This window comes from Amblyomma americanum, chromosome 8 (genome assembly GCF_052857255.1).
Source record: "Amblyomma americanum isolate KBUSLIRL-KWMA chromosome 8, ASM5285725v1, whole genome shotgun sequence".
NCBI lineage: Eukaryota > Metazoa > Arthropoda > Arachnida > Ixodida > Ixodidae > Amblyomma > Amblyomma americanum.
The window spans coordinates 84,445,496-84,515,596 of NC_135504.1; the positions used below are offsets into that span (position 1 = coordinate 84,445,496).

General features: G+C 49.0%; 2 protein-coding genes, 10 non-coding genes and 1 pseudogene across 12 annotated transcripts; 12 read left to right on the top strand and 1 right to left on the bottom strand.

The window, feature by feature from the left end:
* Nucleotides 1-6,893: 6,893 nt before the first annotated feature.
* Nucleotides 6,894-6,967, top strand: TRNAN-AUU (transfer RNA asparagine (anticodon AUU)). Its single transcript has one exon. It is a non-coding gene; the product is annotated as a tRNA-Asn (tRNA).
* A 10,214-nt stretch (nucleotides 6,968-17,181) lies between these two features.
* LOC144102567 (uncharacterized) lies at nucleotides 17,182-18,291 on the top strand. The gene has a single exon (XM_077635805.1). The coding sequence runs from the start codon at nucleotides 17,182-17,184 to the stop codon at nucleotides 18,289-18,291; it is 1,110 nt and encodes a 369-aa protein (XP_077491931.1).
* A 7,594-nt stretch (nucleotides 18,292-25,885) lies between these two features.
* Nucleotides 25,886-27,123, bottom strand: LOC144102568 (uncharacterized). The gene is made up of 2 exons (XM_077635806.1): nucleotides 27,062-27,123; nucleotides 25,886-26,966 (listed from the first exon to the last, which is right to left on the bottom strand). The coding sequence occupies exons 1-2, from the start codon at nucleotides 27,121-27,123 to the stop codon at nucleotides 25,886-25,888; spliced, it is 1,143 nt and encodes a 380-aa protein (XP_077491932.1).
* A 77-nt stretch (nucleotides 27,124-27,200) lies between these two features.
* Nucleotides 27,201-28,318, top strand: LOC144102569 (uncharacterized; annotated as a pseudogene).
* A 6,208-nt stretch (nucleotides 28,319-34,526) lies between these two features.
* TRNAI-AAU (transfer RNA isoleucine (anticodon AAU)) lies at nucleotides 34,527-34,600 on the top strand. Its single transcript has one exon. It is a non-coding gene; the product is annotated as a tRNA-Ile (tRNA).
* Nucleotides 34,601-34,752: 152 nt separating this feature from the next.
* Nucleotides 34,753-34,826, top strand: TRNAI-AAU (transfer RNA isoleucine (anticodon AAU)). The gene has a single exon. It is a non-coding gene; the product is annotated as a tRNA-Ile (tRNA).
* A 146-nt stretch (nucleotides 34,827-34,972) lies between these two features.
* Nucleotides 34,973-35,046, top strand: TRNAI-AAU (transfer RNA isoleucine (anticodon AAU)). Its single transcript has one exon. It is a non-coding gene; the product is annotated as a tRNA-Ile (tRNA).
* Nucleotides 35,047-35,196: 150 nt separating this feature from the next.
* TRNAI-AAU (transfer RNA isoleucine (anticodon AAU)) lies at nucleotides 35,197-35,270 on the top strand. The gene has a single exon. It is a non-coding gene; the product is annotated as a tRNA-Ile (tRNA).
* A 150-nt stretch (nucleotides 35,271-35,420) lies between these two features.
* TRNAI-AAU (transfer RNA isoleucine (anticodon AAU)) lies at nucleotides 35,421-35,494 on the top strand. The gene has a single exon. It is a non-coding gene; the product is annotated as a tRNA-Ile (tRNA).
* A 145-nt stretch (nucleotides 35,495-35,639) lies between these two features.
* On the top strand, nucleotides 35,640-35,713 carry TRNAI-AAU (transfer RNA isoleucine (anticodon AAU)). The gene has a single exon. It is a non-coding gene; the product is annotated as a tRNA-Ile (tRNA).
* Nucleotides 35,714-35,860: 147 nt separating this feature from the next.
* On the top strand, nucleotides 35,861-35,934 carry TRNAI-AAU (transfer RNA isoleucine (anticodon AAU)). The gene has a single exon. It is a non-coding gene; the product is annotated as a tRNA-Ile (tRNA).
* A 374-nt stretch (nucleotides 35,935-36,308) lies between these two features.
* Nucleotides 36,309-36,382, top strand: TRNAI-AAU (transfer RNA isoleucine (anticodon AAU)). The gene has a single exon. It is a non-coding gene; the product is annotated as a tRNA-Ile (tRNA).
* Nucleotides 36,383-36,529: 147 nt separating this feature from the next.
* Nucleotides 36,530-36,603, top strand: TRNAI-GAU (transfer RNA isoleucine (anticodon GAU)). The gene has a single exon. It is a non-coding gene; the product is annotated as a tRNA-Ile (tRNA).
* The last annotated feature ends 33,498 nt before the right edge of the window (nucleotides 36,604-70,101 follow it).

Consider the following 70,101-nt stretch of genomic DNA (forward strand, 5'->3'; position numbering starts at 1 on the left):
GGAACAGTGCAACCTGGGACCCTCTGCATATGCCTGATTTCTGATGTAAATACCGCCTTGCCAACTCACAAAAGTGGAGTTCTGTGGAGTTCTAGTTTCTTGTGGACAGCAACCTGGGCAGGTGCTCTGCAGTGAGCATCGACATGGAGGGCCTGCACTATTCATTGTCACATGATAGACCTCTGAGGTATGTGCAAACTGCATCAGGGTGAACAATGAACATGCTTTTACAGATGATTGCGTGATTTCGGTTGCTGGCTTCTTGGGGCTGTTGTCCTTTTACTGCAAATCCGCATTTGTCAGTTGGCAGGGCAGTATTTACACGCAGGTCGTACCTTTGCTCAGCAACATTTTTTGTCTGAAGTCAATAAGGCATTAGAGCCCTGTTTGGAAGACCTTGGCATAGTAGCATTTCGTTATGTTCATGACTGTAATTTTTCTGGACATAGAAGGCTCAGATAAGTTGGCACAAGATGTTTTAGGAGTCTTTAAGGCATGCGGTCAAGGCCTGTTTTTTACATCAGAATTGTCTAAGCAGAACCGTTAGCAGTTTCTTGATGCAGACTTGCGCTTTGTGGACGACCATGTTTGTCGGGGCTACAGCTAAAGATCGGGGAAGGCTCTTTTTAGCTACGAGTCGGACCACTCGTTGTTGGGGAAGGATGGTGAAGAGGTGTATTTGTCGCTGGTTAAGGTCAGTAAAGATGGAAACACTTGATGCGTGTGCAATCGTGTGCATGACATCAGCTTTAGATAAGTCATGCCATCACTGCTGACGACGCATTCTTGTAGCAGGTTTCCAAGCAGCTGGGTTCCCACTTGCCCATCTCAACAACCTGTCATAGTATGTTTTCACTCGCTCGAGGGTAAGGAGCACATACTCCGATGATGCTGATACACCTTACCTCCACAGTATTTCACAGTCTCAAGAAAGTCGTGGGAAAGCGTAATGCTGCTGTTGTCTTAACAGCGAAGTGCAAGACAGGAGGCCTTTGCGCCGCCATTAAAAAGGCTTGATAAAACTGGGTACTTGTCCACAATGGACCGTGTCACAAAAAAGGTTCACCACTTGCAAAAGTAATGGAGTTTATTGCGTTCCACTGCCTTATGGCTGCAACTAATATAGGCAGACAGGCAGATATTTGAATTTGCACTTGACTGAGCACTTTCACTCTATAGGGGGAAGGCAAATTCTAATCTGGCACTGTATGCTCAATCTTGTGAATGCAAATCTGAGGATGAAATGTCTCGTTGCACGCCTAATTTCCACGACACATCAGTGGTTTATGGAAGGGATAAATCTGTCGGTAGATAGCTGAGGCTTACTACATCGGTAAGGCTAAGGACACGTGTGGCTAAGACATCGGAAAACCTTCACCGTAAGGAATTTGCTTTTTTAGATGATTCATTAGTATGCCAGTGACCTTTGATTGCACTTCGCCCTTTCACTGCTTTGGGTTATTGTGCGCTTGTATCTCTTCGCGGGTCTCCTTTTGCGGCTTTCCTTCAATGATGCCGCCGCAGTGGCTCAGTGGTTATGGCGCTCGGCTGCTGTCCCAAAAGACGCAGGTTCGATCCTGGCCGCACCAGTCAAATTTCAATGGAGGCGAATTTTTAGAGGCCCGTGTACTGTGCGTTGTCAGTGCACGCTAATGAACCCCAGGTGGTCGAAATTTCTGGAGCCCTCCACTACGGCGTCCCTCATAGCCAGAGTCGCTTTGGGACGTTAAACCCTCACAAATCAAATAATCAAAATCTTCAATTAAATTTTTGTTAGTCCCGCCTCTTGAGCTCATGTCTTCTTGTGTGTTCTGGCTGGTTTTAAGGTGAGTCAGTACCAACTCGGCCAGTCATAAGCCTTGTTCAGTATTACAACATTTTGAATAAAGTGAGAAGTTTACTAGGCTATGTTGCCGGGGATCGTGTCCGCAGCAGATGTGGGCAACTCAGAAGAGATAGCGTCATACGATTGGTTGTGTAATTGGCAGAGGATGATGTGAGGATGCTGCTCGAAAAGAAAATTTCATAATCGGATAATTATTTACAGCCAAAAATGTCCAAAAAGTGGCTGGGCCAGGGAAAAAGTGCCGCGAAATTTGAAAACGCTGAAAGTAGGTGGAGCTACAGCGTAGTGCCAAGTTTGAAAAACTGGAAGTATGGACAAAGCCAAAGCTTGGCGCCAAGTTTGAAAACTCTAAATGAGCAATCACGTGACCTATACTTAACCAGGAGATAGGAAAAGAATGATAAATTAGAGGCAATTAGGTAATTATTGAGAAGCGAAAGGCAATGAACGCGTGATTAGACTGGGCGGGTATTCAGTGAGTGGGCAGGAACGATCCGTGGAGGGAAATTTGAAAACTCGAACTCGTTGCTGGGATGAAATGAGGGTAAAATAAGAGTTAATTGATAACCAATCAAGTCAACGAGAAAACAACCATGGCGCCAAATTTGAAAGGCGACCAGTGTCGAGGAAGCATCAATGCTTTCACATTTTTTTTTGCGCAGGTAGCAGCGGTGATCTCTATTTTTTGTTTTTTTCAGCCAAGACAAAAACCATTTTCCTTGGCTCATGGGCGATGTATCTAGGAACCTGCGGCAAGGACAACGCTGGACAGCATGCATCAGCAAGCTCGAAAAAAAAGCACGAAACAGTAAATAAATATTGATCATCTTCATTTCAATTCTAGTGGTTTTGTGCATGAATTACTCTGGAATGCACAAAGCTTGTGTTAATTGACAGGCGACCATTAACAAGCTGTGCATTTTTGTGCATAGCCTACTCCAGAACACAAATCCTGTGTTAATTGACAGGTGACAGTAATGACTGTTACACAGTGTACGAGCACTACAAAAGACACACTACAGAAGACAAGGCAAACTACAGAAGACAAGACAGACTACAGAAGACAAGACAGACTACAGAAGTCAAGACAGACTACAAAAGAGAGGACAAACTACAGAAGACAGACTATAAAAGACAAGACAGACTACAGAAGACAGGACTACAAAAGAAAAGACAGACTACAGAAGACAAGACAGACTACACAAGACATGCCCAAAATACAACAAGACTACAGACTACAGAAATTTTCTGTCTTAGAATCCTGTAGTGCGTTTTGACTGGGATATGTGTGGGTGGTAACCTTTAAGGACGCTGAGACTGTGAAAAAGATTGTAAACGTCGGCGAGCTAAAAGTGAAGGGTGCCCGATGCCTGGTGATCGACCCCGCCAACCGTAATTTCCGAATGAAGCTGCAGTGGCTATTACACAGCGTACCGGACGAAGATGGGCGGCTTGCCTTCGCGCCATTTGGGAAGCTGACCGACGTCTCAAGAGAGCGATGACGTGCACAAAGCGTGTCTGACAAGGATTCAATTACGAGGCCGGTGACCCTTAAGTTAAACGCCGGCGTCAACCTGGACGACCTGCCCCACCAGGTGAGCGTAGCGGGAGAGCTGGCACTTGTGGTCGTGTCAGGCAGGCCTCCCCTTTGCCTGCGCTGCCGCGGCACAGGGCATATTCGGCGAGATTGTCGAATTCCACGGTGCGGAGCTTGCCGTCGCTTCGGCCATGAGGAGGGCCAGTGCGCTTGGACGTACGCCAGCGTCGGAGGGCCCGTGAACAGCGAGGACGCGTCTTCACTTCTCATGGATGAGGCAGATGCAGAGGATGCATCGAAGGAAGCGAGTGTTCCAGTAGGGCAGGCATCTACGTCTACTGTTCCTCAAGCCGAACAGTTAGTGGCACTTCCCATTAATGGAGCAACGCTTGGACAGCCGGCGCGACCTACAGCACAAGCGGACGTTGCGCGAAAAGATGAGGCTGCAGCGCGAGAGGAATCTATAGTGAGTGTCACTCATCGTGGTGCTGAGTCCATAGACGTTCCCCCGACAGCAACCAGCCTTATTGCCGGAAAGCGTTCACATGATGAAGGCGCAAGCATTGAGGTGCAGCAGGACTTCAGAGATGGCGACGAGCCTCCTCTTAAAACGCCAGGTATGAGGCAAGCGACCTTTAAACCGCGGCCGAACATTCCGGTCCTCACTGGAGGTGGGGAAACCGCCTCCGTAGTTTTGTCCTGCTGAGCCCGCTTTGGGGTGTGGCTGATCGCGTTGCATAGTGTGAAGGTATACACTATAGGATATTGTCCCTTTTCTTTTCATATGGCGGTACATCTTCCAGAAGCATTTCGTGTAGCGACTTTAAACGTACGAGGCCTCGGAGCAAAAAGGCGACACTTTCAGCTTAGTCGTCTCTTCTTAGAAAATGACCTACACTTAATAGCTATTCAAGAAACCAAAATTGAGAACCAAGAAGCGACAGATCATATGGTGTCCTCTTTCCGTCAGCATTTTGATGTTTGCGTGTGCCACTCTGCAGGCGCCTCAGGCGGCTGTGCCCTTTTCCTACGCAGTGATGTTGGAATAACGGTGCAGTCATTTTTTTCTTGTCAGAGCGGCCGCCTCGTGGTTGTTGATTTCTGCATCTTGGTCTAAACTTACGAGTTATTTGTGGATACGCTCCGAATTTAGAGTAAGAGAGAAAAGAGTTGTTTGAATGTTTCCAGATGTACCTATATTGTGAAAAAGTGTTAGTATTGTTAGGTAATTTCAACTGTGTGTATCATGCGGTAGATCGTGTAAAATGTTTGCCAGTGTGAGACAAAAGTGCGGAAATCTTGAACGCACTAGTTCACAATTAACATGGAAGATATTGGTAGTGTTTTCACAAGTGGTGCTCGTCTTCAATACACCCATTTCCAACGCAGTAGCTAAGCACGATTAGATGGGTTGTATGTGTCACTTGAACTTGTGCCACTATGTACAACGTACGAGGTTAAGCAAGTGTTTTTCAGAGATAACTGCCTCGTGATTGCAACCTTTGGTGTAAAAGAAAACAAAAAGCACTTTAATTGGGACCTTTGGAAGTTGCGTGCAAATTTGTTGAAGGATGAGGGTTCTGTTAAATATGTAGAAGAGCAGCTAAAGAAGGTACTCACGACGCAGCCGATAAACGTTGGTGTTGAATGGGAGGAATTTAAACAGGCAGTTAGAATGAAAACTATCGAAAGAATCAGCACAATGCGGCGTGAAGAGAAACAAAGCGAAACGCAGCTCGTGAGCAACTTGAATTCCTAACTGGTATAAAATGCGTCCAATCTGCTATATGCCGTGAAAAATTAAGAGACATCAAAACTCACTCAGACATTCTGGATGCAGACAGGTACAGTGGGGCAGTTATTCGTTCTCGATCCGAGAAGATGTGGGCCCAAGAAACACCAACAAAGCGTGCGTTACGGACGAGAAACGATATGCGCGTCACAAGGAAATACTGGAAATAGGAAACGAAAATAACATTTCGGCTGACAGGCCAATTATCAAACGCGCCATTGTCGATCATTTCAAAGAACTGCGTGGCCATTCGCGCAATGTTGTAGGCGGTTTTCAAGCGCAATTTCTGCCGTTAATGTCAAAGCTCGACGGCGAAGTAAAAACACGCCTAGAACAACAGATTTCAGTGAAATAAATAGAGGACGCAATAGACGCTCTGCCAGCTGGTAAAGCACCTGGCCCTGATGGCTTAGGCGCAGCTTTTTATTGGTTTCAAAACAGTGATAGCTCATGTGCCGGTCAAGATTTTCGCCGACTCTTATGAGAAAAATCGTGCACCACTCTCCTTTACGACTTCGCACATTGTTCTTGGTGTGCCTCTTGACTTTTACCGGGACCCTAAACCGTACAGGGAGGACCAAACTGCAAGGGCGAAGGAATAGGCTGACGCGTGGCAGGGAAGACAATTGTCTGTTTTCTCGCGCGCCACTGTCTGCAATATATTTCTCATTGCAAAGATATGGTGCGTGATGAATGTGCTTAGTGCATCACGAGTTACCATTAAAAAAATTCACCGCGTTTTTGCCGTTTTTATTTGGTCTTCGACTTTGGAGCGAACCAGTCGAAGAAACTTTTCTGTCTCAGAAAAAAGGTGCTAGGTCTTGTACATTTGTTTTTGCGACAAGTTGTTTCACGGTTTATGTTTCTCCGTGACCAAAATGATGTGTTCCTTCGCACAGTAGTGCAAGTTCGACTAGGTGGAGATCTGTCAAAATCTGTTGTATATTCATGTCAAACCGAGAGAGGTGCTCTTAGAGGGTGCATGCGTGAAGTGGTGCTCGCATATTGGATGCTGCATGTGAGATTCTCTGCTGAATATTTGAGTAATGTTACGTGGAAAGAATTGTATTCGCATTTAGTGGACGTAATGCTACCTATACCGATTTACTGTTCGCCACAACGTAGATACCCAGGAGATGTGCTCAAGAGAGTTAAGAAGATACCAGTACTACCATCAGTCAAATCTTAGTTTTGAAACTGCATACTAACATATTATCAGTCAAAACAGGGATTCAAGATAAAGGTTTATTCGTTTTGGGACAACAAAATGTTGCCTATGTAGGAAACCTCAAACAATAGAATACCTGTTCCAGGATTTTTGGAACCCAATTTCTTCAGGAGATGTTCTTCAACGAACTATAAAGAAGGATTTACTGATAAATTAACACAGTATAAGATTTTTGCCGCTTCATAAAACCAACGAAATTACATTCGATGCGGTAATGCTCCTTGGCCTCCACGGCTTGTGGAAAAGAAGGATGCAGTTCAACAAAGCAGATATTGAAGTCCTTCCCGTGCGTGACCATTTCATAGAAAGTTTTGTAAGTTTCAGGGAAGTGTATCAGGCACTCCCCGAACCACCAAAGTGGATTGATGTTCTTGACGGGTTGGCACAGTTGAAGAAATTTTAATATGCCATGTCAGTCGAAAATTTGCTGGTGCGTTTTATATGTTGCTTTTCATGTTTTGAATGTCAAAGACGGCAATAGAGAAAAGAAAGCCTGCTTGCTCAGTTGGTTAGAGCGTCGTGCTATTAACGCGAAGGTCGTAGGTTTGATCCCTGCGCAGGTCATGGTCTCCTTTTTTTTTCTCCGGCGCTCAACGCAGCTCACCGTACGTGGCCCAGGGAGGGCCAATTTTACCTCTGTCGCCCACGCAACCATATTGTGTGGATAGAAGAAGGACGAATAGAGTGGGTTACCTTGATTCCGTGAACCGTTCTGGCCTGCTACTTCAGTCATTCCACTTCCGGCCGCCGCAGCGTACGGACGTGTGATGGGAAGCTCTGAGCGCGCTTCGTTATCGGTCATGCCTGGCCGAGGTTTCAGTGTGCGACGACCAAGAGTGGGCTATCACTTAGGTTTACCTGCGCTGCCTTCGGGAGACGCAATGCAGACTACGGTTTTCCTTCACTGCGATATTGCCGGGCGGCCTTATTGCATACAGGGTTTTCTCGAGCCATTGGAAACTGCTGGTGTTCTAACCTTCGTGGCTGGCATTGGGCCCTTTCAAATGTCGCATGTGTGGATGTTGAAGCTGAAAGGAGCGGAACCGAAGGAACGACTGCTGACAGAAGGTGCACTAGATGTGAAAAAACGCTATTGTGCAGTCATTGAACCCAACAAACGTGAGTTGGCCTTCAGGGTGCACTGGATGCCCTTCTGTGTATCGAATGAGTCTGTGCAGAAGGCTTCTGAAGATTTCGGAGAAGTGACAGATGTCACTCTTGAGCAGTGGAACAGTCCGGGTTTCGAAGACGCCGAGTCGACAACCTGGCTGGTGCGTATGGTTCTGAAGGAGGGGCTCTCTATCGATGATTTACCCCACATGTTCAAGTTTTACGGATGGCAAGTGTTAGTGGTGGGGCCTGGACGTCCACCAATATACCTACGGTGCAAGAGGACGGGACATATTCGACGCGACTGCCGCACTCCGAGGTGCAGCTTGTGTCGGTATTTCGGACACGAACGGGAAGGATGTGTCCGCACGTATGCGCGTGTGGCTACGGATACTGCTCTGCCGCAAAAAGACGGAAGCGAGCTGCTTATGGATCAAGAGGAACTGGAGAACGCCGGAGCCCCGCCCCATTCAATACTCAGTGACAGCACTGCTTTCGAGCAGCCGGAGCTGCCTGCTGACAACGAGAAGTCGCAAGGTTACCTCGCTGCAGAAACGACTGGCAAGAAGGCGGATGCTGCCGCGGCGCCAGAAGAGCCAACGAAGGAGGGCACTACAGGCGACCACGACTCCGAGGCGCGGACGGATGCGACAGTCGCTTCTCTTAAGCGACCTCGTGGCTTCGAAAAGGCACTGGCTACGGACCGAGAGTTTCGTCGGCTAGAAAGGCATTGGAGAGAGGAGGGAGCCAAGAAAGGCAAGTTAGCCTTGTCACGGTCCTCGTCGCTCACTCGCGACGAGCGACCGAAGCAGTGAGCGTTATAAGCACTGTTGTTTGTTTGCTGTGTGTACGCTATGGCTTACTTGAAGAAACCGCTAAAAGCTGGCACTCTGAACGTACGAGGACTTGCTTCGAAGCGTAAGCAAGTGCCCTTGAACCGACTGTTCGGCGAGTTAGATCTAGATATCGCGGCTATTCAAGAAACAAAAGTTGAGGATGACCAGCAAACAGATAACATGGTTCTTGGTTTTCGGTCACGATTCAATGTTTATGTAGGCCATGCGGCTGGTTTGTGGGCGGGATGCTGTCTTTTACTGAGGAAAAACAGACATAGTAGAGGAAAAAATAATAACTTCTGCAAGGGGACGGTTTATCGTGTGTGACTTCACATACGAAACACTCGCGGTGAGGGTTGTTGTCCTGTATGCTCCTACGATGCGATAGGAACGCCGCGGATTTTTTGAATAGTTAGGTTCGTTACTTGAGTGCATTCGAGTGCTCATATTATTGGGTGATTTCAATTGTGTTTTGGACCCTAAAGACCGTTCAAATGGAAAGAATGTAAAAGACTTGAGTGCTGATTTTTTGAAGATTGTCCTGGACGAGTGCAGCTTACAGGACGTAATGGACCTGACGAAAAGTCATAAACATGTGCAGTTTAAGCATTTTCAAGGAAGTAGCCACGCACGACTAGACAGAATATATGTGGCGCCGGAGTTTTCGTCTTCCTGTGAGCAGTATGAAGTGAAGCAAGTGTCCTTTAGTGACCACTGCCTAGTTACGGTAACTTTGGGAGGAAGGAAGCAGCGTAAAACAAAAATGAACTTGGGTATGTGGAAGCTAAACTCAAGGCTTATAGAAGACGACATATTTCTAAGAAAAGTTAAGAAAAGCATGGACATGCTTAATAATAGTGAAGCAGGATGTATTGAACCTTGGGAACGTTTTAAGCAGGAGGTGAAAATTCATGCCATTGAGCGTTCAAGCATAATAAAGAATGAGTAAAAAAAGAAGAAAAGCAACTGCGAGAGCTTCTGGCGAATTTAGGGCGCGAAGAGCAACAAACGCAGGGAATGTTCATGCATGATATAAAGGGCGTCAAAGTTAGGCTAGAAGCTTTAGATGGTCAGAAGTACAGAGGGGCAGCGATAAGAGCACGCACGGAAAATTGGCTTAGTGGCGAAACGCCAACAAAACGCGCGCTCGAACGAGATCTCAGTTATCGAATACAAAGGGCAAATCCTGAGTGATCAAAGTGGAATTTCGAGTGCATTTGTGGAACATTACCGCGAGCTGTTTGCAAGCAAAGCACCAAGTGAAGAAGGGTTTCGGGAAAACTTTTTGACACTTATGCCAATATTAGGAAATGAGTTCATTGAAGACAACAGAACGAATTAAGTATTGAGGAAATAGTGACAGAAATTGAAGAACTGAATGCCGGAAAGTCGCCGGGACCTGACGGTTTGAGTGCGGCCTTTTATAAGAGCTTTAAATATGACCTTGCCCCTATGATTTATAAGCTTATCAAGGAGTGCTTTGAGGTCGGTAGGCTGCCAAGTTCGTTTAACATGCCCTTACTGTCTTAATTCCTGAGACATATGACCCAGCCAAGCTGGTAAAGGCTACAGGATATAGACCAATTACGTTAACAAGCGTTGATTATAATATTCTGATGAAAGTGTTAGCTAAGCGATTGCAATACGTCATAAAGGATATTGTAGGGCCTCACCAAACGTTTGATATAACAACCATAAGCATATTTAAAAATATTCATGTAGCACGCAGCGTGCTCGAGAGCTGCGATGCCCTGAATAAGAAAGTGGCTATGGTTCAAATTGACTTCAAAAAAAAGCGTTAGATCGCGTGTCTCATGAAATACCGTACTGTTTGTTGGAACATATTGGTATTGGTTCAGTTGTTCTCAAAGGGATAAAATGGCTTATGCATGTTGCTCACCACGCCTTATGATAAACAAACTGTTATCAGAAAGAATTGATGTAAGCGCATCTTTTCGACAAGGATGTCCAATGTCCCCTCTCCTTTTTGCAATTTATTTGGAGCCTTTTTGCAGGATAACTGCGAGTAGGAACATCCGAGGTTTTAGGTTTGCAGCGTGCGAGGTGAGAATACTTGCATACGCTGATGACGTAGCGCTCTTTTGTGAAGACCGCAAAAGTGTTGTAGAAGCGTTCCAAATAACTGAAAGGTTTCGCAGGCAAACTGGCAGCGCTGTTAATTTAGACAAATGTCTCGGAGTCTGGCATGGGCAATGGGAGTTGGAGCCAGAAATGTTCTGCGGGGTCCGATGGGCTACAACTCCCGGAGTTTATTTGGGAGTCCCGCTGGAGAAATATGGGGAAAATACCAGTTAGGGGAATGAAAAAGCAGAAGAAATGCTGGACAGGACGAAAGGGTGGATGGGCCGTAACCTTTCCATTTTCGTGCGTGCAACTGTATGTAACACCTTTCTTGTTGCAAGGATCATGTATTTACTCCAAGTATTGTATTGTGCACGAAACAATATCCAAAGGTTCCATCGGGGTTTTGCTGTTTTCTTTTTGGCGTCCAATTGGGAACAAATTCACAGAGATAATCTCTTCCGGAGGGTAAAGGTCGGAGGACTGTCTCTTATGCATCTATATGTACGGCAGGTGGTTTAAAGGTTTTGTTTCTTGCGTGACCAAAATGACGCCTTCTTGCGAACATTCATACAAACCATGCTATGTAGTGCACTTCTAGAATTCATTGTCTCTTCGTGCAATGCTCGGAGGTACACAATGTCTCGCTTCCTGGGAGAAGTGGTCTGGTCATTCAGGTTTTTGCACGTGCGGTTTTCTCTAGAGTATTTAGCGAGTGTAACGTCGAAGCGACTATACAAGGATCTTGTTGAGCAGTTGTTTCCAGCTCCACTGTACATTACCTTATATTGTGAAAGCCCTGGAAAAGACGTTCTCAGGCGAGTTAAGAAGATGACCGTTGCAGCTGGCGTTAAAACATTCTTTTTCAAATTTCATACAGGAACCCTACCAGTAAAAACATGGCTAGAGGAAAAGGGCCTTTTTGTTCCTTGGGGCTCAAACTGTGCCTTGTGTAGAAAGCCAGAGACGGTAGAACACGTGTTCCTGGATTGTTGGGATGCGGTGTTCTACTGGGATGTTTTGCAAAGAACGCTAAAAAAAGACTTGCCATTGACACCGCGCGGAATTCGGTACCTGACCACTGAAAGTCATGTTGCGCAGTATGACCAGATTATGTTATTGGGCATTCACAGCATTTGGAGGAGTAGAATGGCTTTTAGACATTGTGACTTGGATGCACGATCGGTATGTGATTATTTTGTCGAACATATGTATAAATTAAGAGAAGTCCTGAAGCAGCAGGACAATGCGGATGATGTATGGAGTCTGATGGACCAACTTGTTGTAATGAAAGTCCATTAGACACAGTTGTCTGCCTAGGGACATGGCAACTACGATGTTTTATTGATGTGTATATTCATGCTATAAAGAAAAAAGATAGCTTGCTAGCTCAGTTGGCTAGAGCTTCGTGCTAATAACGCGAAGGTCGTAGGTTCGATTCCTGCGCAGGCCATGGTCTTTTTTTTCTGCTGCTCTCAACGCAGCTGACCGTACGTGGCGCAGGGAGGGCCAGTTTTAGCCCTGCCGCCCACGCAACCGTATTCTGCGGATAGAAGAAGGACTAATAAAGTGGGTTACCTTGATTGCGTGAATCGTTCTGACCTGCTAGCTTAGTTGATTAGAGCGTCGTGCTAATAACGGGAAGGTCGTAGATTCGATCCCTGCGCAGGCCATGGTTTTTTTTCTCCTGCTCTCAACGCAGCTGACCGTACGTGGCGCAGGGAGGGCCAGTGTTACCCCTGCCGCCCACGCAACCGTATTCTGCGGATAGAAGAAGGACGAATAAAGTGGGTTACCTTGATTGCGTGAATCGTTCTGGCCTGCTAGCTCAGTTGGTTAGAGCGTGTTACATTTTTTTCTTTATTGCCGGGCTTCGACAGAATACAACAAAAAGCATACACGTGCAGACAGCCAAACTACAAAAAGGTAGCCTACAGCCCCCCAGAGGGCCAGGCCTTGTCAGTTTAAAATTCCCTGAGTTCCGTCAAAGGTTCGAGCTTTGAAAGCCACTCAGGGGGAGATGCTTGTGTTTTCAGCACCTCAATGAACTTGTGCATTGTCTCACGGAAATACAATCGCGCAGGCCGCGCATCCGGGTAACAATGAAAACCTGCCATTCGGGAGCGCCGTATACTATGGAGGCCCGCGAGCATTACTAAATCCAACGGCATGCCATCTTCTTTTGCTGTAGGCAGGAATCGGATTCCATACGGATCCAATGGTAATTCTTTTTTGATGGTCCTTTGAAGGACGTCCCAAAAATATACCCCTTCCCAACAGTGCAAGAAAACGTGGTCGATTGTTTCTGGTTGTTTACTTATAAGGCAGTGGGATCCCCAAGGTAGGTAAAACCCCTTTTTTCTTGGAAAGATTTTACAGACAGAGTTCCGGTGTGAAGCTTGAAGAAATTTTTTGTTCCCGGTGGGACCTGCATTTTTTTCACCCGTTTCAGGACATCTCTGCCTGGGCCTCCGGAGCATATTGCCCTGTACATTGGTTCCGGCATAACACGTCACATACATCCTTGTACAATGTTTTCCGCTGAACAGGACTTAAATAATTTTTTGAAAATCTCGCCGTCAAAAACCTGACGCTAAACACAACCCCTTTAAGAACACCAAAAATACCTCCAGTCATAGTCTCCGTTCCAACAATGAAATCTGGCACAGCACGCCCGAGCCTGGCTTGGCATACGGTACGTAGAAAGGGATCTTTAACGTCTCGGAGAAACAAAAATCTGTTTACTATCTGCCGTATGAACAAGTGCCCCAGACCAAGTCCCCCTACCTTGACGCTCCTGAACAAATTTGTCCGGCTGCGCCTCTCCCATTTTGAGGCCCCTATAAAGACAGCGAAAATACGGTGCAGCTTTTGCACATTTAACCGTGAGCAGTGGAGTACTTGCATCACGTACCAGAGCTTGCTTATCAAAAACAAATTGCACACAGTTGCTCTTGCAAATACAGACAAATTAGCACTTTTCCATTTTTCGGCTTTCTCACGCGTTTCTTCAACCTGTGTTTTCCAAAAAGGCTCAGTATCCCTGTAAAATTGGAGTGGAACACCTAGGTATTTCACGGGTGTTGTCACCCAAGAAACGGTGGCGAAAACAGCTGGAGTTGACGGCCATTCTCCGTGCCAGAATCTCAGGCACTTGCCCCAATTCACCAAACTTCCGGTGACCTCACTGAAACCCTTTACTGCTTCGATTGTCCTGCCTATGCTATCTTGGTTAACGCAGAAAACAGCAAAGTCATCTGCGTATGCTAAGAGCTTCACTTCTGATTCCTGTACACGGAAACCATGAATAGCCTCATTTGCTATAATGTTTAGACAGAGAGTTTCTATATAAATACAAAACAGCAGGGGGATTAGGGGACAGCCCTGGCGTACCGATCTCTGCACACTAATGGGGGCCCCTAAGGTCTTGTTTTCTATTAACCTCCTAGTACAGTTACGGTAAGCCATGGCCACACCCTCTCTGATAACAGAACCAATGTTAATGTAACGTAGAATGCAAAGCAGCAATTCGTGCGCCACACAGTCAAACGCCTTCTCAAGGTCAATCTGAAGAACTGCGACCCGAGCATATATTGCGTCACAACACTCAAGCACGCACCTAGCCTTGTGAATATTCTCAACAATGAAACGCCCCTTGATCCCACACGTTCGGTGAGGTCCGAATATTTTATGCATTACGGTCTGTAGCCTGCTTGCAGGAACCTTCATATAAATTTTGTAGTCGACATTTGTGAGGGCTATGGGCCTGTACGATGTTACCTGTCTGAGTTTTTCTGTTTGATCGGTTTTTGGTATGAGCACAGTATGCGAGGATGCATATGATGTAGGCAGAGCATGCAACACATACGCTTCATTAAATACCACTGAGAGGAGTGGTGCTAGTTCCTTCTTGAAAGCTTTATAAAAAGCCGCGCTCAGGCCGTCGGGCCCCGGCGACTTTCCCGAGTTTAACTTATCAATAGCCTGTTCCACTTCTTGTTCGCTAATTGGCAGCTCTAATCTTACTCTGTCTGCGTCATCAATACGTGGCATGGCCCCTAAAGGTATCTCTTTAAATCTGTCCATGTCAACATGCCTCGAAGCGAAAAGCGCTTGAGAGTAATCAAAAAAGCCTTTGCAATGCTGTCATCGTCAGATGCAGTGGCACCGCCCCATTGAATTTCCGCGACGTGGTTTCGCCGAGCGTGCGCCCTTTCCATTCCTAACGCCAGTTTTGTGGGTGTTTCGCTCGCGGCGAATTGCTCAGCTCTCTCGCGCACAAGTGCGCCGCGATATCGCTCTTCCTCTATCGTTTCTAGCTTTTGTTTGGTTTTTCGGACGTCTTCACTGAAAACGCCCAGTGCCTTGCATTCCTGAGCTAATAACTTGTCCAGTACGGACTTCAAGTGCGCCTCGCTTAACCTTTCTTGAAAACGTATGCAGCTGGCCCTTTCTATTGCATACACTTTTATCTGCTGTTTGCAACTTTCCCATTCATCTCCAGCTGCCCGATTGCCAATAACGGTTATTTTATTAATTTCCTGTGCTGCAAACCCGGTGAAAATTTCGTCTTTCAGAAGCTTATTGTTGAATTTCCAGAGGTCCCACTGGAAAGAGTTTCTACGTTTTACCGCGCCTATACTACATTTCACCAAGCAGTGGTCCGAGAAAGTTGCAGGAACAACATCGTAGCTGTGACACTTTGGCGACAGGTCGACCGATACATATATTCTATCAAGGCGGGCATGGCTACTTCGTTGGAAGTTCGTGAAAATCATGCCGCGCTTGTATACCACACATTCAGTCACGTCCTCCAATGCAAACTTATCGATCAAGTGACGGAGAAGTTCGGTGCTTTCATCGCGGTGGGACCGCGTGCTGGTTTTGTCAGCCGCGCTCAAGACACAATTAAAATCTCCCAACAATATCAGGTGTTTTTCTGTGCGTAAGAAACGCTGAATGCTCTCAAAAAAAGCTACCCTGTCCTCGCCCACGTTAGGTGCGTAAACGCAAATTAGTCGCCATTCAGAGCAGGCGAAAGCAAAATCCCCTACTACGCAACGACCCGAAGGGCACGATGTGTACGCCTGCACCTCGAGGCTAGGCAGCTTTTTTATAAACACCATGCATCCGGCAGATGTGCCGACGGCATGGCTCACGACCGCATAGAATCTTGACGTAAAACGTTGCACGATGCCCTCGTTGTCTTGTTCCCCTTCCACTTTCGTTTCCTGAATAGCAAGCAGATCGATATTATGATCTGTTAAAATGCGGTGCACTTGGCTCTGCTTCCTCTTAGCGGCAAAACCTCTGACATTGAGCGTTGCAAAAGTCAAGAAGGTTGCAGAAGCCATATTTAAAAACGTGTGAAGACGCCGAGAGCACCGTGCTCACCATTCACGTCTAGCACGAAGCTAGACGCCGTTGCCACCACCGGAGCCGTCAGGAGCGGATGCCTGGTTTTGCTGCGGAGGCAGTGGAGGCGCCTTCTCGGCGACCCGCTTGCCTGCCGCAAGGTTGGGCGTTGGCCTGAGTGTTGGTCGCCTGGACTGGCCTGTCATCGCTGGCGGCTCCTCAACGCTGCCATCTGCGGGCTTGTCCCCTTCGTTGTCGGTCGGGTCGTGAGGTCGCTTGGCTGGGGCGGCGACGGTCGTCACACGAGCGCCGCTCTGGTCCATCTGTTCCTCGCTGGTAGGTGGTTGGTCGACATTTTTAGCCGCATGACTGGTCCCGTCGCTGGATGACCCTTCATTTGTCCCAGCAGGGATTACCGTCCCCGGTTCCTTCCCACCGCCGCTGGCCGTGTTTCCGTCGCCGCTCGGGTGCCCCGAAGACTGCGTCGTCACCACCGGTTTCGCCGTCACGTCGGTTCCCTTTGCCGCCTCTTCTGTCTCGGCGACGTCCATAATGTGCTCCGTCGTGTCGACTCCCATTGCCAGCCCGGTTGCCACTGCGTATGTGCGGACGCAGTCACTGTCGGCGTGGCCGTAACGCCTGCATTTCGAACACCGGGGCACTTTACACTCTCGCCGAACGTGCCCCGTGCCATGACAGCGCAAGCACTGCATCGGTCGCCCTGGCGTCACAACAAGGGCCAACCCCCCGGCGACACGTATCTGGTGAGGCAGATCGTCGACCTTCAAACCAGGTTTCAGTTTTAGGAGCACAGTTCGTGTTGTAGATCCCTTGTCGTGGACGCCTTGGACGCGCCACCGTTCCCGTGTAACTTCGGTTACCTTCCCGAACGCAGCAAAAGCCGTCCGGATGTCTTCGTTGGCCACGCCTTCCAGCATCCAGTGGAGCCGTAGCTTGACTTGTTGGTCTTCTGGATCGATGATAAGACATCGCCGTCCTTTCACTTTGAGTTCCTTGAAGGCGAGAAGCCTCTTGGCTCCTTCAGCGGTCTTGAAAGTCACATCCCAGACGTGGTTGATTTGGTACGCCCCCAAAGCCACCACGTCAGGGAGCGTACCAGCCTGGGCCAGCGCATCACGAAAATCCTCGACCCGAAAGGGCCTAACAGGAACATCGCCGTGCAGAAAAAGTGTGTCTAAAACCACACGTCCGGTAGGCAGCTGCGGCAAGATCACCTGATAATCCGTATTTTCGTTTCCCTCGATCCTGTTTCCGCGGCCAGCAAGGGCCGCTGTCGCCGCTCCGCCGGAGCTCATGATCCTGCGTCCGTCACGCTCGGTGGCCGGAAGTAGAATCCAGGGCCAGTGTTACCCCTGCTCGACAAATGAACGACAAATGAACACTGTGTTTTTGCACGGCAACGTGCGAGCGAGGCCCTACCGGGTCGAAGATTTTAGGGATGCTCTCGTGCCTACCGGTTTGCTGCCGGACGTGGTGGCCCTGGGAGCCTACCAGGTCAACCACGTGTGGGCAGTCACCCTGAACGGCGCGGAGGCTACAAGGCGGCTGCTGGCCTTTAAGGAACTGAAGGTGAAGAACCGTCGCTGCGTCATCATCGACCCGCAGGATCATCAGGTGAGGCTTAGGCTTCACTGGCTGCTGCACGGCGTGGCCGACGAGGATGTGCGGAGCGCACTAGCGGCGTTTGGGACTGTCATGGACGTTAGCAGAGAGCGGTGGCGTGTGCAAGGTATGAGCGAAAAGGGTTCCATGACGAGGACGGTCGTCCTGAAGCTCAAGAAGGGCATGGCAGTTGAAGATTTGCCGCATCAAATACGGGTGGGAGGAGAACTGGCCTTAGTCGTGGCACCCGGTCGTCCGATGCAGTGCTTGCGCTGTCACGGCACTGGCCACGTCCGGAGAGAGTGCAAGGGGCCGCGCTGCTCGAACTGCCGGCGTTTCGGAAACGAGGACTCCGAGTGCGTCCGCACGTATGCCTCAGCAATGGGCACGGGGGTAAGGGATGAAGCCGAGCACTTAATGGACGCGACCGAGGCAGAGGACGCGGCGAAGGGAACTGGCGAGCCGCTGCCTACCGCTGTGGCAGAGCAAGCAGCCCTCGCTGGTGAACCGCAGGACACAAGCGCGGAACGTCCGAGTGAACCGTCGCCTGGTCCACCCCTGGTGCAGCAGAGTGTCGACAAAAGCGGAGCGAGTACTCATGCGCTGCCGTCTCTATCGTCTAAGGGCCAGGAACCGCCAGCCAGTGACGCTTCCGTTACAACGGGTACTGGGACTGCAACGAAACGCCCCCACGAAGCCTCCGGAGACCACGACGACCAGGAACTCGCAAGCAGCGTTGACGAGCTGCCAGAGAAAGCGGTGCAAGGACGGCGGGCTACCTTCAAGCCACGGCCAAACGTCAACGCGGAAAGAAAGCCTGCCGACAGGCCACCGCCGTCGAGAAGCGAGAGCAGACAACCGGACGGCCCCGGAGGCGTCTAGCGGTACGCTAGATGCTAAAGGTGAGCACCATGCTCCGGGCCTCCCTCCTACTGCGAACCGAACTGGCTCCTGAACTAGCCCTCTGTGAAGCTACGTTGAATGTCAGAGGTTTAGGACAGAAACGAAAACAAAGTCAATTGTATCGGCTGGTAACAGAAAATGACATTGACATTCTCGCCGTCCAGGAGACCAAAGTCGAGGGAGAGGGGGAGACCGGGAGCATGGTGCAGCGTTTCACAGCAACGTACTATGCCGTAGTTAGCCACGCTGTAGGACTCTCAGCAGGATGTGTACTCTTTTTGAAAAAGTTGCCCGGTCTTACTGTTCAAAGCATCATGTCATGCCCGTCTGGGAGATTAATAGTGTTTGATTTCCTTTTGTGTAACGCGGAATATCGAGTGATTTGTGTGTACGCGCCGAACACATTGGAGGAAAGACAATTTTTTTGCTTATGTTAGGCAGTACATGATGCCTGAGAAACGCCTCATTATTAAGGGGGACTTTAACTGCGTATTGAGTTCTGCGGACAAAACCAGCTGCACAGTTTTTAGAGACAGGAGTACGGACTTATTAGCTGAGGTTGTCGCCGAAGCGGAATTAGCAGATGTGGCTGAATGCCTACAGAGCACATGGGCGGTAAAGTACACTCATTTCCAGGGTTCTAGCCACGCACGCCTGGATCGCATATACGTTGCTCTGGATATGATCCCGATGTGCCGTAGCTAGGATGTTGTACCAATATGTTTTACTGATCACTGCCTCGTTAAATGTGCAATAGGAACAAAGGAACAACTGAAACACTTTGTATGGGACATGTGGAAAATGAACTCTATGCTACTTGGCGATGAACAATTGGTAACAAGAGCATTAGAAGAAATTAACAGAATAAAACCAAACACTAGCCTTAATCTGGGTCAGCAGTGGGAACTATTCAAGCAGCAGATTAAAGTCACAGCAATTGACAGGGCCAGTGCGATTCGTTTCCAAGAAAAAATGAAGGAAACCGAGATGCGCACAATATTGGAGAAACTGATAGCAGAGGAGTGCAAAACGCCCGGCATTTTCTAAGATGATATCAGGAATGTAAAGCAGAAACTGCAGTTGATCGAAGAAGAGCGCTATCGCGGTGCGCTGGTGCGTGCACGAACAAATTCACTGAAAGCAGGGGAGGTACAGTACCTACCAAGCGGGCTTTAGGGATTGAAAAGACAAACGCCCGACGAAACCACATAGCCGAGATAGAGCGGAATGGCGTCGTGGTGAATGATAACGAGGGCATTCGGCGCCAGCTTTCTGAGCATTATCAGGCGCTATTTGCGCTTCATCATGCCCACTTGGACGGATTTAAAAAGACATTTCTTGGCTATATGCCGCGACTGGACGATGAGATAAGATAATTCTTGGAGCGACCAATAAGTGAAAGTGAAGTGTGCCTAGCAATTGAAAACAAACGACGGAAGGTCGCCTGGGTCCGATGGCTTATCCGCCTCGTTTTATAAGTTTTTCAAAGAAAAGCTGGCTGCAGTGCTCACGGTAATGTTCAATGAGGCGTACCACATGAAAGTTTTACCACAGTCTTATAGTACATCCCACACTGTTCTTATACCTAAGACTGATGCCGCAGAAAAAAAAGTTTTAGCGAGAAGACTCCAAACAGTGATTAAAGACCTAGTAGGCTGCCACCAGACATGTGGAATCAGGGGCAGGTCTACAGTGACTAACATACATAAGATGCGGTGCGTGCTTGAGTGCTGTGACATAATGAAAGCTTGTGTCGCTGTGCTGCAGATCGACCTAGAGAAGGCCTTTGACTGCGTCCCACATGTTATTTTGTTCGGTATTCTCGATCATATTAATGTCGGTTCGATTATCAAGGATGAAGTGGCCATGGCGCACAGGAATTGCACCACGCAGCTTATCATAAACAAGAGTCTGGGGGCCCCCATTGCCGTGCAGCGTTCTGTACGCCAGGGTTGCCCACTCAGTCCGCTTTTATTTTGTCTTTACATTGAAACACTGTGCATGGCTAATATTCAGATTGATTTGATTCGCGGGTTTCAACTGCAAGCTTCTGAAGTAAAGCTCTTAGCATATGCCGATGATGTCGCCGTATGCTGCATCGACCAAGGAAGTATTACAGCAACGGTTGAAGTAGTGAAGTGTTTCCGGGATCTCACGGGCAGTTTAATTAACTGGGGTAAATGCCTGGGATTCTGGCATGGAGAATGGCCGACAACCCCAGACACATTTGCTGGCGTGACGTGGGTGAGCACCCCAGCGAAGTACCTAGGTGTCCCTCTGGAATGCTACAAAAACAATGACGACCTCTGGCTAAGCCAGCTGCACGAAACGCGAGAAAAAGCAGACAGATGGAAGGGGGCTCCCCTTTCTTTCTTCGCCAGGGCCACAGTGTGCAATCTTTTTTTTGTAAGTAAGTTGTGGTATTTGATGCAGGTACTGCACTGCTCGCGGCTGAATGTGCAAAGGCTACACAGAGTGTTCGCCACCTTTATATGGGCATCGCAATGGGAAAGGTGTAGTCGAACGAACTTGTTCAGAAGGGTGAAAGACGGCGGTCTTAGCCTGTCGCATCTCTTTGTGCGACAGGTCGTTAATAGGTTTATGTTTTTTCGTGACACGAGCGATCCTTTTTTACGCACAGTGTGCCAAGTCAGATTAAGAGGTGCGTTGCCTAGTTTTGTTGTTGGCACAAATGTGATGCATGGATCCATTTCAGGTTTTTTCAAGGAAGTCGTGAGTAGTGTACGATTCTTGTCGGCGCTTTTTTCGATTGCTTATCTTTATTCAGTGAAAAGAACAAAACTGTACAAAGATGTGTGTGACAGCATTTTTCCGGAACCATTGTACAGAGCCTTGCATAGTGGAGAACCCGGTCAGAATGTTTTCAAAAGGGTAAAGAGAATGCAGGTGACGCCTGGAATGAAATCCTTTTTCTTCAAGCTACACACTGAAACACTGCCAGTAAAGAAATTCCTAGAGCAACGGGGCTTTTTCTCACCGTGGGGAGCTGACTGTATGATATGCAAACAGCCCGAAACTATAGATCATGTTTTTCTGCATTGCTGGGAAGGTGTGTACTTTTGGGATGTTCTGCAGCGAACGGTCAAAAATATTTTCCACTGCACCCACACGGCATTAGATACCTAGCAATAAACAATGAAGACGGAATTCCATTCGACCTCATAATGCTGGCCGGACTTCACTCTGTATGGCGCTCCCGCATAGCCGGTTTCCATTGTGATCCGGATGCGAGGCCCGCACGGATGTATTTTCGCGAGAGTATAGCGAGATTTGTTGAAGTGCAGAAGTCGCTTGAGCCTGTACCACGGTGGCTGCCGAGAGTAGAAGTCTTGACAGCGCTGAAAAAATTTTAATATGACAACGTCAGTACAAAGCTGACTGCTGCGGCATTTTTGTCTGCCTTATTTTTTGTTTCTATTTCTGTGTACCATCATGTGTTACTGCGCACTGTCGGACACGGCAATAAAGAAAAAAAATAATAACGCGAAGGTCGTAGGTTCGATCCCTACGCAGGCCATGTTTTTTTTTCTCCTGCTCTCAACGCAGCTGACCGTACGTGGAGCAGGGAGGGCCAGTTTTACTTCCTTTTTTTCTTTATTGCCGAATTTTACACGTAAACAAAATTACAAGAAGGATAAAACACCTCAGCCTAATTCGGGCGATCCACGAGGGTTTAAAATCTTTTCAATACAGCATAGTCATCTAGTACAGAGAGCCATTCAGGCTGTTCAGCTCATGCCCGGTACACTTCTCTCAGGCACACGACACTTGCAATGAAGTTTTCTCGATCAGAATGCACGTTTACATCGGCATGCCGCACCTGCATTCTGGTTTTGCACAAGCTGTGGACGCTTAGCAGCACGATTAAGTCATAGGGCACTCCTGTTTCATTTTGAGTTGGCAAAAATCTAATACCGTAAGGGTCCAGGGGAAGATCTTTTTTAATAGTTCTTCGGAGGCCGTCTCAGTGAAAGATGGGGTCCCAACACTCCAGGAATACGTGTTCTGTCGTCTCGGGCTTCTTGCATTGGATACAGTTACTTGTCCAGGGGACGAAAATCTTCTTTTCGTTCAGCCATGCTTTAATAGGCAGCGTATTTGAATGCGGTTTGTAGAAAAATATTTTCATGAATGGATTAACTGGCATTCTTTTGCCCCGTTTTAAAACATTCTGTCCTGGACCCCCACTGTGCAGGCTTCGGTAAAGAGGAATTGGCATCATTACATCAACTAAGACCATATACAACTTTTTCTTTGAAACTTTACACAAGTAGTCAAGAGAAAACCGCACTTCGAGAAGCCTGAACGAGAGTACAACCTCTCTCATGTACCGCACGACGGAACCACGCGTATTCTCACTCGAAGACACCACAATTTCAGGAAGCAGCCTCTGAAATCGCAGCTGAATAACAGTGCGCAAAAAGCTGCCCGACTGGTCACGGAGGAACATGAATCGTGATACAACCTGGCGTAAAAACAAAAGAACAAGACCAAGGCCACTACGTTTGACAGAAATAAACCAATTGGTGCGTCTGGTTCGCTCCCATGTCGACGTCCATGCAAAAACAGTAAAGACGCGGCGGATTCTTTGAATATTTGCTCGGGATGCACTCAACACGTTCATTAGGTACCATATCTTTGACACAAGAAAAATGTTACAGACAGAGGCGCGCGAAAACATCGATAGCTGCCTCCCTTGCCACGAGTCTGCCTTCTCTTTCGCCCTTGACGCTTCATCGTTCCAGCTGTCACTGGGATCGCGATTACATTCGAGAAGCACGCCAGGATAGCGCGTTGGCTGTTTTGACCACTGCAACCGACAGAAGTGTTCCGGGGCATCATCCCAATTACCGTGCCAATACCCACAGCTCTTATACCAGTTTATCAGGCAGCCAGTTTGTTGACAGAACTTTTCAACTAGCTTGGTAACTTAGTAACGCTGTCCTTGTTTGAGCAAAAAATGGCAATATCATCTGCGTATTCGAGGACTTTCATATGGGATGATTGCAGTTGAAAGCCAGAAATACGATTACTGTTAATTATGGCCAAGCAGAGTGGATCTATGTAAGTCACGAAGAGTATGGGCGAACGAGGGCATCCCTGCCTCACTGAAGAATGCACTTCTAGGCGGTCTGTCAACTCGCTATTTACGATTACTCGTGTGCTGCAGTTCGCATAGGCCACTCTCACGCCTTGCGCCTCAGCGCGGCCCACGTTCAAATGATCAAGAATGCGGAAGGAACGTCATGTGAAACACGATTGAAGGCCTTCGCAAGGTCCAGCTGGATCATTGCAATGCGCTCCTCAAAGGCGTCACAACATTTCAGTATGCTACGTGCAACGTGTATATTTGTCGCAATACTGCGTCCTTTGATGCCACAGGTCTGGTGTGGTACAACGAATGTTTTGATTACGCCCTGTAATCTCTTTGCTAAAACTTTCATATATATCTTGTAATCTACGTTGGTGAGGCTTATCGGCCGATCAGAGCCCACCAACAAGCGCTTCTCCCGATCATCTGTTTTGGGTATCAGGAGAATGTGTGAAGTAGTAAAAGACAGTGCAACTTTTTTCCGCTCGTACGCCTCCGCGAGCATATTTAGCAGAAAGGGAGCTATCATGCATTGGAATTCTTTGTAAAAATTGGCGCATAGTCCATCTGGGCCAGGTGCTTTTCCACTTTGTAATTCATCTGATGATGATTATGGATTTTTATGGCGCAAGGGCAGCTATGGCCAAAGAGCGCCATGTCACAAGGTATTTTTCTTTTCTCAAGGTGGGGTCAAAGACCCATTTCCCAAGCATTTCACCCTAAATAAGCCGAGCACCGGACCAGGGGAAAGCTAGTGCCCATTGTATCACCGGTGGGTACCCGGCGGCACTGGGGATCGAACCCCGCACCTCCCGCATACGAGGCGGATGCTCAACCACTTGGCCACCGCTGCGGTGCGCAATTCATCTATTGCGGATTCAATTTCTCCGACACTAATGGGCATCTCAAGGCGCACCTTCACTTCATCCTCGAGTCTTGGCAATAGGGGCAAAAAATGAACCAGAAATCCTTCATCCATTTCACGCTTATGACCGAGAAGGCCGTTGAAGTGGTCCATTATAACCTTCTGGGTAACTTTCGTATCGCTAGAAACTTCAGCCCCGTGCCTTTTGCGTGATTTATTTCTGGCGAATGTAACGTTTCTCGTCGGACAATGATCGTTTAGTCGGCGTTTCACCGGTACACATTTTCTCGGACCTAGAGCGAATGACGGCTGCTTTGTATTTGTCCGTGCCTATTTGTTGAAGCTGGATTTTTACTTCCGTCAATTCTTTCAAGAAACGGCCGGGCTCACAACTTTCCATGCAGGTCAGGAATTTTAACTGCTCATTCAATTCATTTTCCTTTTTCTTTATGCCTCTTAAGACGGCTCTTTTCTATTGCTTTACGTTTCACCCATTCCTTGAAATCTTCCCACTGAACAGCCATGCTGTCAGGCTGTGTCTCCAGCAGTCTGTGCAGTTCGTTTGTAGTTTCATTTATGAAATCTTCGTCTTCAAACAGCTTAGCATTAAATTTCCACAAGTGCCAGCTAAAGGACGTATGTTTTTTTTCGGCCCCAAAGGTTGAGATTACGAGGCAGTGATCCCTAAACGCAACAGGTTGAACTTCATAGTTCATGCAGACATGCACAAGTTCAGTAGATACCTACAGCCTATCCAAGCTAGCATGACTGTCACGCTGGAAGTGTGTATATTGAGGGCTATTACCGTAAGTAAACATTTCACCAATGTCTTCTAAAGAATGTTCGCGTACAATACTATTCAATAATTGAGCAATTTTTGCGCGCCGGCAAACGCTTCATACGGTCCGCCGCAACACAAACAGTTGAAATCACCCAACACCAGCAGGGATCTGTCACAAACAAAATAATATTCAAGACGATTGAAGAACTCTTAGCATTTGGATTCTACGTTTGGTGCATAACTCGCCAACACAGATTAGAAAAGGTGAAATCAATGACAAGAAGACGTCCACTGGTACAAGCGAAAAGAGACTCTACAATAATGCCTAGATTTTTGCGCATAAAAATAGCGCACCCACCCGAGGTGCCAACAGAATGACAAACACAAGCACTGAAGACTGGACTAAAGTGGGACACCATACGATCAGTAGCTTCCTCACTTTCTATTTTCGTCTCCTGGACAGACACTATGTCAAGCACGTTCAAAGTAGCTACGTGCAGAGCTGTATCTAGTTTCATCGCCATGCACCACTTGGAATGAAAGGCCTTCGACACACAGTGGCCACTCTACAAAATCGAGAAACATTTTTTAACTTACAGTGTGCAGTGTACAAGGTCGCTGATCCAGGAATTCGAGTGCTGGCGTCGGGACACCACACGTATGTCCCTCGCCATTCTTTCCGGACCAAGGCACACTGTCTGCTCGTTACTTCCCTAGACAACAAAGGTAAAAACAAAACACGAAACCTCATTGGGCAGCTACGGAGGCGGTTTTCCCGCTTGCCGGGATTCGGCAGAGAAGTTCGGCCGGGGCTTCAGCGTCGAACGTCGAGTCCCCGCTGTTTTAGGCGGCGGCTCATCACCACCCACACAAGGCTGCGGCTTCTCGCCGACGCTCTCCTCATGGGAGCGTTTCCCAGCTGATAGACCAGCAGCTTCCTGGCTGACGTCCATGGCATCGGTGTGGTTGGCCTCCACAATCTCCGGAGGTTCGACAGCGGCTTTCGTCGCGTTTTCCGCCTTTTCATCACTTTCTTGATGGGGTTCAAGACCTGCATCTTCCCTCGGCTTAACAGCACTGTCGTCGTCGCACTCTTTTTTGATAGAGGCGTCAGTGCAGGTGCCTTTTGAGCCAAAACTTGGCCAGTTGCCCTGGCTGCTTCCTCAGCACCCGCCTCGTCCATCAGCAACTCAGTTGAGTCTTCACTGTTCCCGGGACCGGCAATGCTCGCGTAAGTACGAGCACACTGCCCGTCTTCATGCCCGAACCGTCGGCAGGCACCGCACCGAGGGACACGACACTCTTTGCGGATATGGCCTGTACCTCGACAGCGGAGGCACAACGGAGGCCTGCCCGGTACGCCAACCAGCACTAACTCCCCTCCGACGTTGAGCTGATACGGCAAGTCGTCAAGGTTCACGCCAGCTTTCAACTTCAGTGTGATGAGTCTGGTGGTTGAGCCCTTCTCCAGCACGCCGTGTACTCGCCAGCACTCACGGGCCACTTCAGAGACTTTTCCGTACGACGCGAAGGCGACACGCACGTCCTCGTCAGGCACGTTGTAAAGCAGCCAGTGCAGCTTCAAACGCACGTCCTGGTTTGCAAGGTCAATCACTAGGCAGCGCTGTTCTTTCACAGACAGTTCACCGATGCCGGCAATCTTCTTCACTCCTTCGGGTTCCTTGAATGTGACGGCCCAGACGTGGCTCATGCAATACGCCCCCAGGGCGATAATGTCCGGGAGCGACGAATGCTGAGCTAACGCGTCCCGGAAATCTTCCACGCGATACGGCCGCGCCGTAATATCCACGTGCAAAAAAACTGTATTCAAAACGTAACGCCCTGTAGGCAGCCCTGGTAAAACAACCTGATACGTACTTTCTTGTTCAGAAGCCCTGTTCCAGACATGGCCGCTGTAGCTGCTCCAACGGAGCCCGTCATCGCACGTTCGTCACGCCCGGTGGCCGTAAGTCGAATCCGCCAGTTTTACTTCTGCCGCCCACGCAACCGTCTTGTGTGCGTAGAAGAAGGACGAATGGAGCGGGTTGCCATGATTCCATGAATCGTTCCGGCCTGCTAGCTCAGTTGCATTCCATTTCCGGCCGCCGAGGCGAACGGACGTGTGTGTCATGAGCTCCGTAGGAGCGGTTTCAGCGGCCTAGTCGGGCTGCGGTACTAGGGGTGTTGCCAGTGACGACCAGCAATATCAAGTGCTTCTGCCTCAGCTACCAGCAGGTCGTGTTGTGTTAAATACCGTTTTTTGCATGCAGATGTGCGGTCTCGACCGTATCGTGTGGAACATTTCCGAGATGCGTTGGCTGGCTTATAGCTGCTGTCCGACGTAGTCGCCTTCGGGGCGTATCAGATGCGCCATGTGTGGGCAGTGACATTTAAAAGTTGCGAAGGTGTGAAGAAGATACTCAGCGAGGACGACATAAAAGTGAAAGAGCGACGTTGTGTGGTCATCGACCCTAATAATCAAGACATTCATTTGAAGCTACACTGGATGCTGCATAACGTGCCGGATGAAGACATGCGCTATGCCTTTTCATCGTATGGAAAGGTGACTGAAGTTACAAGGGAACGGTGGCGAGTCCAAGGCGTTCAGGACAAAGGGTTGTCGGCGCGACTCGTGACTCTTAGGCTCAAAACAGGCCGGTCGGTCGACGATTTGCCGCATCAAGTACGCATTACTGGGGAGCAGGCACTCGTTGTTGTCCCGGGGAGCGCTCCGCTCTGCCTCCGGTGCCTTAACACAGGTCATGTACGGCGGGAATGTCGTGTTCACCGTTGTGCGCTTTGCCGGCGCTACGGGCACGACGAGTCTGAGTGCGTGAGAACGTACGCCAGTGTCATTGGACTGAGAGGGAAAGAGGATGTCTCCGAGCTGCTCCTGGACGAGGCCGACGCCGAAGAAGTTCCAGGTGGCAACGACAGCGTGCCAAAGGTTGCACCTGAACTGCTTCCTGAGAGCACCGATACGAACAGCAAGCAGAAGGACGTCAAGCACTTCGAAGCAGGTTCCAGCGACCTCGAAGCCAACAGCGTAGGTGAGCCGGAGGAAACGCCCGGGGTTGAGTTGGGCGTCGTCGATATGGACGGCGTTGAGGCAAGCGGAAGCGGAGCAGCAGCCAAAAGATCGCGCAAGGAAACGTTAGACGACGGCGAGCTCCCTTCTCTCAGCAACGATGAACCACCGCCCAAAACGGTGGTGGGGACGCCGGGAGTCTTTTCGCCCGAAACCTAACATACCGCCGGACAGAAGACCGGCTGCACCACCGCCCCCGTAGACGACGCGACCTGTGCCTGGAAAGGCTCCTAGGAGCACAATGCCAAACAATGGATGGACAAGCAGCAGTGTACCAGCGAGACGCTACCAAGGTACGAGAGAGGAGACAGTGTTTGGCATGTAGTACTGTATGCTGCACGCAAACAATAATTCTGACTACTGCTACGCGTCACATGTCTCTATCCGCTGCACGAGCTGTCTGTTCCTGCTCTTAAATGATGGCCAAAATAGAGAAAGCACTAAGGATTGCCACTATTAATGTTCGTGGTCTTTCAGCAAGGCGGCGACAATACCAGCTAAGCCGCATCTGCCTAGACGATGAGCTTGACATCGTGGCTGTGCAAGAAACGAAAGTTGAGAGCCAGGAGCAGACGGACCGTATGGTTGCAGCGTTTACGGCGCGTTATAATGTTTCTATTTGCCATGCTGTAGGTACATCTGGTGGTTGTACCATCCTAACACGTAAATGCGCTGGAATTTTTGAGGAGTCTCTGTCAGTGAAAACGGTCGTCTTATTGTTTTAAACTTCCTTTTTTTTCTGGTTCGCAATGGCGACTGATATGTGTGTATGCGCCAAATGATATGCAAGACCGATTTATCTTCTTCGAAAACCTTGAATCTTACATCAAATGCAATAACGCTGTTATTCTTTTGGGTGATTTTAACTGTTTATGGTTTACGTGGGTTTAACGTCCCAAAGCGACTCAGGCTATGAGTGACGCCGTAGTGAAGGGCTCCGGGAATTTCGACCACCTGGGGTTCTTTAACGTGCACTGACATCGCACAGTACACGGGCCTCTAGAATTTCGCCTCCATCGAAATTCGGCCACCGCGGCCGGGATCGAACCCGCGTCTTTCGGGGATTTTAACTGTGTTGTGCCCAAGATCGTGGGAACAGTCGCCACGTTAGAGATAAAAGCTCTGAACTTTTGAGCACGTTAATCAATGACCACAACTTTGAAGATGTCGGCATGGTTTTGTCTAACGCGGGAAGAGGACAATACACACATTTTCAGGGAAAAAGTCATGCGAGACTAGACCGAGCGTATGTGTCGCTGGATCTGATACATCTTTGTAGCGGTTACTCTGTTACGCCCGTATCATTTAGTGACCACTGTATAGCCTCCTTTACACTAGAGACGAAACGAAAGCAGTCAAAATTTAATTGGCAATTGTGGAAGCTTAATGCGAAACTGCTCGAAGATGTCACTTTTGTTAATAAAGTAAAAGAAAGGATTGACGATGTGTTGACAAGAGAGCCCGCGCGGTATGCGGTTGCGTGGGATGAACTAAAAATCCAAGTAAAAATGATGGCGATTGAAACGGGCACTATCCAACGCTACAACGAAACGTTAAAGGAAAAAGAGCTCAAACGGCAACTTGTATGGCTTGTAAAGATGGAAGGAGCGGAACCCGGTCCGTACACTAGAGAAGTAAGCAAAATTAAAAGCGAATTGGAACTGCTTGATGCGGAAAAATACAAAGCAGCAGTGATTCGCGCACGCACAGAAAGGTTGTGGCTGGGGGAAACTCCGAATAGATGGGCGTTGGGGGATGAAAAACGATACGCTATTAAGAAGGAAATTAAACAGATATCTTTTCCAAATGAAGTGAGTCATGATAGCGCAGTAATTGCAAGGGAATTCGTCGAGCACTATAGGTATTTTTTTGGCGGCGCAAAACAAGTGCAAAGTGGGTTTGAAGAGCATTTTCTTGCGGCCATGCCTACGTTAGATGACGAAACTAAAGGGAACCTAGAAGGTGCCATAAGCACGGACGAAATTGTGAGGGCGATAAAGGAATTAGCTGAAGGCAGGTCGCCCGGGCCTGATGGCTTAGGAGCAGCCTTTTACAAGGCTTCTGCGCCGGATCTGTCAGTTGTCTTACACCGTGTGTACGCTGAAGCATACGAGCAAAATAGACTGCCCCCTTCTTTTAGAACAAGTCACATGGTGCTAATACCGAAAACAGAAGACCCAGAGAAGCTGATGTTGGTTGAATGATACAGGCCAATTACATTAACAAACACAGATTATAAAATTTTAATGAAAGTTCTGGCGAAGCGAACACAAACAGTAATTAAAAGTCTTGTGGGGCCTCACCAAACATGCGGAATCAAGGGCCGCACGATCACAACTAATACTCATATTGCGAGAAGTGTGTTAGAGTGCTGTGACGCGTTCGCAGGCCGAGTTGCTATGTTGCAGCTTGACCTGGCGAAAGCTTTCGACAAGGTCCCGCATGAAATAATGTTCGTGGTGCTAAAACATATCAATATCGGTCACGTGATTACTGAAGGTGTCAGGATGGCTTACAGTGTCTGTACAACGCGCATTGTAATAAACAGGACGCTTAGTGAACTTGTTCCTGTTCAGTCATCACTGAGGAAAGGCTGCCCACTCTCCGCACTGTTGGTTACCTTGTACCTTGAACCTTCTTGTGTTGCTCTCTTACGCCATGAAAACATTCGTGGCTTCAAACAGCAGTCATCTGAAGTTAAAGTATTAGCTTACGCGAATGATATCGCTGTTTTTTGCGCGGACAGAAGCAGTGTCCTTGAGTTGGCTCAAGTAGCCGACAAATTTTGCAAACAGACTGGCTCCCAGATTAATTAAGAAAAGAGTGTTGGCTTCTGGCACGGCAACTGGGACATGACTCCGGGCTGTTTTGCATATATGTCGTGGACGGCGACACCAACTAAATACCTTGGAGTCCCGCTGCAGCATTACAAATTAAATAACGAATATTGGAAGGGAGAAATGGAGACCTTGAAAGAAAAGAGTTCATCATGGCAAGGTCGTGGTTTCTCGATGTTTGCGCGGGCTACAGTGTACAATGTATTTCTTGTGGCAAAGATTTGGTTTGTATTACAAGTTCTTTTTATGTCGCGCGCGAATGTGCAAAAAATGCACAGAGCTTTTGCAGTGTTCATTTGGGGCTCGATTTGGGAGAGAGTTAGTAGGTCAAATCTTTTTCGATCTGTTCGCAATGGAGGACTTGGCTTATCGAATTTGTTTCCCAGAAAAATTGTGTCACGGTTCTTTGTCTTACGGGACCAAAGTGATGGTTTTTTGCGCACAATGTTGCATGTTCGACTGGCTAAAACCTTACCTGATTTCATTGCCACCACTAGTAATGCTGTGAATCGTGGTGTAACTGGTTATCTGCACGAAATTGTTGTGTCATATCGTGTACTAACAGCACATTTTTCATTAGAATACTTGCCTTCGGTTAACAAAAAGAAGTTGTACAAAGACTTAATTAACATCATGATGCCAGTCCCACTATTCAGAGCGATGTACTGCGGAAGCCCAGGAGAGGACGTTTCGAAAAGAGTGAAAAAGATGCCAGTAAGAGCTGAAATTAAAACTTTCTTTTTCAAGCTGCACACAACACTCTTCCAGTAAATACATGGCTAGAGGACAAAGGGATTTTTGTGCCCTGGACAGTGAATTGTCTTCTGTGCAAAAACCCAAAAACCATTGAACATGTTTTCATTGAATGCCAGGATCCTATCTTTTTCTGGGACATTTTACAACGCACACTTAAAAAGGAACTACCAATCACCCCTTCAGGATTCAGGTTTTTAACAGCAGAGACTGATGATGACACACCGTATGACATGTTCATGCTCCTGGGCCTCCACAGTTTGTGGAAGAGAAGGATGGCTGTGCGACATGCAGACATTGTTGTTCGGTCTGCCCTTGAAAATTTTATTGATTGTATTACATACATTGCAGAGGTGTATCGCGCACAAAATGAGCTGCCGCAATGGATGGCTGTTCTTGACGATTCGGTCAGACTAAGAAAATTTTAAGCATGCCGGGTCTGCCTGTTCTGGTGTTTTTTAGTCGTGTTTGTATTGTTTGAATAGCTGTCTGAGGAGGCAATAAAGAAAAAGAAAAGCCTGCTAGCCCACGGTCTTCTTTTGTTTTCTCCTGCACTCAACGCAGCTGACCGTGCGTGGCCCAAGGAGGACCAGTTTTACCCCTGCCGCCCACGCAACCGTATTGTGTACGTAGAAGAAGGATGAATGGAGCGGGTTACCTTGATTCCATGAATCGTTCTCGCCTGTAAGCTCAGTTGGTTAGAGCATCGTGCTAATAACGCTAATGTCGTAGGTTGATCCCTGCGCAGGCCATGGTCCTTTTTTTTCTCCTGCTCTCAACGCAGCTGACCGTACGTGGCGCAGGGAAGGCCAGTTTTACCCCTAGCGCCTAGCGCCGTAACCACTCAGCCACCGCGCCGGCTCCAAGTGAAGAACCGTTTCGGGAAAACTTTTTGCCACTTATACCAATATTAGGAAATGAGATCACTGAAGACTACAGAACGAATTAAGTATTGAGGAAATAGGGACAAAAATTGAAGAACTGAATGCCGAAAAGTCGCCAGGACCTGGCGGTTTGTGTGCGGCCTTTAATAAGAGCTTTAAATATGACCTGTCCCCTATGCTTTATAAGCTTTTCAAGTAGTGCTTTGAGGTCGGTAGGCTGCCACCTTCGTTTCACATGCCCATACGGTCTTACTTCCTGAGACAGATGACCCAGCCAAGCTAGTAAAGGCTACAGGATATAGACCGATCATGTTAACAAACGTTGATTACAAAATTCCGATGAAAGTGTTAGCTAAGCGATTGTAATACGTCATAAGGGATATTGTAGGGCCTCACCAAACGTGTGATATAAAAACGACAAGCATATTTAAAAATATTCATGCAGCACGCAGCGTGTTCGAGTGCTGCGACGCCCTGAATAAGAAAGTGGCTATGCTTCAAATTGACTTTGAAAAAGCGTTCGATCACGTGTCTCATGAAATACTCTACTGTTTGTTGGAACATACTCGTATTGGTGCAGTTGTTCTCAAAGGGATAAAAATGGCTTATGCATGTTGCTCGACACGTCTTATGATAAACTAACTGTTATCTGAAAGAATTGATGTAAGGGCATCTGTTCGACAAGGATGTCCACTGTCCCCTCTCCTTTTTGCAATTTAATTGAAACCTTTCTGTAGGATGATAACTGCGAGTGGGAATATCCGAGGTTTAAGGTTGGCAGCGTGTGAGGTGAGAATACTGGCATACGCTGATGACGTAGCGCTCTTTTGTGAAGACCGCAAAGGTGTTGTAGAAGTGTTACAAATAACTGAAAGGTTTTGCAGGCAAACTGGCAGTGCTGTTAATTTAGACAAATGTCTCGGAGTCTGGCATGGGCAATGGGACTTAGAGCCAGACTTTTTCTGGGGGGTCCGATGGGGTAAATCTTCCGGAGTTTATTTGGGAATCCCGCTGGACAAATATGGAGAGAATACCAATTTCTGGAATGAAAAAGCAGAAGAAATTCGGGACAGTACGAAAGGGTGGATGTGCTCAAGATAGTTAAGAAGGTGCCAGTACTACCATCAGTTAAATCCTTCTTCTTTAAACTGCAAACTAAAACATTATCTGTCAAAACATGGATGCAAGATAAAGGTATATTCGTCCGTTGGACAACTAATTGTTACCAATGTAGGAAACCTGAAACAATAGAACACGTGTTCCTGGATAGTTGGGACGCAATTTTTTTCTGGGATGTTCTTCAAAGGACTCTAAAAAAGGATTTACCCATAAATTCATACGGTATAAGATTTGCCGGTTCATAAAGCCAACGGAATTCCATTCGATTCGATAAAGCTCCTGGGCCTCCACAGCTTGTGGAAAACGAGGATGCAGTGCAACAATGCAGATATTGAAGTCCGACCCTCGCATAATCACTTCATAGAGGGAGTTGTCCGTTTCAGGGAAGCGTATCGGGCACCGTCCGAACCACCAGAGTGGATTGATGTACTTGACGGGTTGGCACAGTTGAAGAAATTTTAAAAAGTCGTGTCAGTCGAAGCTTCGCTGTCGCATTTTATCTGTTGAGTTTCGTACTTTGAATGTCAAAGACGGCAGTAAAGAAAAAAAAGCCTGCTAGCTCAGTTGGTTAGTGCGTCGTGCTAATAACGTGAAGGTCGTAGGTTCAATCCCTGCGCAGGCCATGGTCTTCTTTTTTTTTTCTCCTGCGCTCAACGCAGCTGACCGTACGTGGCCCAGGGAGGGCCAGTTTTACCCCTGCCGCCCACGCAACCGTATTGTGTGCGTAGAAGAAGAGCGAATGGAGTGGGTTACCTTGATCCCGTGAATCGTTCTGGCCTGCTAGCTCAGTTGGTTAGAGCGTCGTGCTAATAACGCGAAGGTCGTAGGTTCAATCCCTGCGCAGGCCATGGTCTTCTTTTTTTTTTTCTCCTGCGCTCAACGCAGCTGAGCGTACGTGGCCCAGGGAGGGCCAGTTTTACCCCTGCCGTCCACGCAACCGTATTGTGTGCGTAGAAGAAGAGCGAATGGAGTGGGTTACCTTGATCCCGTGAATCGTTCTGGCCTGCTAGTTCAGTTGGTTAGAGCGTCGTGCTAATAACGCGAAGGTCGTAGGTTCAATCCCTGCGCAGGCCATGGTCTTCTTTTTTTTTCTCCTGCGCTCAACGCAGCTGAGCGTACGTGGCCCAGGGAGGGCCAGTTTTACCCCTGCCGCCCACGCAACCGTATTGTGTGCGTAGAAGAGCGAATGGAGACGGTTACCTTAATCCGTGAATCGTTCTGGCCTGCTAGCTCAGTTGGTTAGAGCGTCGTGCTAATAACGCGAAGGTCGTAGGTTCAATCCCTGCGCAGGCCATGGTCTTCTTTTTTTTTCTCCTGCGCTCAACGCAGCTGACCATACGTGGCCCAGGGAGGGCCAGTTTTACCCCTGCCGCCCACGCAACCGTATTGTGTGCGTAGAAGAAGAGCGAATGGAGTGGGTTACCTTGATCCCGTGAATCGTTCTGGCCTGCTAGTTCAGTTGGTTAGAGCGTCGTGCTAATAACGCGAAGGTCGTAGGTTCAATCCCTGCGCAGGCCATGGTCTTCTTTTTTTTTCTCCTGCGCTCAACGCAGCTGACCGTACGTGGCCCAGGGAGGGCCAGTTTTACCCCTGCCGCCCACGCAACCGTATTGTGTGCGTAGAAGAAGAGCGAATGGAGTGGGTTACCTTGATCCCGTGAATCGTTCTGGCCTGCTAGTTCAGTTGGTTAGAGCGTCGTGCTAATAACGCGAAGGTCGTAGGTTCAATCCCTGCGCAGGCCATGGTCTTCTTTTTTTTCTCGTGCGCTCAACGCAGCTGACCGTACGTGGCCCAGGGAGGGCCAGTTTTACCCCTGCCGCCCACGCAACCGTATTGTGTGCGTAGAAGAGCGAATGGAGACGGTTACCTTAATCCGTGAATCGTTCTGGCCTGCTAGCTCAGTTGGTTAGAGCGTCGTGCTAATAACGCGAAGGTCGTAGGTTCAATCCCTGCGCAGGCCATGGTCTTCTTTTTTTTTTCTCCTGCGCTCAACGCAGCGGACCATACGTGGCCCAGGGAGGGCCAGTTTTACCCCTGCCGCCCACGCAACCGTATTGTGTGCGTAGAAGAGCGAATGGAGACGGTTACCTTAATCCGTGAATCGTTCTGGCCTGCTAGCTCAGTTGGTTAGAGCGTCGTGCTAATAACGCGAAGGTCGTAGGTTCAATCCCTGCGCAGGCCATGGTCTTCTTTTTTTTTCTCCTGCGCTCAACGCAGCTGACCATACGTGGCCCAGGGAGGGCCAGTTTTACCCCTGCCGCCCACGCAACCGTATTGTGTGCGTAGAAGAAGAGCGAATGGAGTGGGTTACCTTGATCCCGTGAATCGTTCTGGCCTGTTAGCTCAGTTGGTTAGAGCGTCGTGCTAATAACGCGAAGGTCGTAGGTTCTATCCCTGCGCAGGCCATGGTCTTCTTTTTTTTTCTCCTGCGCTCAACGCAGCTGACCGTACGAGGCCCAGGGAGGGCCAGGTTTACCCCTGCCGCCCACGCAACCGTATTGTGTGCGTAGAAGAAGAGCGAATGGAGTGGGTTACCTTGATCCCGTGAATCGTTCTGGCCTGCTAGCTCAGTTGGTTAGAGCGTCGTGCTAATAACGCGAAGGTCGTAGGTTCAATCCCTGCGCAGGCCATGGTCTTCTTTTTTTTTCTCCTGCGCTCAACGCAGCTGACCGTACGTGGCCCAGGGAGGGCCATTTTTACCCCTGCCGCCCACGCAACCGTATTGTGTGCGTAGAAGGACGAATGGAGTGGGTTACCTTGATCCCGTGAATCGTTCTGGCCTGCTAGCTCAGTTGGTTAGGGCGTCGTGCAGATAACGCGAAGGTCGTAGGTTCGATCCCTGCGCAGGCCATGGCCTTCTTTTTTTTCTCCTGCGCTCAACGCAGCTGACCGTACGTGGCCCAGGGAGGGCCAGTTTTACCCCTGCCGCCCATGCAACCGTATTGTGTGCGTAGAAGGACGAATGGAGTGGGTTACCTTGATCCGTGAATCGTTCTGGCCTACTAGCTCAGTTGGTTAGAGCGCCGTGCTAATAACGCGAAGGTCGTAGGTTCGATCCCTGCGCAGGCCATGGTCTTCTTTTTTTTCTCCTGCGCTCAACGCAGCTGACTGTACGTGGCGCAGGGAGGGCCAATTTTACCTCTCCCGCCCGCGCAGCCGTATTCTGCGGATAGAAGAAGGACGAATAAAGTGGGTTACCTTGATGTCGTGAATTGTTCTGGCCTGCTAGCTCAGTTGAGGTTTCTGCTTACGGCTGCCGAGGCGAACGGACACGTTATGAGCTCCGTCGGAGCGGTGTTAGCGTCTCAGCCGAGCCGCGGAAACAGGATTGCTACTGAAGATAGCGAAGCAGGCTACGAAGTTATGCTGCCCCACCTCCCAACAGGTCGTATTGTTTTTAATGCTGTATTTTTGCCCGGCGACGTTCTAGCGCGGCCGTATAGGGTCGAGGACTACAAGGACGCCCTTGCCCGTTTGGAACTGCTTCCCGAGTTCGTGGCCTTGGGAGCGTTTCAAATGAATCATGTGTGGGCGGTCACGTTTAAGAACTCTTAAGCTGTAAAGAAAATGCTCGCTGCGGGGAGCATTAGCGTCAAGGAGCACTGGTGTCTCGTGATCGATTCCAACAAGCAAGAGGTGCGTGTTAAAGTGCACTGGGTTCTTCACAACGTGACTGACGACGAAGTGCGTGCGGCCTTCCTGCCGTATGGTGAGGTGACCGAGCTCTCGAAGGAGCGCTGGCGAGTGCTCGGCGTGACTGAAAAAGGGTCAACAACTCGAGTTATAAGCATGAAGTTGAAGTCGAGAATCACCGTTGAGGACATACCTCACCAGCTGCGTATTGCCGGTGAACCTGCGCTTTTGGTAGTAGCTGGGAGGCCCCCACTCTGCTTTCGATGCCAAGGGAAGGGCCACATTCGTCGCGACTGTCGAGTACCTCGGTGCTCGCGATGTCGCCGGTTTGGTCATGACGAAAGCCAATGTGTACCGACGTACGCGAGCATGACAGCACCTGCAAGGAATATTGACGTGGCTGAACATGTCATGGACGAGGTGGAGGCTGAGGAAGCGTCAGGGCCAGCTGGAGGCAGTGCGGTAGCCGATGAGAAGAGCGCTCAACCCTCAAGCTTTGAGCATAGCGAGATAAGTACGGTCAAGCCACCTCATGTGGTACAAAACGCGCCTGATGAGAAGGCGAGCGAAGAGAAGCAGCCTACCGTCAAAACTCCTATGAGCCCAGTGCAGGAGTCGCACAGAGGACAAGAAAATGACATCACAATGGGAAACGCTGCGGTTTTAGCCACAAAGCGCGGTCATCTTGAAACAGTGCAGGATGAGCAATCAACAGACGGCGCAACATCGGAGCAGCCTCCCACCAAAGCGGCGCCGACACGACGGGCGTCCTTCAAACCAAAGCCAATTATTCCACCAGACAGACCACCAGCGGAAGCGGCGCCTAAATAGCGCTGCAGCTGCGGTAACGTGCTGCCTTCGGGTCCGGATCAACGTGCCACGGTGCCGACGATAAGCTATGGAAGGGAACTCTGCGCGTGACCGCCAAACTTTGCCGTGGACTGTGAAAGTACCAGGCTCAGCTTAAGGCCTGCGAAGCCCCAGCGCACGGAACCCTCTGCAGCGTCGGGGTGCCCTGAGGTGAGCACTGCTCGAACAGCGGGTGCTTTTAAAAATGATGATGAAGCAAAGTTTCACCTGCCACTGCGCGTAGCCACGCTGAACGTGCGGGGACTGGCGGCGAGGAAACGCCAGTGCCAGGTCAGTCGCCTCTTCCTAGAAAATGAATCGGATATAGTCGCATTGCAACAAACAAAGATTCTGAACCAGGAACACACAGAGCGCCTGGTTGAAGGTTTTCGGTCCCGATACAGTGTGGGTATATGTCACGTGGTTGGAAAATCCGGGGGTTGTGCGTTATTTTTGAGGAATAATATCTGCATTGAAAAAGAAACTGTTGTTGCGTCAGAAGGAGGACGGTTACTGGTTGTTGATTTTAGCTTTCTGGATATGCTTGGAGAGTGATTTCTGCTTACGCTCCTAACAGCCATAAGGAGTGTATCAGTTTTTTTTCGAAAAAGTCGAGATGTATTCGAACTCCGAGAAAAGTGTCGTGCTGATGGGTGACTTTAACTGCGTTTCTATGCCAGAGGATCGAGTGCCGAACGCCCCGCTGCGTGATCAGAGTGCACATTACCTGGATGCAATAATTCAAGAACACGACATGGAAGATCTTGGCTGGGTGTTGTCTCATGACTCGCAGCCATGCTTTACGCACTTCCAACGCAGCAGCAATGCGAGGCTAGATAGAGTCTACGCAATCATAGGATTTGTGCCCGTGTGTAGCAAATATGAAGTTAAACACGTTTCATTCAGCGACCACAGCCTTGTGATTGTAACCTTTGGGAATAAAGCCGTTAAGACCCGCTTCAACTGGAAACTTTGGAAACTAAATGTGAAATATCTAGAAGACGAAGCCTTCGTTGAACAAGTTAAAAAATGAAGTGACCAAAGTGTCGTTCGTCGAGTCAGGAAGCTGTGCAGATTAGTGCGAAAACTTTAAGAACGCTGTCAAGATGCTAGTGATAGAAAGAGAAACTATCCTTCATCAAGATCAAAAGAAAAGGATCAAAGAATTGGAGTGCCAATTAAACTTTTTGACGTGCATGGAAAGAGCAGCGCCTGGGTTGCACATAAAAGAAATCCGTGAAGTTAAAAGCCAGCTAAAAGCTCTGTAAAGAGATAAGTACCGGGCGCTGTGATACGGGCGCGCGCTGAAAAGCTGTGGGCGGGTGAAATTCTCAATAAGCGCGCGTTGTGCGATGAAAGAAGGTATGCTGCACAAAATGAAATCCGATAGATTCGTTATCGCAACAGAATAACGTCCGATAAAGAAGAATTTGAGCAGGCGTTTGTCGACCATTACAAAGAGCTGATAAGGAATGAAAGAAGCGTGAAGAGCGGGCAGTGGGAAGATTTTTTGCAGCTCATGCCTCGATTGAACAAAGAGACACCGGCTCGCCTAGAACGGCCTGTTAGTTTAGAGGAGGTTCAGAAGGCTTTAGATGAACTACCACTTGGGAAAACACCGGGGCCGGATGGTCTAGGGGCTGCTTTTTATAAAGCATTCAGAGAAGTCAGCCCGGTTTTATATGAAATGTTCTCAGAAGCATATAGAGTGAATCAAATGCCACCTTCCTTTCGCAATGCTCACATAGTATTGATTCCTAAAACAGATTACCGAGAGAAATTGCACTCAGTGGGGGCTTATCGTCCAATAACCCTCACAAATGTTGACTATAAGGTCTATATGAAAATTCTAGGACGAAGGTTGCAGAGTGTGATCACGAAGCTCGTTGGACCGCACCAAACATGCGGAGTGAAGGGCCGTACAATTTGCACGAATGTACACGTTGCTCGCAGTATTCTTGAATGGTGTGATGTCTTCGGGAGCCGAGTCGCAATGATTCAGCTGGACCTGTCGAAGGCGTTTGATTGCGTGGCACACGATGTCTTGTTCTCGGTCGTGGAACAAGTGAATGTGGGCAGTATAATACAAGATGGCCTTAAGATGGTTTATAGCAACTGTTCTATTCACATCATTGTCAATAAGAACCTGAGTGAAGCCGTCCCTCTGCGTTCCTCCGTTAGGCAAGGATGCCCACTTTCACCCATGCTGTTTGTGCTTTATCTCGAGCCCAGTTTTGTTTAAATCTTATTAACAGCGAGCGAATTAATGGCTTCATGTTTCAGTCATCTAATGTTAAAATTCTTGCGTATGCAGACGACATAGCTGTATTTTGCAGTGACAGCGAAAGTATTCAGGAAACTGTTGGTGTCGCCAAACGATTTTGTCTTCTAACTGGTTCCGAGAATAATTGGGAAAAGAGTTTCGGCTTTCGGCATGGAAGCTGGGATATTACACCGCCGGCGGTCGCAAATTTGCAGTGGACAGCCGTGCCACCAAGCTACTCGGGTGCGCCTCTAGAGCCCTATGACAAGAACTCTGATTATTGGAATGAGGTGACGCCAAAAGTTAAGGGAAAAGCAAGGGCATGGCAAGGACGAGACTTGTCGATGTTTGCGAGGGTAACAGTTTGCAACATGTTTTTAATCGCGAAGTTGTGGTATGTTTTGCAGTTTTTGGCTATGTCGCGTGTAAATGTCCAAAAAATGCATAGGGCGTTTGCTGTATTTATCTGGACTTCAAGTTGGGAGAGGGTTAAGAGAACCAATTTGTTTCGAATTGTTCAAGATGGCGGTCTTGGTCTCGAACATTTGTTTGTTCGCGAGCTTGTGTCGCGATTTATGTTTAAAAGGGTTCAGAACGACCCCTTTTTGCGTTCCATGATGCAGGTTTGTCTGAGCAGGGCTCTGGCAGATTTTATAGTGTCTACTGTGAGACTGTCAACTTACGGTGCTAGAGGTTACTTGATAGAGGTTGTGGACTCTGCGATTCCTTAAGGCTCGGTTTTCACTAGAGTACCCTTGCGCTATAAAGAAAAAAAGTTGTACAGGGATCTGATAGACATCATAATGCCTGTGCCTCTGTACCGTACAATAAATTCTGGTGGCCCAGGGCAAGATGTTCTAAAAAGAATTAAAAAGATGCCAGTCAAGGCAAGCACAAGAACATTCTTTTTCAAATTACACACGAGTAGTTTGCCGGTTAAGACGTGGCTTGCAGACAAAGGTATATTTGCACCATGGACAACGAACTGCTTGCTTTGGAAAAAGCCTGAAACTATAGAACACGTGTTCATTGAATGCTTGGACCCGATTTTTTATTGGGATGTCTTACAACGGACACTAAAAAAGGAATTACCCAAAACACCAATTGGCATTCGCTACTTACCGATAGACATAGATGGCACAGGCGTCCCTTACGACATGATTATGCTTCTGGGCCTCCATAGTTTATGGAAAACTCGAATGGCTGTCCGGAATGCTGATGTTGTTATTCGATCTGTAAAAGAGAACTTTGTGGATAGTGTGTGTTACATACGAGATGTGTACCGGGCACAGGCAGACCCACCTGTATGGCTGAGTGTGCTCGATGAATTGGTGCAACTCAAGAAATTTTACCTTGTGACCGGCCGAAGCAGGCCGCGTTGTTTTAGCAATGTATCGTGCTTGTATCAATAAAAAGGCATTAAAAAAAGCCTGCTATCTCAGTTGGTGAGAGCGTCCTGCTAATAACGCGAAGGTCGTAGGTTCGATCTCTGCGCAGGCCATGGTCTGTTTTTATCCTGCTCTCAACACAGCTGACCGTACGTGGCGCAGGGAGGGCCAGTTTTACCCCTGCCGCCCACGCAACCGTATTGTGTGGATAGAAGAAGGACGAAAGGAGTGGGTTACCTTAACTCCGTGATTCGTTCTGGTCTGCTAGCTCAGTCATTCTGCTTCCGGCAGCCGAGCTGATCGGATCGCAGTATCATGGGCTCCAGCGGAGCGGCGACAGCGGCCTTCGACGGCCGCGGAAACAAGATTGATGACTGCGAAGATAAGGAGTGCCAGATAATTTTGCCGACACTGCCAACAGGACGTGTTGTTTTCAACACAGGTTTTCTTCACGGAGACGTGCGAGCGAGGCCATTTCGGGTCGAAGATTTCTGCGACGCCCTGGCCGAGACCGGTTGTTACGTTTCGCCTACGACGCGCGGTATAGCCGGCGCGGATGCAACGGACGCCGGGGCTTCGTTCAAAGTGGCGGTCATTTTGACCCGTTCATCGCTGCCGCAACGCCTCCCGCCAAGCGCGTCCAGGCAGGTTTCAATGCCACGTGTCTTCGTGTGTGCGTGTGTGTGTGCATGTTGGTGCCCACGCTTGTCAAAGCGCGGCAGCCGGGGAGAGGAGCTCCCCAACTGGGAGGCGAGGAGGTCTGACCGGCGCCGGCCCGGCGGACGCGCACGTCACGTCTCAACATGTCGGAGCGTCGCCGTATCGGGCGCCTCATGCCGAGCCGTTCCTTCTTGCCCTCGACTCCGAGGGTATAAAAGGCAGCTGCCCCGGACGCCAAAGAGGAGCCGCCAAGTGAAATACCTGGGCCTGCTCATCGACGTTCGGCTCACCTGGAACCCGGCAGTAAGCCACTTCCTGGCCCAGTCCTCCAGGATCCAGGGGGCTATACGTAGCCTCTTAGCCAAGGGCAATGGCATCACCCCCAGGCTGGGACTCCAGCTATAACAAGGCATGGCCGTCCTGCAGTTCACCTACGCACTACCGCTCATCCGGCTCACTGTGAGCCAATACCTGGCCATCGAGCGGAAACAGCGGGCGGCAATACGACTATGCCTTGGACTTCCCCGCTCCTCTCCCGTGGCCGCCACCCTGGCAGAAGCAGGTACATGGCCTCTGGAGCTGCTATCCAGGCGCACCTCTCTCCGCCACATCGAGCGCCTCCACAACGCGCCTGATGGCCGCCCCCTTGTTTACCGCCTTCTCACGAGGCCCAACTCCAAAATGGGTCAGATGGCCCAGTTCTTCGAAGACCTCGTGGGGGGACAGCCTGAGTCCTTCCCCCTTCCTCCTCGCCCGGACCTTGGACACCTCTACGAGGTCAAACTCTCTCTACCTGGCTCCCGGACGAGGCGGGACACTCCCGCTGTGGGCTTACGTCAGGAGGTCGCTGCGGTTCTTCATGCTGAACCCCCTGGCACCGTCACTATTTTCACGGATGGCTCCGTCCTCCCAGGACCATGCTCATCTGCGGCTGCAGCCTGCACAGCCCCATCGCTCCACTTGAGCAGACAGGCCAGGCTTCCTTTTGTGGCATCGTCCACAACCGCAGAACTTGCCGCCATACACTTGGCCGCTGACATCCTAAACCAACGCCCTGGGATCAAGGAGGCAGCCATCTACACCGACTCCAGGGCAGCCCTCCAGCTCCTCCTGAGGCCATTCAAGGGTCCTCCCATCGCCCGCAGGCTTGCTTGGCGGCTCCACGCACTGTGCTCCAGGGGAACCCGCATCCGTCTCACCTGGGTCCCGGCCCATATCGGTGTCCAGGGCAATGAAGAAGCGGACTCCCTTGCCAAATCTGCCCACTCTCCGGGTACTCCGCTCTCCAGGAACCTGTGCCCCTTGGATCTGGCAAGGAACACAGTGGACCGCCTCCTCCTCCTAGATCACCCTGATCCCAGGGTGGCAAACGGCCATCCCCCCCATCCACTCCCAACTCGAGGCATGGACTGCAAAGAGCGCAGCCTCCTACTGAGACTCAGGGTAGGCTGCGCCAACACCGGCTCCCGCCTTTTCCGCATCGGCCTCTCTGACTCCCCGGGTTGCTCCTTCTGCACTTACCCGGAAGAGACTGCCCAACACCTCCTGTGTGTATGCCCTGCCCTTGTCTCCGCAAGGACTATCATGGAGGCTGGCTACCGCTCCCTGGGCCTCCCCTGCACATCAGCGGACCACCTTCTCTTCCCCGACTGTCATAATCCTGCCAAAGCCCTCCGGCACCTCCTCAACTTCCTGGAGGCCTCCGGCCTCTCTGGCCGCCTATAGGCCACAGGGGACTGCGTATGTCATTCGACATTATCATTGCGGCTGCGCGCCTACCCTTTCCTTTCAATCTTTTTTCCCCTCCCCTCCTCTTTCTACGACACGCCGGCAGTGGGCGTGGAGGCTAGTCCTCCAGTAGACAAGCCCGTGTCTCCCTCCTTTTCATCCTTCCCAACAATCACTGAAGAAGAAGACGCCAAAGAGAGACTTCGATTTCTTCCTTCGAGTAACGTGGTCGCCCTGACCGGCTGCTCTTTTGCGATGCCAGAATAAACAAGCTGTTCTGTTGGCAGTCGACTCATCCTTTGCCAGGACCTTCGGATGTTTCCAGCTGTGCCCCAGGCCACCAGGCCAACGCTACCCTTGGGGCTTGCAACCCATTTGCAACAACTGGTTGCCAGCGGTGAGATCGCGACAACGGAGGCCAGCAGCGAAGATATGCGGTCAACTATATGCTGAGCAGCACAACGACCATCCGGGAGCAGTGCAACGAGCCCTGTGTGATGACTGGTTGCCTGCAGCGGAGCGACGGCGCTGATTTCTTGGCTGCGAGGTTTGGTGAGTGCGGGACTTTCTTCTTCTGAGTTTTGCCAGGCTTTTGTTAGTGTCAGAAACAGAGCTGGTAATTGTGGTTGTCGTTGCTGCCGGGTTAGTTTGCGGCAAGAAAATAGTAGGCAGTAGAGAAAGCAGCATTCGGAGCAGCCATGGATTTGAAGTCGTTGCGCAAACCGAAATTGCTGGAGCTTGCAAGAGAGTTGGGTCTTGATGTCTCAGACAAACTCAGAAAACCAGAACTGCTAAGGGCTATTCTTGAGTTGGAGGCTGAGGATGACGAGCTGTCGGAATGCCTTGAGACCATTGAGGAGAGGGAGCAAAAAGAGAAAGACGAGTGCGAACGTAAAGAACAAAAAGAGAAAGCGCGACCGTCAACACGCTTTGGAAATGAAGCGTCTCGAGGTAGAGATGGAACGCGCTCGTAATGGAAGTCAGGCACACGGTGCAGGAGAACGGGTATCGTTCAAAATGACTCACCTGATGCGGCCGTTTAAGCTTGGAGAGGACATTGGTTTGTTCCTGGTTAACTTTGAGCGAACGTGCAAGAAGCAGGGGTTCTCTCGGGAAACGTGGCCACAGCGCTTGCTCACTTTGTTACCCGGCGAGGCGGCCGACGTAGTCGCTCGCTTGAAGAGAGAGGAGGCAGAGTATTTCGACCAAGTGAAATCGAGTCTGCTAAAAAAGTACAGGCTGTCAGCGGAGGCGTTCCGTCGGAAGTTTCGGGAAAATGAAAAAGGCAGAAGTGAGTCATATACAGAGTTTGCCTACAGGCTTATGTCAAACATGCAGGAGTGGCTCAAAGAAGAGAAAGCGTTTGGTGACCACGAGAAAATTCTGCAGTGTTTCGGGCTAGAACAGTTTTATAGTCGGTTACCTGAGAACGTGCGGTACTGGGTCTTGGATCGGCCAGACGTTAGTACAGTGGCTAAAGCCGCCGAGCTAGCCGAGGAGTTTGTGACGCGTCGGGCTCGCGGAGCTAAGGACGGTCAAAAGGGTGAATTTGGCTCCAAGTCTGAGAGGCCGAAGTTCACACCCATGAGAGCAAGGGGGGACACACGTAGTGCGGATGCGAGTGAAAGCAGTCCGACCGAACGTAAGGAGACGGCGGCAGCCGAAGCCGAACGCAGAAAGCGGTTCGAGAGGAGGCAAGCGCGCGTGTGTTATACGTTCCAGAAGCCGGGTCACTTTTCGGCGCAGTGTCCAGAAACAAAAAGAAAAGTCGTGTGTTTGTCATTATGTAGCACTGACGAGAACATGAAGCTTCTCGAGCCTTACATGCGAGACTTCCTCGTGAACGGGAAAGAGTGCCGAGTGCTTCGTGATTCCGCAGCTACAATAGATGTAGTTCACCCCTCTTACGTAGAACCCGATATGTTCACGGGCGAGTGCGCATGGATCAAGCAAGCCGTGGAAGCTCATAGCGTGTGTCTGCCCGTAGCAAAAGTGCTTATTGAAGGACCTTTCGGAGCACTTGAGACGGAGGCCGTAGTGTCATCTATGCTGCCCCCCCCCCCCTCCAGTACCCGTACCTAATTTCGAACAGGTCCGATCACCTCATGCGCGAGAAGGGGCTTTTGTTTGGTGAGGCTAGCGTTCAGGCCTTAACCAGATCGAGAGTTCGGGAGCTCGCTGCAAAGGCGGTAGTTGCGGGGCCGACGTTGTCGAACAATGAGAAAGGGTCGGAGGTGCAGCAAGCTGGTATTCAGAGCACGTCCGAACTGAATAAAATTGAGCCTGTAGCATTGAAGGCACCAGGTACTGGAAAGGAAATGCCCGAATCGGGAAAGTTAGAAGAGCTTCCGGTCGAGCTTCCGGGACTAGGCTCAGTGACGAACAGGGAAGACACCGATCAGGTCATTAGTGACTTACTCAGTAAAGCACCGCTGTCGCCTGAGCAGAAAACCGAACTACACCAACTCTTACAAGAGTTTCAAGGTCAGTTCTCTGAGAGGCCTGGTAGGACTTCTGTCCTTACTCATGAAATAGAACTTACCTCCCCAGAGCCAGTACGGTCCAAGGCGTACCGGGTGTCACCCCGCCAGCGCGATATTATGGAGGCTGAGGTAAAGAAAATGCTACAGCTCGGTGTTATTGAGGCGGGTGAGAGCGATTAAACCTCCCCTTTGATTTTAGTTGAGGTACCGGGCAAGGAACCTCGTCCTTGCGTCGACTACCGCAGGCTTAATTCCATCACTAAGGATCAAATTTACCCGATCCCTAACATCGAGGAGCGCCTTGAGAAAGTTAGTAGCGCTCAGTTTATTTCCACCCTAGATCTTGTCAGGGGTTATTGGCAGGTTCCACTTACAGAAGAGGCTAGTAGGTATGCGGCGTTCATTTCACCAATGGCAACATTCCGTCCTAAAGTTTTGAGTTTTGGTTTGAAGAACGCCCCATACTGCTTTTCAAGCCTCATGGACAAAGTGTTGCGGGGACAGGAAGAATTCGCTTTACCGTATTTAGACGACGTAGCGATATTCTCCGCATCCTGGTCTGAGCATATGGCACACTTGCGGGCAGTGCTAACCCGCCTGCGCGAAGCGGGCTTGACAGTCAAGGCTCCCAAGTGCCAATTAGCACAGGCCGAGGTTGTCTACCTCGGTCACGTGATTGGACAGGGTCGTCGCCGCCCCTCTGAAATAAAGGTGGCCGGTGTGCGAGACTTCCCGCAACCGCGCACGAAGACCGATATTCGGTCGTTCTTAGGTGTCGCCGACTACTATCAGAGGTACATCCCCAGGTACTCCGATATCGCGGCTCCCCTGACGGATGCTCTAAGAAAAACAGAGCCCCAAACAGTCGTCTGGGGCGAGACAAAGGAAAGAGCTTTCAGCGCCCTAAAGAGCGCCCTAACAAATCAGCCTGTGCTACGATCGCCAGACTACACAAAAGGGTTCGTTGTTCAGTGCGATGCTAGTGAGCGAGGCATGGGCGTTGAACTGTGCCAAAGGGAAAATGGAGAAGTGGAACACCTCGTCCTGTATGCTAGTCGTAAGCTGACCTGTCGTGAGCAGGCGTACAGCGCCACCGAGAAAGAGTGTGCGTGTCTCGTGTGGGCCGTTCAGAAATTGTCATGCTACCTAGCCGGCTCGAGGTTTATCATTGAGACGGATCACTGCCCTCTCCAATGGCTGCAGACCATCTCTCCCAAAAATGGCTGCCTCCTGCGCTGGAGCCTCGCTTTGCAACAATATTCCTTTGAGGTGCGTTACAAAAAGGGGAGCCTCAACGGTAACGCAGATGGCTTAAGTCGAGGCCCCTAACGTAGGAATCCGCCTCAAAGTTGTTTGTTACTGATGTTTTCTTCCTGAGGCAGGATTTTTAACATATTGCTTTTGTTTAGTGTTTCAAAGTGATGACGTGCTTTCTTGTGCAATTTTCCCATTTGTGGACGCGTTCTGAGTGCTGCTTGACTACTGTAAGGAACTAGGCAGTAGTATAAAAGGGGAAAGAGCCTGGCAGAGCTTAGTGAGGGTTGTCTCGTGCTTGCTGACTGAGCGGTTGCGTTTCGGCGTAGTTCTAACGCTTGCTGGGAACGAGAACAAAAGTGGCAACTCTCCCGAAGTCACTTTGCAGTGTCTTGTGTGAACCTGAACCTGAGAACGAGGCTTTCTCTGTGCGCTGCGCTCAAGCAACGCCGAGGGACGACCAATTTTGATTACGAGCATGATCGAGCGACATCCCTCCGGACAGCGGATGCAGTCCCCTGACCATCGGGATCTCCTTCTCCCGGCGGGGCGGTCTGTTACGTTTCGCCTACGACGCGCGGTATAGCCGGCTTGGATGCAACGGACGCCGGGGCTTCGTTCAAAGTGGCGGTCATTTTGACCCGTTCATCGCTGCCGCAACGCCTCCCGCCAAGCGCTTCCAGGCAGGTTTCAATGCCACGTGTCTTCGTGTGTTCGTGTGTGTGTGTGCATGTTGGTGCCCACGCTTCTCAAAGCGCGGCAGCCGGGGAGAGGAGCTCCCCAACTGGGAGGCGAGGAGGTCTGACCGGAGCCGGCCCGGCGGACGCGCACGTCACGTCTCAACATGTCGGAGCGTCGCCGTATCGGGCGCCTCATCCCGAGCCGTTCCTTCTTGCCCTCGACTCCGAGGGTATAAAAGGCAGCTGCCCCGGACGCCAAAGAGAGACTTCGATTTCTTCCTTCGAGTAACGTGGTCGCCCTGACCGGCTGCACTTTTGCGATGCCAGAATAAACAAGTTGTTCTGTTGGCAGTCGACTCATCCTTTGCCAGGACCTTCGGATGTTTCCAGCTGTGCCCCAGGCCGCCAGGCCAACGCTACCCTTGGGGCTTGCAACCCATTTGCAACACGGTACGCTCCCCGACGGGGTCGCGCTGGGGGCGTACCAAATCAACCATGTGTGGGCGGTCACCCTGCGGAGCACGGAGGCAGCAACGGTGCTCGCCTTCAATGAGCTGCAAGTTAAGAGACGCCGCTGCCTCGTCATCGACCCGGAAGACCAGCAGGTAAAGCTGCGGCTACACTGGATGCTTCATGGTGTGGCCGACGACGACATCCGGACGGCATTAGCGGCATTTGGCAAAGTGACCGACGTTACGCGAGAGCGGTGGCGGATCCAAGGCGTCAAAGACAAGAGCTCAACGACAAGGACTGTCCTACTGAAGTCGAAGCCCGGTCTGAAAGCGGATGACCTACCACACCAGGTACGCGTCGCCGGAGATGTGGCTCATGTGGTGGCACCTGGACGTCCAATGCAGTGCCTGCGCTTCCACGGTACGGGCCACGTGCGGCGTGAATGTAAAGTTCCCCGCTGTACGAAATGTCGGCGGTACGGTCACACGGATACCGACTGTGTCCGCACTTATGCGGTAGCTACGGGAGCTGTGTCGGAAGACGACTCTGCGGAACTCCTGACGGACGTGGCCGAGGCCGAGGAATCTGCAAAAGGCATAGGGGAACCCGAAAAGCAGGTAGGCGCGACGGACTTAAGGGACCCTCTAGCAGCGTTGCCGGGCGGAAAACTGAAGGGCAGAGAAATGGGATGGAGGCGTCGAGTGATGAAGTAAGCGTGCCGGCACTCAAAGAAACCGAGCCAGCGACTCCTAACGAGGAGAACCATGATAAGAGCGGCGCCTGTATTACCAGTGGTCCTTCCCCAGCGAAGCCACGCCACGCCCAGACTGGAATCGAAAGAGACAAGGCGGCAGCCCCCAGTGTCGAGGAGCCGCCGGCAAAAACGACCCAAGGACGGCGGCCATCCATCCGACCACGACCTAATGTGTAGAAGGAGAGGAGGGCCCTCACAAAACCACCCCCGCTGCCAGACCTGGAACCAGCACCGGGTGGCTCCGGTGTCAAAGACATACCGGACCTTTAAACAGGAAATTGTCAAAGAAAATATCTATGATAATTGTAGGGGAAGTTTTTTGTTGTTTGAGGCCAGGACTGGAGTTTTGCGGACTAAGACGTATAGAGTCAGGTACCAGGAGATAGACACTTTGTGCATTGCGTGCGGAGAGGAGGAGGAAACAGCTGAACACTTGATACTTTTCTGTAAAGGGCTTCACACTACAGTGGAAGGCAGCGGGGCTGACATACCCAAGGCATTGGGGTTTAGGGATAGTGAAGGGAAAGTGGATTTTAAGAGGTTAGAAGTAACCAAGCGAAGGTTATCTGATTGGTGGCTAAAAGCAAGACAGGAGTAAAATTTCACAAGACATGGCTAGGTGGCTTGAGCCACCGCCCGATGTGAAGGGTTCAGCCGTATCCATCCATCCATCCATCCATTCATCCATCGTCTAGCCCCACGCGCTTGACGGGAAGGGTAAGCGCCATGTTCTGGGCCTCTTTCATCTCTATGAAAATATCTCCTGCGTCCCCCATTAAAGTCGGCACACTTAACGTCAGGGGACTGGCAAGCAAGAAGAAGCAGAGCCAGGTATACCGCATTTTAACTGAGCATGACATTGACGTCCTGGCAGTGCAGGAAACGAAAATTGACGGGGAAGATGAGACCGGGAACATGGCGCTACGTTTCACGTCTAGGTTTTTTGCAGTAGTGTCCCACGCTATAGGCACGTCTGCGGGCTGTGTCATTTCTGCTAACAATGTACCGGGACTTGAGGTTCAGGGATATATGGCGTGTCCATCGGGTAGGTGTCTTTTGGTTGACTTCGTGTACAACAAAACATATTGGCGCATCATTTGTGTGTACGCTCCAAATGCGGTGGATGAAAGGAGAGTTTTTTTTTTCAAAACCTAAAAAAGTACTTAATTTGTGAGAAATCCCTGATTATCATCGGTGACTTCAACTGCGTTCTGAGAGGTTGTGATAAAACCAGTGCACGGGCTTTTAGGGACAGAAGCACTGAGGCACTCTCAGAGGTTATAGTGACGTGCAACCTCGATGATGTGGCGGAATGTTTAGAAGGCGAGCGCTGTGTGATTTTCACACATTTTCAGCGGTCAAGCCATGCACGGCTAGATCGCATTTATGTGTCGCCGCATGTTATTCCAAAATGCAGTACCTACAGTGCAGTACCGGTATCATTTTCTGATCATTTTTTAGTGAAGTGTGGGTAGGGACAAAGAAAAGAGGAAATCAGTTTTCTTGGGAGATATGGAAATTAAATAATAAGATCATTACAGACGGCATCTTTAGCAGGAAAGTAAATGAAGAAATCGGCAAATTAGAGACGAGTGGGGAACTGAAAGTATGGCAGCAGTGGGAACTTTGCAAACGGCAAATAAAGATTGCAGCGATCGAAAGGTCAGGCTGTATACGACAAGAGGAGAAGCTTGAGGAAAAAAAATATAAGATCTTTACTGTCTAGACTTCTCGAAAAAGAGAGCGAAGAGCCTGGAAAGTGGATGGACGACATTACAAAAATAAAACACAAGATTGAACTCTTCGAAGAAGAACGCTATCATGGCGCGCTTGTGCGGGCTAGGGCGCAAGATGTAGCAGCTGGGGAGACACCGTCAAAACGAGCGCTAGGAATGGAAAAAACGCACGCTCAGCGAAACTACGTTGAAAAGATTGATTGGTGTGGGTCGTATCTGGAGAAGCGGTCATATCCAGCAGGCATTTCCTGGATATTATCAGGTGTTGTTTGCGAAGCAAGAAGTGGATGTGAGCTCGTTCAAGGGAAAATTTCTTGGCGCTTTACCGCGATTAGATGACGAACAGAAAGATAGGTTGGAGCTGTCGATAACTGCGTCAGAGGTCGAGCATGCGATAGAAAATTTGAACCTTGGAAAATCACCTGGACCTGATGGATGAAGTGCGGCTTTTTACAAAGCATATAGACACGAAATAGTGCCAGTACTGACAGCAGTGTATAATGAAGCCTCAAAGTAAATGAATTGCCTCCGTTTTACGGTAAATCCCACACAGTGTTAATTCCTAAATATGATGAAGCAGGAAAGTTACAACAGCTAACAGCATATCGACCTACCGCACTCACAATATAAAGTTTTCATGAAGATTTTAGCCCGTAGACTACAGTCAGTTATTCAAGATATAGTCGGTCCTCACCAGACGTGTGGGATCAAAGTACGCTCCATTGTTACCAATATTCATAGAGCGAGGTGTGTGCTTGAATGTTGTGATCATGCAAATACCGGTGTAGCCATACTTCAGCTAGATCTTGAGAAAGCATTTGATTGTGTTCCACTCGAAATCCTGTTCTGCATACTCGACCATGTAAATGCAGGGTGCATTATTCACGAGGGAGTGGCCTTGGCGTACCGAGCTTCACGACAAGATTAATTGTAAATAAGAGTTTGGGGGCACCCATCGTCCTGCAGCGTTCGGTGCGCCAGGGTTGTCCCCTTAGCCCCCTTCTATTCTGCATTTACATCGAAGCGTTGTGTTTGAACATCATGCAAAATGAAAAAATTCGTGGCTTCCAGCTTCAGGCGGCAGAAGTTAAGCTGCAGGCCTATGCGGATGATGTCGCAGTGTTTACAGTGAATCGGGAAGGTGTAACCGAGGCCGTGGCATGTGTAAAAAAATTCACCAAAGTCACAGGCAGTAAAGTGAATTGGTCAAAGTCCCTGGGGCTTTGGCATGAAGAATGGCCAACGAAACCCGACCATTTTGCAAACATGTCCTGGGTGACGACCGAGTAAAGTACTTGGGCGTCCCACTAGACGGTTATCGCGATAGCGAACCGTACTGGAGAGAACAGACGCAAGCCACGCGTGAAAAGGTGGAGAGGTGGAAAGGGCAACATCTGTCAATTTTCGAAAGGACCACAGTGTGTAATCTGTTTTTTATGTCTAGGTTGTGGTACGTGATGCAAGTGTTGTATTGTGCAATGATGAACGTACAGAGACTGCACCGGATCTTTGTCGTTTTTGTGTGAGCTGCGGGCTGGGAACGATGCAGCCGGACGAATTTGTTTATGCGGGTCAAGGACGGTGGCCTGAGTCTGGGGCACTTATTTGTACGGCAGATCGTAAGCACATTTTTTTTTGTGCGTGGTGTAAGTGATCCGTTTTTGCGTACTGTGTGGCAAATAAGGCTTGGAAATGCACTGCCGGGTTTTGTCTCACCCGAAAGTTTATCGGGAGGAATTTTGGTTACTTTAGAGAGGTTGTCGCGAGTGTTCGATTCCTATATGTTCGGGTTTCGTATGAGTACTTGTCTTCTGTTAGCAGGAAGAAGTTGTATAGGGATTTGTGCGATGTAGTTCTTCCACAAGCTATATACAGGGCCGTATACAGTGGAGGCCTGGGAAGCGACGTACTTAAGCATGTGAAGGCGATGCAGGTGCCGCCAAGTGCAAGAACATTCGTCTTTAAGCTACATACCGGAACACTACCAGTAAGGAAATTTTTGGAGGGGAAGCATTTATTTCTACCTTGGGGATCACACTGTTTAATCTGTAAAAAACCGGAGACAATAGAGAACGTTTTTTTTGCATTGTTGGGAGGGAGTATACTTCTGGGACATCTTGCAGATGACTTTAAAAAAGGAATTTCCGCTAGAATCTCATGGAATACGGTACTTGCATGTAGAGAGTGAGGATGGGACACCATTCGACCTTATTATGCTAATGGGTCTCCACTGTATTGGCGCTCCTAAATGGCAGGATATCATTGCGATCCTGATGCACGTCCAGCACGGATCTATTTTCAGGAGTGTATGCATAAGTATACTGAAATCCAGAAACTCGCTCCTGAAGCTCCTGAGTGGCTCGAAAGAGTAGAGCCTTTGGTGGCACTTAGAGAGTTTTGAGTTTTAAAATGACCAAGCCACAACCCACCAGGCGGATAGTGTTAAGTATTGTTCATTGCGCCATGTAAATGTATTTGTGTACTGTGGTTCATGCCGAAGTCAGGCAATAAAGAAAAAAAATGGCCTGCTAGCTCAGTTGCTTAGAGCGTCGTGCTAATAACGCGAAGGTCGTAGGTTCCATCCCTGCGCAGGCCATGGTCTTTTTTTTTATCCTGCTCTCAATGCAGCTGGCCGTACGTGGCGCAGGGAGGGCCAGTTTTACCCCTGCCGCCCACACAACCGTATTGTGTGGATAGAAGAAGGACGAATGGAGTGGGTTACCTTGATTCCGTGAATCAGTTCTGGCCTGATAGCTCAGTTCGACTTCCGGCCACCGAGCGTGACGGACGTGCGATCATGGGCTCCGTTGGAGTGGCTGAAGCGGCCATGTCCGGCCGCGGAAACCAGGTGCCTGCTACGAAAGAATATCAGGTGATTTCGCCTACTTTACCAACCTGTCGTTTAGCTTTAAAAACTGTTTTTCTGCACGCTGATACCCAGGCTTGCCCCTGCCGAGTCGAAGGTTTCCCAGATATGCTTGCGCGTCAGTCGATGCTCGCTGACGTTTTGGCGCTAGGGGCGTATCGAATAAGTCACGTATGGGCTGTGAGCTTCAAGGATGGGGAAGCGACTAAAAAAATGGTGAGCCTATGCGAAATGAAGGTGAAGCAACGCCGCTGCGTTGTCATCGATCTGGCCAACCAAGGAACACGCAAAAAGGTGCATTGGCTCCTTCACACAGTTCCAGACGAAGATGTGCGGGCGGTTTTCGCTCCGTATGGCAAGGTAACTGAAGTGAGCAAGGAGCGGTGATGAGTGCGAAGAATTGCCGACAAGGGATCAACGACACTCTTGGTAACGGTGATTCTGAAGGCTGGAAGAAAGCGGAGCACCTTCCGCATCAATTGATCATCGCGAGTGAGCTGGAACTCGTCGTCGTGGCAGGCAGACAACCACTGTGCCTTCGCTATCGCAGTCAAGGCCACATACGCCGTGACTGCCGTGTGCTGCGGTGCAACACCTGTCGCCGCTATGGGCGCACCGAGCAGCGCGTACGTACGTATGCCACTGCCGTAGGAGCGGTGAGGATACATCCGCGCTGTTCTTGGATGAAGCGGATGCCGAAGAGTTCACGAAGACTGCAGGGAACAAGGCCTCGAAAGTGGTATCGCCAGCTCCGCCTCTTGAGCCTGCCACAGAGTTGAAGGAGAAGCTAGTCGAGGCGCCGATGGCACAGGCTTCTGGGGTGGATAATTCTGCCAGCTCAAAGCAGACCGTAAGCGATACCAATAACGTGCCGGTGATCACCCACAGCCAAGAGCACGACAACATGGAAGTAGACGAGAATGACGTGAGCAACCACTGTCAAGCGCCCTAGGGATGACACCGAAGGGGCGAAAGGGACGACGGAAGACTGCTCAACCGAGGAGTCACCTTCAAAGGCGACCCCGGCTAGGCGGCCGTCGTTCAAACCGCGGCCGAATATACCGGCCGAACCACGGACAGTGCCTAAACCGCCGTCGTAGTGTCCTACTTGTGTCCGGCAAGGTGGAATGACACGGCATCAGAATTTGTGTCTGTGATTCATGTGTGTGGTGCTGTGCCGACGACAGATCGATTCTTCCCCAAAGAAGGCAGAAGGAAGGACACGCACGTATACGCTCACATTGTCATCGAGTCGTCAGACCGAGGTGGGCCCGGTATTTTTTTTTCTGGTGGCTTTAAACTACGATTCCCTCTGCGGATTGCCACCACTGAACGTGCGGGAACTGGGTGCGAGGAGAAGGCAGTGCGAACTCAGCCGCCTCTTCCTTGAAAATGAGCTTGATTTGGTGGTAGTCCAGGAAACAAAGTTGGAAAGCGAGGAGCAAATGGACAGAAGGGTGGAACCATTCCGAGCTCAGTATGATGTGTGCGTATGCCACACCAGTGGTTTGTCTGGTGGATGTGCTCCCTGTGCCCGAATAGAATGGTCGTTTTTCAAAAAGCGGTTTACACTGGATTTCCTTTTCCTTGTCGTTAGTACTGCACGTGCGGCAATGTTTTGGGAGGTTATCAAGAGAATCGTCCCGAGCAATCTTCGGTGTTCTCCTAATCTCTCGTTGACGCATCGTCCAGTTTGGCCGATGTATAGTGCGCCACACGACAACGGCAATCTGTACACAACCCCCCTAGCACAGGTAATGAATGGGGCTTTGTGTTTGCTGCTCCATTCATTTTTTGTTTTTCGTACCGTTCTTTCGCCTCCTACTTTCATCCGGTTGTGCACCTGTGAACTGATTGCTCCCAACTTTCGAGGGACGGAAAACACAATGGGAATTTGATGACTCCCGGCAACATTTTTCAGTCCATGCGCCAATCTGTGCACGTATGGTATGACTGCAAAATTTCGACGCTCTGTTTTCCGGAGTTTAGGTCGCGACCCATCCTTGATCCACCTTACCATTCTTTCACAAGCTTCCACGATTATATGCTGAGGGTACCCGATTTCTTTCAGCCTCTTTGCCTGAGACTCGACGCTTTCATTGATAGCATGTGAGCAAGACTAGGTGATGGCCGCTTTCAGACAAGAAGTGACTATCCCGTTCTTTATGACTTTGGAATGACCGGATGAATAATAAAGCAACGCTTTTTTGGCCCTAGGGTGGTATGCCCAACAAACATGCTTGGGGCGAAAATGCAAAGACAGATCTAGGAACTGGAGCCTTCGATCTCTTGGTACTTCTACTGTGAAATTGAGACCAGAGCCGCACTCCTTAAAAAGTTTTAGCACATTGGCGACATTGCGTTGCTGGTTGGGTTCAGAAGACAAGACTAAGAAGTCACCAACATACCTACATGCCTTAAAAATTATCCATCCTGATTTCTTTTCTATGGCTCTATCGGCCTTAGCCAGCAAAATGTTGCTAAGGATGGGGGCTACGCGAGTCCCGATACAAACACCAGTTCGTTGTGCGAAAAATTTCCCGTTCCGCCCTATTACCGTTGATTTGAGATGAAACGTATCTCCAAAAAAGACCCAACAGATACACCACATCGGGACACGAATGCGGCGTCGTCGTTGTGCTCCGTAATGCCTTCCTTGACACGTTTTATCATCTCGTTATTTGGCACTGAATAGTACAAGTCCTCAATGTTCACGCTGAAAGCGGTACACTGTCCTGGGTTACTGTCGCTGAGAAGACTCACCACTGCCTCAGAATTCGCCACCATGAAAGGGTCCTTCACGCTTAGGCTCCCCAGATGTTTCTGAAGGTACATGGCCATCAGTAATTGCCACGTGTTCCGCTCGGACACGATTGCCCGGAACGGAATTCCTTCCTTGTGGGTTTTTGCCGTAAAAAATGCGGCTAGATGAAGGTCTTGAGCCTTCTTGATGCCCTTCGCTAGTTTCTCCAGGTTGTGGCGGAGCGCCAAAGCCAAAAAAATCCTGGATGACGATGCTTTCGAAATATTCGTGGCGAAGGATATTGAAAACTTGCTGGTTGCCACGTCAAATTACAGCAAGAAATGGGAAGAATTTAAACAAAAAGTAAAAATAAAAGCTATTGAGATAAGTTCTGTAGCAAAGTACAACGAAAGGAAAAAGAAAAAGAATTATGCGATGATCTTGAGTACTTGATTGGATTGGAATCTGATCAACCAGGGTGCTTCACGAAAGAAATACGGGAAGTTAAAAGCAAGCTCGACCATATCTACAATGACAAGTATAGAGCCGCAGTGATTAGAGCGAAGGCCGAAACAGTCTGGGCAGGCGAAGCGCCGACAAAACGGGCCTTAGCCGACGAAAAAAGGCACGCATGTAGAAAATAAATTAAGCAGATCAAGTACAATAATGAGGTAAGAAATGAAAAAGAAAAAATCCACGCAGCCTTTAAAGAGTACTTTTAAGAAGTTGTTTGCTCTCAAGAGCGTAACAAAAAATGATTTTGAGCAGGATTTTTTGCAGTTGATGCCGAGGCTTGAAGATGATGTTAAGAAGCGCCTCGAAGAACCTATCAATATTGGTGAGGTCGAATGCGCAATCGGTGACCTGGCAGCTAGAAAATCACCAGGTCCTGATGGCCTTGGCGCGGCTTTTTACAAATCCAATAAGGGCACGATTGGTCAAGTCCTTCTGAAGGTATTCGCTGAGGCCTATAAAACGAGGCGCGCCCCTCCTTCGTTCCGCACGTCTCACACTGTGCTCATCCCAAAAACAGATGACCCACAAATGAGATTGTGGGTATGATCTTATCGTTCGATGAGCCTCACCAACGTTGATTACAAAATTTTCATGAAGATACTGGCGAAACGATTGCAAACTTATGTAAAACAAATTGCCCGACCTCACCAAACCCGCAGAATTAAAGGACGGACGATTGCCACCAATATTCATGTCGCTCGAAATGTCTTAGAGTGCTGTGACGCTTCTTCAGGCCGCTTTGTCATGATTCAGCTTGACCTGGCGAAAGCGTTTGATCGCGTATCGCATGACATACTTTTCTGTATACTTGAGCACTTAAATGTCCGTGATGTAATAGCCGAAGGCGTGAAGATGACGTATGCTGACTGTAATACACGTGTCATTGTGAACGGTGACCTCACGGTACCTGTGCATGTACATTCTTCAGTGCGGCATGGGTGCCCGCTCTTGGCTCTACTTTTTGCCCTTTATCTTGAACCGTTCTGCCTGGCGCTTTTAAATAGTAATAGGATTGTCGGCTACAGGATTGAGTCAACAGAAGCGAAAATACTTGCTTACGCTGATGATTTTGCTGTGTTTTGCTCCGATAGAGATAGTGTCCGAGAAGTCGTTGCAGTTGCAGAAAAATATTGCAGACAGACTGGAAGTAAAATAAACAGGGATAAGAGTTCCGGTTTTTGGCAAGGAAACTGGGATTCCATGCCTGAGATTTTTGCTCAAATGGAGTGGTCGGTGGTGCCAAGGAAATATTTAGGAGTGCCCCTTGACAGTTACCGAGAACCCGAACCTTACTGGAATGAGCAAACGAATCGGGCAAAAGAAAAAGGGAATGGATGGCAGGGCAGACAGTTGTCAGTCTTTTCACGTGCCACTGTCTGCAACATCTTTCTCGTCTCCAAAATTTGGTATGTTATGAGCGTTTTGTGCATGTCGAGGGTCAATGTGCAGAAAATTGACCGTGTGTTTGTGGTTTTCATTTGGGCTTCAACGTGGGAGAAGTCCATTGGATGCAATTTGTTCCGCCCTGTAAAAAGCGGGGGCCTTGGCCTGGCACATTTATTTCTACGCCAGGTTGTGTCGTGATTTATGTACCTATGTGACCAAAATCATGCCTTTATACGGACCGTCATGCAACTTCGCCTATGGAAACATATCCCAGATTTCATTGTGTCGACTGCTCAAGGATCTGTATGTGCTTTTACTGGGTACTTGCGCGACGTTGTGCTTGCATACTAGCTTTTGCACCTGCGATTTTCGATGGAGTACCTTGCTACGGTGTCTCGGAAAAAACTGTACAAAGACCTAGTTGACACACTAATGCCAATACCCCTGTACCGCGCACCATACCGTGGAGGTCCAGGGCGTGATGTTCGGAAGAGAGTGAAAAAGATGCCCGTTAAACCATCTCTTAAAACATTTTTCTTCAAATTTCACACAGGGACACTTCCTGTGAAAACTTGGCTTGCAGAAAAAAGAATATATGTGCCGTGGACAAGAAATTGTTTACTCTTAAAAAAGCCGGAAACCCTAGAACACGTTCTTATAGACTGCTGGGACCCAATATTTCACTGGGACTTCCTCCAGCGTACTATCAAAAAAGAACTCCCCATAGGACAGTATGGAATAAGGTTTCCACCAACAGAAAACACAGGTGGTATATCTTATGAAATAATAATGCTCTTGGGTCTTCACAGTTTCTGGAGAACAAGAATGCAGGTGCGACACGCAGACGTAAACATACGATCTGTGCGAGAAAAAGGAGAGTGTGCCGTCTATAAGAGGGAAGTGTACCGGGCTGTGCCCAATCCGCCGGACTGGATTCGTCTTTTTGATGATTGCCCACTTTAAGAAAATTTTATCCAATTCACGGCAGCTGGAGAAAGGCTGACGTGATTTACTTCTTTGTGTTGTGCTTCTGGGTTGTGTTGAAAGTCAGGCAATAAAGAAAAAAAGGCCTGCTAGCTAAGTTGATTAGAGCGTCGTGCTAATAACGCGAAGGTCGTAAGTTCGATCCCTGCGCAGGCCATGATCTTTTTTTTCTCCTGCTCTCAACGCAGCTGACCGTACGTGGCGCAGGGAGGGCCAGTTTTACCTCTGTCGCCCACGCAACCGTATTGTGTGATTAGAAGAAGGACGAATGGAGTGGGTTACCTTGATTGCATGAACTTTTGTGGCCTTCTAGCACGGATAACATTTTCGGATGCTGAGGCTAACGGACGTGTGCGTCATGGGCCCAGCAGGGACGCGGTAACAGGATTTCTCGCTCTGATGACCCGTATTATCAAGCGCTTTTGCCTCAGCTATCTACAGAGCGAGTTGTTTTGAACACTCGTTTTTTCTGCATGCCGATGTGCGTGAAAGGTCAACCATGTGGAAGACTTCCGTGACACACTGGTTAGCCTAGGCCTACTGTCTGAAGTTATCGCCCTGGGGGCGTGCCATATGAGTCATGTATGGGCTGTAACCTTCAAAAACGGAGACGGCGTGCATAAGCTTTTGGCTCTGAAGGAATTTGTTGTGACGGAAAGACGGTGCGTTGTGATAGATCCTAATAACCAAGCTTTGAGTATCAAGCTTGACTGGATGCTTCACAACGCGGTGCACCGTGACATACGGGCGGAGTTGCCGTATGGAAGAGGGACGGACTTCCTCCGGGAACGTTAGTGCGTTCAAGGTGTGCAAGGCAAAGCGTCCTTGACACGGTTGCTGCCCATAAATTTGAAGGCGGGCGTGACAATGGACGACTTGCCACATCAGATCCGCGTTGCAGGTGAACTGGCGCTTGTTGTGGTGCCCGGCAGGGCTCCGCTATGCTTGCGCTGTCGCAATACCGGCCACATTCGACGCGACTGCCGCGTGCCACGCTGCGCACTATACCACCGATACGGCCACGGAGAAGAGCAGTACATGAAGACGTATGCCTCTGTCACGCAGAAAGCTGCGAGGGAATTAGACGTCAACGACCTGCTGCAGGATGAAGCCGAAGTAGAGGAAGCTTCGAAAGGAGCAGAGGAAAAGAGCGGCGAGCACGCGTAGTCTCCAGAACAGAAGTCTGGAGGTGACCAGAAGGCCAAGGCCAGTGATTCTCGGTCTCCGACTACTTCTAAACCGGAGCACACTGCGACAAACACGACTACGGGTGCAAGATCTCTAAGCTCGCACGACGGAAAAATTGCTGCGGGTAAAGCTGAGGCAATGGACGCCAGCGAGACAGGCACAAGTGGTATGGCGGTGAAGAGAACTCATGACGAGTTAGCTATCCAGGATTGACAACCGAGCAAGCCGAACGATGAACCCCTGCCTATGACGCCGGGGTGCGTCGGGCGACGCTACGCCTGAAACCGAACATCCCGCCGGATAGAAGTTCGGCGGTGACGTCCACTTAGCAGACAAACTTGGTGCCGTCGAAGGCGCCGGGCTTCTTTTGTTTCGAAATGAAAGAAACAGCAGAAACTTCGAGCAACAAATTCGAGGTACGGTTGAAAACATTACTCGACTTGGTTTTGGTGTGTCATGTGGTAATATTTCACTTTAGACGTGATAGAACAGTGTGAGTCATGTTTTTAATGACACCATTCGTATCTTTCTGCTTTATTCAAAATGGCAAATAGCTTATGTTCTTAGCTACGCATAGCGACAATTAATGTTAGGGGCTTGGCTGCAAGGTGACGGCAATACCAACTTAGGCGCCTCTGCATGAAAAACGAGCTAGATCTAATTGCGGTACAAGAAACAAAGGTGGAAAAACAAGAGCACACTGATCGTATTGTGTGCCCTTTCACAACGAGTTATGCCTGTGTATGACATGCCGTAGGAAAATCTACTGGTTGTGCTGTACTGATTTTCAAAAGTATGGGGATTACTGAGGAAATGATTACTGTGTCTGAAGATAGTCGCCTCTTCATTGTCTTGGACTTTTCTTCGTTGGGGGGAAAGTGGCTTGTGGTGTGTGTCTATGCCTCCAACAATGTCAAAGGAGATGCATTTTCTTTGAACACCTTAATTGGCACCTGCCTTGTGAAAACCATCTTATTTTGCTGGGAGACTTTCATTGCGTTTGCTTTTATGAGGATAGATCTCAAATGACATACGTACGTCATCGAAGCGCCGACTTAACTCCTTGGTGGGTGACTATAATTTTGAGGAAGTAGGTCACACAATGACAAGCAGCGGGCGGCCACAGTTCACTCACATCCAGTAAGGTAGTCAAACATCATGGAATTGAAGCGCTGGCAGACAAGGACACAGATAGAACACACGCACATAATTGCGCTGAACTGTCAACTTTATTAAGAACATGTCTGATCCGTGCCTTATATTTAACAGAAGTGCCTTAACACGCAGGCGCATCTACTACACACATATGAAGGGGACAATCTATAGTAGCCACGTTTTGATAAAGCACCAAGGCAGTGCTCGATCCTGACAGGGATAAGAAACAAAAACGAAGATCGCAAATTTGTCAAGGCTGGGTCAAGATATGGCAAACGCCAGCGCAGCAAACGCGGTAACAATGGAGAAGAGAGGCATAGAGGCATAAAAGTAGATGAGAAGGAAACGAGGCATGAAAACAAGCGGAAAAATTGGTATAAAAACAAATGAAAGAACAAATGGCATAGTTGGGGCAGTAGTTAACACAGGAAAAATTCATTAAAAGAAAAAAACGTATAAAAGTAATGCAGGCCAAAAAATGAACAAAGACAAAAACTAAATGAGGCTAACAAAATACGGATAAAAAGGCTAAAATGAGGCAATGATAACAGCCAAGAAATTCAGTGATGCGCTTAAAAGCAGGTAAAAATAATGACGTAAGTGAGGCAACAATAAGCCAAAAGGAGGTATGATGAGCGCTTAGATGGGTGAATAAAGGGTTTAAGGTGGACTCGAAAGCAGTACAATCATACTGACCCGGAAAGCTGTGTCATTTCTTTTTCTAGGAGGGCTACTGAAGCCACACTAACGCAGCCTGCTTTCAGGTTGCCGATGATGGCTGGCTCAATTATTTCCCGAGTGAACTGGTTTTTGTTTTTTTCCAAGACTCTGGTGTTAGAAAAGATAGGAGGGCGGCTTTTACAGGGACAGTAGTCTCGACAGTGGAAGGCCAAGTTGCTTGATTTTTTATCTCTTACATTGAAGTGGTGCTCCTGCAGTCGTCTGTTCAAGCAACGACCAGTCTGTCTAAAGTATTCTTTGCCGCAGGTCAGAGGAATAGAGTAGACTACTTCCGTGGCGCATGATACATACTGGTCCTTAAGCCTTATTGTGCATACTTTCCTTCGTTTGATTGGCTTGTTTACGCGCCTACACAGTCCGGAAAGGCGATGAGGAGCAGAAAATATAACCTCCACTCCTGCTTTTTTCCCAATTATTGTTAAATTGTGAGAAAAAAATACTTGGTGAATGTACGGAATGACTAAGTATTTTGTTCCGATTTCTTTCTTTGGACGTAGGGGGCTTGCTGCTTTGTATGGCACTGAGCATTTTTTCGGCTTTTCAGGAGAGAAGCATTTCCCGGTACCCGGAATAAAGCAGTCTCTGGCCTTTCTGAAAACTTGTCTCCAGAGAGTACTGACAAGTTTTGGTTAACGCGTTTTTGAAGGTGGCTTGATCAATGTTTCTCTTTATTAGCTTTGAATGCGCGGAGTCATAGGGCGCAACAAGCTTGTTGGCCCTTGGCTCAAAAGACAGGCAAACGTGTTTTGGTGAAAACTGCAACCTGAGCTCGAGAAAGCGAATAGCGCCATTCTCCGGGATCTCATGGTTTAAAATCAGGGGGGATAAGCATTGATTGAAAATGGCCAACACACTGTTCACCTGCTGCAGGAAATCATCCCTGGGGCTGACTAAAAGAACAAGATTTTAAGAACCAGCAAATTTGTCAGCTTTGAGCTATGTGCTCCTTCCTGCTTGGCTAGGTACAAGTCGCTCAAGATGGGGCGATACATGAACCGACACAGATGCCCTGTTTTTAGATGAAAAGCGAGCCGTCCCATTCAGTGCGGGTGGATTTTAGATATGTGGATAATAGTTCCGAAAAGTCGCTAACTGAAATGCCGCTGGCGTATTGGAAGGCCACGCTGCCGTGCTGATCAGTGCACTCACTAAAACATCCGAGGACTCATCATGAGAGATTGAGTAGTAAAAGTCTTTAACGTCGACGGAAAAACCCAGAAATGCTCTACTCTGGTTAGTTTGCAGAAAGAGAATGGCGTCTTTTGAATTTTTAACTAGAAAGGGGTCATCTATTGCTAGCAACTTCAGTTTGGCTTGAAGAGAAGTTGCAATGGACTTCTGTCAAATATCTTTTTCCGAGACGATGACACGGAGCGGGCAGTCAGCTTTGTGCGTTTTTGCTGTGAAAAACAGCTCCAGCTATAGCTTGCTGCTTTTACTGATAGAACGAGAGAGCTCATCTAGGTTTAACCGCTCGCAAAATTTATGGCTGCAGTTCTGGCTTCTGTTAAGCGAACATTTCATTTCTCCAAACAAGAATCAATTGCTGCGCTCGCTTTTTCAGAATACACATCCTATGGCACGATGGCAAAGCCTCCTTCTTTGTCAGCGGTGTGCAAGGAGAGGTTATTCTTCTTCAAATAGGAAACAGTCTTCAAATAGAAAAAAGTCTATCGGCTCGGCCAGCATCATGTGCGAAAACCGACGCCGAGTAAAGCTGTGGCTGAGAAACCAATACAATCGGAAAGAGGACAACACTGAAGGGCTTGAAATTGAAGACATATGTTCGGACAAACTTGATCCCCCAGCAAATGCTGTTGATAAGTCAAGGAGCTGATTTCACATTCGCTGCCTTCACAAATAAACCATATCGCCAAGTCACGCAGGGCATAAACGTTCTGATTAGTGTTTACTTATATTGTACCGTGGTGGATTGCTGCCGGGTAGTATTTACTGTGGTGCAAGAAAAAGATACAATTGCGTAAGGGTTCTTCATTTCTCTACGGTCAGATATTGGGTAGACCCTGCATGGGCCTACAACACAATTTGCTTCCTGTGTGTCGTTGACTGCCGTCAACAGCATATTGGGCAAATTTCACCCTTCTGGCATGTATACAGCGTCGGTGTGTACCTATGTATCTTGTTGATTAGCGCTGTTGGTCACTTGTTTTCTAGCACCGTGTACGTTCCCATTCTTCTTCCCACTGTGTGTGTCGTAGATTGCGCTGTTCACTTCATGATGCTGCATTAATGACATTAAACAAAGGTCTAGCAAGTAACTAAGCGGCTGCCAGAGAACGCCAGAGCTGGTTGATTCGGCGTCTGCGAGGCAGTAAAAGCAGCGTAATGCTGTTGATGCAGCCATTGGGGGCTATTATGACAGAGAGTTTGCTGAAACTTTGCGGCAGGTGAGCCGCCGTGGTGGCTCAGTGTTCATGGCGCTCGGCTGCTACCTGAAAGACGCGGGTTCGATCCCGGCCACGGCGGCTGAATTTCAATGGATGTGAAATTCCAGACGCAAGTATACTGTGCAATTTCAGTGCACGTTACAGAACCCAAGGTGGTCCAAATCTCCGGAGCTATTCACTCCGGCGTCCCTCATAGCCTGAGTCGCTTTGGGCTCTTAAACAAACTAAACCTTTAGGGCAGGTGAGACTGACGGTTTTTTTAGTCTGCACAAACTATATGCCACATTGTGCTTTCTTTCTATCAGTACGCGCCACCACCAAAATCCGCATCGAGTTCATAGTAGCCACGAAAGCGCAATGCTCCATTCCGCTTAACAGGGCCCTGTCTATCAGCCCTAACCTAAACCTGCCCCTGCTGCGGCTGAATACAAACTTTTGATGCCATTAAACTGCCGTCAGCGCCGATGTCTAGAGGGCCTACACACAAACCGACGTCCATTCGTTTGGTAGCCATAACCGCCATCGGAAAGCTCAGCAATGGATGACTGATAGTCTGAGGGATCGAAATAGTCAAATTTGGCGTCACATGTAGGCTTCTCATGCTTGCTGCAGAATGTAATTCTACTTGCCTAACTGCTCTGAGGACCTCTCTTATTTGGCGTAAATGCTAGGGAGTTGTCTCAGTGTATACTATTTGACAACTTCTTTGAGGAAATACAAGAGGGGCTAAACTTTTACGAGCTGCACAAGTAAAGAATAATCTCAGCAGCCATGAAACTAAGAACATTGCGCTCCGAGAACGAGCTCCTACAATAATGACTGGATGCTGACGGCGACGTAGCTAAGTAGATAGTTGCGTTGAAACTGCAACGGCAACATCAGTCATTGAAAGGGAAATGGAGGGTGGAGCGGAACCGATAAAAAGCGAGCTGAAATACATCCTAAAAACAGCGCTGGAACGTCTTGTGGTGTACAGGAACTCAAGGAGCTTCGTGCTCAAAGCCTGAGCGAGAAAATTCAACGGAAGTTGGAATACGGAGCCCACTGACAATCAAAGCCAAGTTGCTTCTCAAGGGATTTGAACACTTGGTTTTTACTAAAATTCGTTGTTACTGCAATGCGTGAGTGAGAAATGGGAAAATTGTATCAATGCCGGGCTTAAACGTAAGGAATGTTCCCTGTCACGGCGTTATGACTACAACTCTAACGGTGCCTTCGAACTTCTCATATTCAGGGAAGCATGTCCTACCGGAGAGGTGAGGGCGATGTATAAACAATAAGTTCTCTTCTCATGGCCAAAACGCGCATTGCGCAGCTACACGCGCTGTTCCCGCCACGGGTTGATCTTCATGGGCCTTTATGGCGCACGGATTGTCGAATTCCTGAAAAGGATTTTGGCCTCGAACCTCGGTGAGGTAACACTGAGGGAAGTTTCTGTAATTGCCCTGTTGTAAGAAAAGGGACCAGGTATTTGACGGAAACCTTTTGTAGCTAACCGATCGGAGCGATGCAGTAGACAAACTCAAGGGTCTGAAGACACTGCCCAGAAATGAACACCACAAGAGAACTTCTAACTTAAGGAATTTCTCCAAACGCACTCAAGAGCTGTGAAGAATGGAGGAAAGGACCACAGTGGCTTGAGCAGTAGTAGTAACGTGGCCTCTTATATCGGGTGGTATTGCTACTAAGCCAGCCGAAGTGTACAAAGATCGTGCTCAAGCGCCAGTGGTGTTGTTAGAAATGAAGAGCTGCAGTTTTTTCAGCGTCTTACAAGGAAAACCTGCTTCGGTGTGGCAGTTTTTGCACAACTCCGGAGCATTTCTTGCTCCAAGAGGCGTAAAGAGGAGCAATCGGCGACAAAACAGCCTTCTAAACAGCAGCGGTCGCCTTCATAAACCACCGAAACTGAAACAGCGAAGTTTAAATGTGTTTCCGGATGACACTGGACTGTAGCGAAACAATGGGCGCTTTCAGCATTCAAGCCTCAGCGGTGACACAGGCCATCCAATCGTTGTGCTCGCTTGTACCCCTCTCGTCTATGTTTTGATCCAGAACATCCATCAAAGTCAGGTACATTCAGTATGCCTGGGTACCCTAACCGAGCCTCGCAAAAAGTTATTAATATTAGAAAGCCGATAGCTTGCGAAAAATGTTCTGGGCAACTTTACAACCAAGCGAAAAATAGGCTCAAGAAGTTCAACGGAGCCTGTCGCACCTGTGCTAGAAGACAAGGTGCCAGAAGATTTATTTGCACTCAGAGGTCTCGGTTTTATGTAGTTGGACTTATGTCAGAGCAAATAGGGCTGTAGAGTGAAGGAAATATGCATAAAATTCACAGGAAGGCGGAACAGTAGGTATTAACATACCTACACCTGAAGAGATTTTAGTAATCATAAAAATTACATGTTAAACGTGTCCTTGTTTAGATTATGGTCAAAATTCAGTGATTGCAATGATTTAGTCACAGTACAGTTAATGTCTAGCAGTTTACTTTACCAATATGGTGTAGTTTATAACGTGTACTTTCTGCCGCTATAATTCTTGTTTACTAAATGCCCATGAATGCAGCTTTGGCGCGCGCTCCTTGCCTGCTTTTCAGTATAGGTCCTATGATGTAAGGACAAGCGCGCAGCTCCTGCCGACTGCTGCTCCTCAGCGCCTCCGCGCTGTACAGTCATGCCAGCGACATACACAAGGCGCTTCTCGCGCAAAAACAAGACAACGTCCGCAGACTTACTCAGAATCTCTGCAACTGTTTTTGTGCCTCGACAGAGTTCCGACAAACATCTGTTGTAAAGCGTCAAATTATAACTGGTGAAAACTACCGGCATCTGTGCCAAAGCCTCTATCGTGTTTCGACGCTCGAACGTCAAGCCATCAAATTCCAAGTTGATAAAATGCGGCACCACGATGTGATTCAACCAAAGAGGCCACCCTGAGGAGCTCCTGTCATACTTGTTAAGGAGGACAGCAAACTACGGTTTTGCTTCGATTACCGCAGACTGAAAAGAAAGTTATCTACCCCGCCCTCGCATCAACAATGCTTTAGACCGCTTCTGCGACGCCAAATAATTTTCGTGCATGGACCTAAAAAGGAGGTATTGTCAGTTCAAGGTCGATGAAACAGGCCGTGGGAATGCTGCGTTGGTAATTCTTGACGGCTTCTACGAGGTAATGGTAATACCACTTGGACTTTTTTCTGCCCCAGCAATGTTCCGGCCTGTAATGGACACAAAACTGGCAGTCATCAAGCGGCAAATTTGTCTTGTGTACTTAGATGACATCTGGTGCTCCCCTCGACTTTTGACAATCATCTAAATAGACTTCCAAGCGTGCTAGAGGCGGTCAGCTGACCAGCGCTCACACTGAGGCCAGAGAACTCCCATTTCTCTCGCCAGCAGCTCGCGTTTCTAGGCCGCATTGTGACCAACGATGGAGTACAATATGGCCGGCTCCCAAAGGCGCCACTACCGCACTGTTTCCACAACCGACCACCAAGACATCTGTACGCCAACTCCTCAGGCTGCGCTCGTATTACCCACGATTTGTGGATATCTTTTTACCCATTGCCGGCATCTTAATGCTGATAACGATGCCGGATGTGCTATTCAGGTAAAAAGCTCCGCAAGATGAAGCATTCCAGGGACTTAAGCGCTGCTTAGAGTCGCCACCTGCGCTAGAACCCTTCGGGGAAAACGCCCAAATCTAAATTCATGCAGTGGTTAGGGCGCTCGGCTACTGTGCTGGAGTAACCGGGCTCGAACCTTACCGCGGCGGCCACGTTTCGATGGAGGGAAAACGCGAAAATGCGCCTGTGTGCTGTGCGATGTTAGTGCAGGTTAAGACAAAGAGGTGGTCGAAGTTATTCCGGATGCCTCCACTACGGCACCTCGTCCTTCGCTTCTTCTTTCACTTCCTCCTTTATCCCTTCCCTTACGGCGCGATTCAGGTGTCCAACGATATATGAGACAGATACTGCGCCATTTGGTTTCCTTAAAATCAATTGTTTTTTTTTATAGATAGAAGCAGCTCGGTCCTGGTAGCTATTCTCGTTAATAAGCAGCAAAGCCGCGACAGAGTAATAGCGTACGCCAGCTACTCTTTTTCAAAGGCAGAGGCCATTTATTCCACGACGGAAAAGGAGTACCTTGTGATAGCGTGGGCAACGTCGAAATTCACCCTGTGCTTGTATGGCATGCCTTTTTAAGATGTCGCGGGCCATCGCGAGCTGTGCTGGTTTGCCCATTTGGAGGAAATGTCTGGTTGATCTGCTAGATGGAGCTTATGACTCCTAGAGCTCAATGTCACCGTCACCTACAAACCCGCACACAAGTGCTCTGACGCTCATTGCCAGTCAAGAGCCCCTGTAGGTGCATCGTATCAATATGACGACAACGACGCCTATTTAGGACCTATCAGCAGCACCATTTTGGCAGAGCAGCAAAGCTCGGACAAGGAGCTTCAACGCCTCATTGAGTAAA

Coding starts and splice junctions, on each gene's coding strand:
- LOC144102567 (XM_077635805.1), top strand. CDS start 17,182: ATGAACACTGTGTTTTTGCACGGCAACGTGCGAGCGAGGCCCTACCGG.
- LOC144102568 (XM_077635806.1), bottom strand. CDS start 27,123: ATGGCAACCCGCTCCATTCGTCCTTCTTCTACGCACACAAGACGGTTG. Junction 26,967..27,061: donor CGGTTGCGTGGGCGGCAGAA/GTAAAACTGGCG, acceptor TGTCTGGAACAG/GGCTTCTGAACAAGAAAGTA.